Below are 72,089 nucleotides of genomic sequence, written 5' to 3'. Positions count from 1 at the left end.
CTAGACAATCTCCGTGAGGCCATCTGAGGGAGAATGAAGGGCAGGCAAGCAAAGGTCTCCATACCTAAGAAGCAATGGAGAAACTGACAGGCTTTAGCTTAAAAAGCACCTGGCCATTTTCTGTCTGGCTGTGATATAACGAACGAGCCCACATCCTCCTCATTTCGCGCCATTGTAAATTAACAGATGATATCGTGATAGGTTAAAAAAAAAAAAAAAAAAGCACCAGGATGATCCAAGAATAATAAAGTTGAACCGAGGCAACAAATGTATCCCCTGACATCACCTCATTGGCTAATCAAAGCAAACAAGCTGCTTTCTTTGCAGGGCTTGTGAATTCCTTGGGAAATAGACACAGATTATGAATCAGGCTCCAGCAGCATGCTGTTGTAAATCACTAATATGTTGTCCGAGTCAATTAATTATATAGCATTTGAGTCTGGAAATGCCCTGAAGTGAATAAATGTGATAATCTGTATAAATCATATATTTTTACTAGCGCAGTCTTACCTCAAACTAACTTTACATGGCGGAGCTCCAAAACAGGTTTTCGGTTATTTTTTATTGAGTCGGAGTAAACTGAATTTTATTGACGCCAGATGAGAACAAAAGTGGCTTTGTTATATGTTTGATGTACTCTCTGCTATTGCTGTTTATGACAATGCTTTGGCAATATGTGATATAGTATCTCATCCTAGAATTATATAGAACTTCTTCACCCCCAAATCATGATGGTAAATTGCGGATACATTTTCAATTTCAGATGATCTTCATGAGTTATGCAGAAACTGTAATTACCATATGAGTCCCTGATTAAACAACGTGAGCCTGTTGTGAACACAGCTAGAGAGAAAGTAAAATAAAACAAAGATGTTGCAAGACAAGAGTCGACACCTTGTCGGCACATAAAGCTTCCAATACTGTGAATGTCATTACGTTTTTTTCCATTCGGTTCGGCAGAATGAATTTCATTCCCCCTGCCTCCATCCACGTCGGCAAACTGATAGGCAGCAAGGTGGAAGCACTTATTTTGGATCTGTCTCTCAAACCTTGAGAAAAAGTAATGAACATTTACCTGATGTAAATCTCTCGCGCACAAATCGTTGTATCTAATTAGTTTCAGTACTGCAGTACTAAAAAATATTACACACAGCGGTAGTTGGGGGCAAAGCCGACTGTTTTACAAGAACGCATTTCCTGAGGCCTTTTAGATGTTTTTGACCGTGGTTAAGACTGAAAAAAAATAAAGTAGGTTACTGGATATGGGTTGATTAAATCTACATGGATTAGTGTTCAAGACATTCATTACTTTGATAGATGTTTCAAAGTTAGTTGTAATAGTGTTTTCATGAGTTTTGTTCGGAATGTGCCTTTCATCATCCTGCTCACAAGTCAAAAGAACACAGTCCAAGTGTGAGGTAATGACATTGAGGGGGACAAAACAATAGCAAGCTCAGTCCTCACTGGTTTCTAATTCTGTTTTCCCCTCAATCTTACAACCTTTTGAAGGCAGATTCCTGGAGTGAGAAACATTCGATGTCTTGTAGAATTAGACAAAGAGGGAAACAAATGGACTGTCAAATGAACACATCACAAATTCCTGTGTGTGTGCGTGTGTGTTTTTTGTGCAAGAGTTTTAACCCGAGCAGTCGTGACTGGTGATCTTCATCTTTTATACCAAAGGGTTTCTGTAATTTTTATTGCTTATTCATGATGGAAACCCATTCTGAAAGTATCATCCTTTGAAAGACAATTTGGAGGATTCATTCATGCTTTTGTCAAAGTGTTAAATAAGGTAGAACACTGACTTGTAAAAGTCAAAGTCAAAAGTCAAAGTCTGCTTTATTGTCAATTTCTTCACATGCCAAGACACACAAAGAAATCGAAAATAAAGGTGTCCTTTCTAGTCTTATTGGATCTTACAGCAACGTTGGTAGCAATGGTAGATCAGAACCTAACCTCTCCAAATTGCCTGTAGGAGTGATCTTGATTGTCAAAGTTTGTTTGTCCATGTGTCCTGGAATCGGCTGGCGACCAATTCAAGGTGTTGCTTGCCTACCGCCCAAAGATGGCTGGGATAGGCGCCAGCACGCTCGCGACCCTCATTAGGATAAATGTTACGGAAGATGAATGAATGAATGAATACGCGCTGATAGCGTAGTGGAGTAAGGACATCCATATTGCATTGAAAAAGTATCACAGCCCTGATGCCTGTTAACGCAGACCATGTTTACTTAGAGCACTGCTTTTCAATTATTTTCTGTTATGCCCTTTCAGGAAGAAGAAATTATTTCACGCCCCCCCCCAAACTCTCCTCAGTGACTATAAATAGTATTATTTGTCTAAAAAAGTGTAATATGTACACAGAATAACATTTTATCCTAATTAACATGCTCCCTGGGGCCACACACACACACCCCTTCTGACATCGCAACACACCTCCCATGCCCCAGTTTTTGCAAAGCACTGACTCAGAGTATGTTAGCAAAACATTACGTCCATTGGGTTTAATTTAAATCAGTCAACGTTCCTCAACTCTTTATTCATTTGGGATTATTTCTGGCACATATTTTGCAGGGAAGGGGACAAGAATGTTCAGTAGATTAATAATTAAATCAGATATATCATTTGGCAGGTGAAAGACATCCATTCTTGACCCCCCCCAGGCTAAATGTCTTGCTTATTTCATAGACCAACGGAACATACAGCCAACATCTGACTGTTCTGAAAACATTCCACTTTAAAGTGATGGATTACCTGGTGCATGCAAACACAAACACAACAGTGATAGAAGAGAGTTAAGAGTGAGATTTATGGTCGTAATAGAAATACGATGTGTGCATAGAAGAGCATTTGCTAAATAATGCATCTCCAAATGCATGTGGGGGGGAATAATTAAAAAAAAATCTGCTACGCTGAGCACCCCATTTGTAAATATTAGTCTGAATAGATGTACCCATGAGCACCTGATATAAAAAAAATGCAAAATGGAAACATAACCATTGATTATATTTTTATCACTTTGTTTATGTTATATAATGGGATTGTGTGCTTTTTCTCAAAACGACTTGATTGCTGCACCCCAAGGTCACTTTGTCATGGTGTAAAACTTGATTAGTCAATTACTTAGTTTTAACGAGCTGAGCAGATAAGCTCCTTTTGTGGGATTTGATGTGGACGTTAACAGCGGCTTCGCTCCAATGTGGCCTTGGAGTGAGTTTGAATTTCCAGTCAGAATGAAAGCTCGTGTCTTGCATGAAATGCATGTTGAACACTTGATTGATGTGATACATTCTAAATAATGAAAAAATAAAGTAAGGACAGAGTCAAGCATGCATTTTTGTTCTGTATGTCTTGAAATACTTTCCAATTATAAAAAAACATTGCAATCTTAAAATGTATACAGAGAAAGGAAAGCCTTCGATGCATGACGTAATTAAGTTTCTAGCAATTTTGTATGTCTCATATCACCCTTAATTAGTTTTTAGTTAATTGATTGGGGATTGAATATATTATATATATTATGTTGGAATAAGAGGATACATACACAACCAAAATGGACTCATGGTCACTTGCTCATTTCATGCATGTACACGTATGATTATTATTAATCTTCGGAGGCTTTTTGAAACCAAGCAGTTACCCATTTCTCTGAGTCCAAGGTGAGGTTTTATTTTTTTCACAAACATCAATTCAATTTGCAATCTACAAAGTATGATGATGTGCCTGAGGTGAAGGGAATTTTGATATTTAATCACCATTTCACAACAAACCGTCCTGGGAATGACAGGTAACTGTCCTTGCAGATTAAATATTGCATTGTGGCTAGTTACATTCCACTTTAGATAATCCATTGAGAATCATTTGATACCAGCAATCTAATGAGAATATAAATCATGCATTATATGTATCCAGGATGGTATGTATTTACTTCTTTTGGACTGTAAAAATTTTAAGTTGTGTTCTACTTTTTTACCAAACTGTCTGTTAACCTTTTGCGACTTTCTTTTTTTATTTCTAACCACAGGCCAGACATTCAGCAAAAGAAAAATGACCAAAAATGTGGCTAGACTCTGATGCGTCCCAGCCTCATACATTTACTTTGCACCATAGATATTCACATAACGCATGTAAGCAGAACTAGAGAACTTTTTGACCTCCATATAAAAATTCCATAACTCTTCTGATGAAACAAGAGTTGAATGGTACATTTGTCATGGCCTGAGGCTCCCACCACGAGCATCATGATACTGATTTATCAGTCCAACATTTGCTGACCACTGACTGTTCCCCCTTCAAACAAGGCTTTCTCCCTGTATTCGTCCACATTTTCTCTACGGGCCTAATTAAAGGAAGCAGAGACAAAAGAGCAAAAAGGCTGATTACATAAATATTAACCGTCAGGGTTTTAGGCTATCGTCAGTGAGGTCTGACGATAAATGCTGATACCGACCACATGGAATAGCGAGATACTTTTTTTTTAGTATTATAGCTAGCTGCAAGTAATGATTATTTTATTAACCTATTCAACTTTTCGTATAAATTAAGGAATCAGCTTTGAAAAATAATCATTTCCATTGCTTTATTGACATGACGTCAAGTGATTGTTCTCCAAATGTCATGTCAGATGTATTATTCAAAAACTTTTTCACACGCTCTCCCCTCAACTCATCACTTCCAAATCACTTTGAAGTTCCACCTGTTTGATAGGATTTGCTGCTGCCACATGCCTAGGGTAACCAACTTTCTGAAAAATAAATAAGGGACACCTCATTGGCAGAGATGGCTGACCTGATTGCCTTCCACCTTCCTGGCATGATTTTCTACGTGCTTTTTTTTGTAGATTAACTAATTAAACATGAATTGAATAAAACACAGGTTTCATGAGCATATTAAAGGTTTATCATTTAGAAATTTATTTATATATCAAATACAAAATAACAAAATTAACTTAACAGAGGATGGTTCAGTTTTCACTAACTAGCCCAGTTTACTGTAATTTCCGGACTATAAATTGCACCTGATTATAAACCGTACTAGTTAAAATTAGAAGAAAATCTTGTTTTGTTCATATATAAGCTGCAGGGGACTATAAACCGCAAGTTTTTTATTGCTTAATTATTATTTGTAAGAGAATATACACAAAGAGGATTGTCAGGGAAGAGATGGTTCTTTGGGGACGCATATCTTTTATAAACATAATGTTTATTGACAGAGATGAAGGTGCTCTGAAAACATACATACAAACAGGCATACATCTCAGCGATGACCCAAATAAACTTAATGTGCAGGGAACACTAGCAACAGACAACTAATAATAAATAAAATGGGTTGAAATGGGTTGAAGTAACATATGGCATAAAGAAGTCAGCATATGTGTGACAGAGTTCCTACCACCCAACTCAAAAATGTTTAGTGCTAGTAAAAGCCGTTCAGTCCCTAAAGTATCATTCAACCAGTTGTAACTTGATGTTTCATCAAAGGGGGTATGAAGTATATTGTGAAGGTTGAAAAGTTCCAAGTGCTACTTTAAAACTGCATATAATATAAAAAGAATAATGAATAAACAAAACATTCCTTAGAAAACTGCTCAATGCCACATTATGTGGAGACAGCCTATTTTTTTTCCGTTTATATTTCCTCTGAGATCTTGCTGGTGTGAAGAAAACAGTCAGCCCGATGTTTGCTTACCAAGTTGCTTTGATGTACTGGACAATATTCTTCTCAGTCTCAATCCTCCCCCCTCTAGCAGACTGTAATTTGAAATTCTTTCTTTCTTTCTTTCTTTCTTTCTTTCTTTCTTTCTTTCTTTCTTTCTTTCTTTCTTTCTTTCTTTCTTTCTTTCTTTCTTTCTTTCTTTCTGTCTTTCTTTCTTTCTTTCTTTCTTTCTTTCTTTCTTTCTTTCTTTCTTTCGTTCCGCAATAAATACAAGGCGGGACAAACAGAGTTACAAGCTGCGCAAAACAAACTTGCAAAATAGCAGGAATGCGAACCTTGCACCATCAATGGAGAGGGAGTCTTTTGGTGACCCCAGTCTTAGAAAGTCTCTGACACATTTAGACTTTTCCAATTAGTCAAAGTTGGCCTAACCTAGCCATGATAATTATTCTTGAACCAAACACCTTGAGTGACTGCACCACATTTCCATCATAATTGAATGAAACTGCTGTCCTGAAGACTTTAGCTACAAGCACCAGACTCTATTTTTACACAGCTGCTCTTTTTTTTTTCCCCAATATCTTCGTCTGGCTACACAACCAGCAGGCATCGATTTGACAAAATTTACAGAGGATTGAAAAAACCAACAACAGCTACTTGAGGCAATGTTGCAGGAATACAAAAATAGACTATTTTATAAAAAGGTTTCTCAATGAGGCTTCTGTTGTCAGTTCGAGATAGAACCTAACAGGGCAAAAGGGTTCTTTGCAGAACCTCGAATTCGGGGATCCGAGTGGAAACTTTCACAGATGGTTCTTTCTGGGTTCTCGGTAGAACGATCTCAGTGGCTTCCAAATGTAACCTTGATGAAGGGTTCTAACAAGAACCAAAAAAGGTTCTCCTATGAAGACAAGCCGAAGAACCTTAAATGGTTCCAGCCAGCACATTTAGTACTCCCAAGAGTGCACCCTTACATTCAATGCCATCTTTTTATCTATTCACAGATTCACAATTTCATCTTTAACTGACTGCAGATGTAGTGCCACGATCCTTCTACAACTGAATGGAATATAAATGAGAACGTTTTCACCCAGACATACATAGGCCTTCTGCAAGACATCTTAACGATGGTTGTTTTGCATCCTTAAAGATTTACCAACCAATCTTAAGCCTCTATCTCACTAAAGCCTCTATCTCAGAGAGTAGCAAACAATTGTGCAGTGAATGCTTTGTTCTAAGAGTTTGTTCAAGGTCGTAAATGTTGGCAAAACGTTTGCTAACAGTCACAGTGATCTTTCTTGTCCTAAGTACATTTTGAATATAGTGAACGATTGTCTAGGGACCGTTTGGCGAATACTTGCAACCTTAAAGACACCTTGACAAGAAACAAAGCAAAACATTTGCGGCCTCAGAAAACACTCTCAATTGTTGTTGCCTCAGTGGAATACGGGCCTTACCAATGGAGCATGCCTCCAACTTTGAGTATAAATAGTTGTTTTTTTCAGGCCAATTCAGGTTGGTGCAGTCCTAAGTTTTATTGCATGAACTGATGAACCCTTGTCGGATGAGATTAAAAATATCTAAGGCATACAGAGCAGCCCAGTCGCAATTGATTGAGGAAGACCTGACCCAGTTGAATGACAATATCCACAGGCAGGATAAAATAAAAATACAACATGCATGTAATTTTATTGGTCATCAAGCATCTATCCATTTTCTATACCACTTAGCCTCTTCAGGCTCACATGTGAGCTGGACTCTATTCAACTCATTTCGTCAAGGCGAACTAGACCCTGGACTGGTTGCCAGTCAATCGATTGCACCCCCCCCCCCCCCGCTTTATACTCTATGTGCATACGGTATACCTGACTGACATAATCAGCTTATCAGTAAACTCTGTAATGATCCTGATCTTTAGAATCGCTCCAGGACTCTGTCTCTCGAGGACCAGGATTGCCCACGCCTGGTACAAAGCAAAGGCCCTAAAGAGGCAGCCTCCGAGTGGGATCCGGCTAGCCGGCTGGTATTTATAGCCCCTCAACTTATTCCTTCACTACGTGTTGTGAGTCAGCACACATAGTATGCCTCCATGCCAACAATAGGATTTTTTTAAGGAATGCACGGTATGTGTAAGCAACAGTAAAAACCATTAGATTTCTGGAATGAGTTAAAAATAAGTCATCAACATCCGGGGAATGCCATATTGTTGATATATGTCATATTGTTGCGACTTGAGGGCAAAAATGGCGCCAACCCTTAGGTAAGTAAATGCTGTGTTTTGAACGTGTTTTTAAAACATAAATACTCAAGTTTAATAAGTACATATGTCAATTTAAGATTAAACTGGAAGCTTTGACATATTGGAGTGACATCCCCTTGTTTTCAACTTTATAATACACAGCATTATTATTCGTTTTTATATTTGTTATCGGAGCTGTCCAGTTTAGATGGCCTGTGCAGGGGCAGTGATGTCACAGTGGCTGGATTGGAGTAACTAAAAGAAGGTGCAGCTCATTTGATGGATTATAAATACGGTGTGAACAGCATTCTAAATTTCATTGTGTGGTGTCACAAACATTATAAAATGAGTAGCGCCACAAGTATACAGACTGGAGGTGACTTGATTGAATCAGCCTTTAGCTGTTGAACCAGAATGTGTTTTTCCTAGGTTACCCAAAATGAATCGCTAAGTCAGTGGCAAGTGAAAGTAGTGCAATAGTATATGGGCTGTCACTTTTCTACATTTGGTAGTCGAAGCGCTTCGCATTGCTTCCTCATTCAGCAACTGATGACATACCACCGTTTTTCAAAATGGTTTGAAAGGATTTAATCATAGGAAGGGGGTAAAAGATGAGTTGTTCACCTGGATTTGAGGTGAAGACAGACCTTTCTTGAAGCATAGCATGGCCCCTCTATCCCTGCAGGATTGCCCTTCAAAGCGTGTATTAACCCATTATTGATCTGCGACATACGTGCACCTAATTACATTAACGTTGGCAGATAGATGTGGGGAACTATGGATGAAGTGGATGTCCAGGCCCAGTGCCCTATTGGTCCTGCATTCTTCAGTGTTTGACACCAGTGCTCAGAGCATCAGGTGTCACATTTGCAACCAAAAAGCGGGAAGACCATACTCAAAGGGCAGTTATACAAACAACAGATCATTTGTATGCTACCCATGACTTGTCTCTCTGAGGGTATGTCGATTTAACGATGAATCTAATAAATTAGGCCCTGAAGGCATGCTGAGATAATGACTGTGGTGTTCACGGCACTTATACCATGTGAAAAATTGTCAATGATGGTGATGAAGATGACAAGCGTCATTTGCCAAAACAAAACAATTGAGAGCGCTGCGTGTCCTTGTTGAAGTGTGCAAAATCATTTGCAAGTGTACGTACGGCACATAATAACCTGTCTGTGTGTATTATCATACGCTTGTGAATCTGTTTCTTGTTTTCCTAAGGACTGACACTGGGATTTTTTTTCCATGTGGTCACAGTGGCTTGCAAGATGCAGAGCTGAGGGCCAGAGGGGTGTGTTAGCAGAGTGGTTATCTCAGTTGGATTCCTCTTCACAGTGTTCAAAGGAGCACAGCAAAGCCACAACCCGTGTGAAGGCAAAGAAGGACATACTCACAGGGTATAATAAATAAAACACCGGATTTATAAACATTTAGAAAATAATTAGACAGTTTTTTTGCAATGGTGGAAAGTACATGCGACTATTCCAAAGAAGAAAAAGAAGGTGCATTTCACAAACATTTCCACACTTCAAATGGATTCGGTGATTACTGCGCACAAAATTCAATCTGCGGCCAGCGGCTCTCCATTGATCCAATGATGCCTTCAAAACCAAAAGATATCTTGTTTGAGAGTGTCACAGTGGTTAACCACATTGGTGAGATTAAAAAATAATAATTCAATATTGGTGAAAAAAAGAAAAAGTTGATTGATTAATTCTATTTCAAGCGCAAACAATTCAAAATATTTCCATGATGTAAATAAGGGTTATGCCCTCGTGATGAACCTGCATTTTCTCCACTCACACTGCCTCTCACTGCAAACAGTAAATTAGCCATGAACAAAATCGATTGACCGAACAAACTGGCTTGGCAGATTCTATTCTTCTTAAGGTACTTAATAACTCCACCATTTGGAAGACGTGAATTTACATTGATGATAAAATAGCCTACACACCATATGCGTCCAAAGGAGATGACAGCACATTATTTCTTCAGGGGAAAATGGAATTGAATAGAAAAAATACTTTATAGCAGGGGGTCAGCAACCTTTTATGAAATGAGAACTACTTCTAAGTTCCTGATTCGTGTCAAGGTTTGATACACATTTTTGAAATAAAAAGATGCTTAAATGACCTTGAGTCATAAATTATCTGCTATGAGTAATAATCATATTAATTTACACAAACACATTTAATAATAATTGCGGGCACAAACAAGGTACAGGCAACGAGATTTCTGTAAATCTCTAAATCAGTAAAGAATGTCTAAGTCAATAAATAAATCTCGAAATAAAAAAATCACTAAATAAATCTTGAAATAAAGAAATACATAAATGAATCTCTACATCTCAAAATAATTCTCTCAATCTCTAAATTGCTCTCTAAAAAATATCAAAGTAAATCTCAGAATTTAAAATAAATCTTAAAAAAAATCTCTAAATAAATGAATGAATGAATGAATGAATGAATGAATGAATGAATGGATAAATCTCTAGTCCCTTAAAAAAAGTGGCCTTCTTTTGGGCAGCGATGTATTCATACTAGCAGAAAGCTATTCAACCAATACAGGAGCAGATGGTGCAGGCAAAGTAGAGGATATCACACAAGAGCAGGCAGAGAGAGAATTAAAAGGAAGATTTGATTTATCATGTTTCTCACGTACGTTGACTGTCCAGAGAGCGAGAGTAGAACAAAAAGGTCCGCTTAAATGTGACATGATTTTATTGAATTCTTACTAGAGGACTTCAAAATGTTCAGGATTCTTGAGCTACACAAATGTATGTCCATTTGATTGATTACATTTGAAGGTTTATTGGAAACGGTAGGGATTTTTTTAATTGATTATATGCAATTAATTGGATCTCTGGGGTCAATGCTCATCCATCAAGTATGAAACTAAACATTTTCTTTTGTGAAATATGCAAATATGTGCCTGTGAGTGACACATTTTTGATAGTGCTGAGTTGTTACGTAACATTGTAGCTAATAACCTCTACTTGAGTTTCTCCGCCCATGCCGACATTATTCCCAAACTGTGCATAAATAAATAATAATAAACGATAAGTATAACGAATAAATAGGTTTTGTCTCTCTGTTGCACAGCATGGGGAATAACAAAGACTCGAGTGATGGAACTAAAAGCGGAATCAATAAAAGGTTGACGTTATGAGAACTATATGTGACACATTGCAATAATTTGGACTTTCCTTACTTTGAATCAAATCATATCAAATATGTTACATCCATGATATTGTATTATAAGTTTTAAAATATGCTCTGATTGATTTTAATTCTGAACACTTTCTTTACCTTTGTTTTTCTCAATGCAGCTTACTCTTTCTTTACCTTTGTTTTTCTCAATGCAGCTTACTCTAATGATTCATCCATAATTTGTCCTTAATGTAGTGTGTTGCAATAAGTTCCTCAACTCATACTGTATCCACTTTTTTTCCACTTTTGTTTGTTTTCAATTCAATTTGGTAGGGTCAGGACACAATATTGTTTGGGTCTTGGTATTTTTATAATACAGTATTGTTTGGGACTTTTGTTGGTTTTCACAGAATTCAATTTGGTACATTCAGGACACAATATTGTTTGGGTCATGAAAGACCAGTCAAAATGCAGCTGGTTATTAATACGGGGAACTCTATGAAAACAGCAGCAGTGAATAAGTTCATTTATGAAGCCCTCCTCGAAAGCAGAGAATTGTGCATTCAAAGACATGACTTGCTGTTTATGCTCTACGGTCTTTTGTTTCGGTTTTCTCTTATGAATTACGCCCTCATTCCAGTCCTCTGCAGTTTTCAAAAACTTGCATTTGAATTGAACATGGCACACGAGAATGTAGAAACACACACAAGCGTGCCTTTGCCACTGGCAACTATCTGGGCTGACTAGCTAACATTAAGCATGACATTTCTCTTGCACTTCAAAGCAAAGCCGTGTCACCCGTGTCACCCTCACCCACCCTGCACGAACCCTCATGTGAGTAAGGTGGGAATTTTGTCATCATCCTGCATCTCCACCATGTCATCCCTTGAGATTCCCCATGTGAAAGGCGAGAATATGATAAGCGTTTTTCTTCATCGATAAACTCGATAGTTGACTCAATCAAAAGACAATCTGCATTGTGGTGAAACCACCCTCAGTGAGATTGGGGACGGGTGTGTGCATGTGATTGCCAGAAAGAGAGACAGAGTGGGAAGAGAGAAAGAGAGTGAGAGAAGCATCTATGTGTGTACAAGAGCTTTGAGTAGAGAGGAGGAACGCAGAGCAAGCAGAAGAGCTCGTCAGAGTCACAGTGAGCTGCGGGGCCGAGGAGAGAGAGCATCAACAGCCCGTCTCCCTCGTTCCACCGCCGAGCCGAGCGCAGCTGTAGGGCTGCTACTGCTGCTTGCTGACCGCGAGTGGATTCTGTGGCTCTGTACACAGTCCACTTGGCCCAGTGGCTTTACACATTGAGCCCACAGATCTTCTCATCTGCTTCCTTTACACACGGTTGAAGGTTTGATGCGTTGGCTCTCGCCATGAAACACCAATGATCCCTAGGCAGCACACCCTCTCACTAAGGTAGGCACATCGTTCTTTCTACCTTTAATCAACTTTGATTTTAGTCAAGTATCGCAAAGTAGCTGTTTAACCTTATGAAGAGAATGTTTGCCTTTTCGGTCTGCTTCAGTCTTTATGGATTTCACAAAGCCTCTTCTCCTAATTAATGGCTGATGTGCTTAAAAGCATTTAATTCTTGTAATTATACTCAATGCTTTTGCCTCACTGTGCCTCAGCAACTTTGTGACATGTTCCAGAGGATTTACATAATGAGTTATTATGCTCCCTCAAGTGATGTTGATTAAACTTGGCGTGGATTTGGAAGGACAGCATGTCCCATTGTGCGCATTGCACAGCATAACTGACGAGGTGACAGCTATTTGGAAATGTGACATGGATGTTCAACGTAATTGTGATTCCAACTGAAAAGTTGCTTTCAGCCTGCACGTCCTTTAATGTGGTGATCAAGAGACAACAACGTCTCCGTGCGACTGCTATTCTGCTTGTAATTGAGACGGACTTCCTAAAAATAGGGACAAACCTAAAATGACGCTTGATTTTGAAACTGAACTTTCACGTGGCTTTGCACGGCATGTGTGTGGATATGAAGTTTTGTGTTGGCCTTCTTTGAGTCAGTATCAGTGCTGGCCATTATTTCAACTGACATGAAACAAACACAAAAGCACTGTTGTTCACAAAACTCTAGTGCTAATTTGATCCCACTGAAGACCAAAGATTACATCTTTGCACGGCTTCAAAACAGCTTGTGTACAAACATACAGACCCAATTGGAATGACATCACCAGTCAGAGAGCATCAGTCTGTCATTGTTTTGAAACGATAATTAACAATATAAGTTGAGGAACAGATAGACAATTCTTTACAAGCTGGAGTATAATGATGGAAGCCCATGTCCAACATTCTTCATGAAAAACAAAACCTTAGTCAGCCATACCGCCAGTTTAAAAGGATGTGTGGTATTAACTTGGGGTTGGCAGATGGATTCTCTATTGCGGTAATAAAGGTCATAAAACACCCTCCTTATAAGGTTTTAGCTGGGCTCCATAACATATTTCACGGCACAGAAAAGAGGCTTCAGAATTATTTGCCTGGAAGGGAACTACAAATGAGTCAAACACACAAGAAGCAAGACCTAAGTAGAATGTCCCCCAAGAAAAGACATTGGCTCAAATTGCATACATTTAAAAATGAGCCCTTGCTGAGTTCTGAGGATAGACAAAAAAAAGAAAAACTTTCCTCATACAATTACTGCTTGAAATAATATTTCGGTCATGGATAGGGTCTGTCGGCATAGGGTGGAGTGCCCTTTCCAGATCAGGGATGAGATTCTGCCCCGAAAGTTCCATTTTCTTGCAGCGTCTGCAGTGATGCAGATTCTGCTCGGTCTGTTTTACTCTTTCTCAATTAACTTTTCGAAATAGGTTCCCAACTTCACCTGTGGCTGCAAGCATTGGGTCTTGACAAAAAACAAAAAAAAAACAAATTAAACCCCTAAAACAAAATTGTAGAAACGAGTGACCAAAATGAGTTTACTCCAAAGGGTGGCCATCAGACCCATCATCAGTCTTTATGGGGGCACAAAAAATGCATTTATTATATCCATATAAACAACTGCATGTGTACGTAAATGTGTAGTTTGAATGCATCAATGGAAAACACACACATGCTCCTAACCTGCTTTGCGGCACGATCGGCGGTTCCTCGTTAGATTCAAATTATGGATGGAATTGTTGCTATTGGTTGGTCAAGGATTCTGATTTGGCAATATATAAATGTATATACAAATATACACACACACACATCAGTGGATAGATGATGAATAGTGAGTTACAAAAAACAAATTGAAAGCATTGCTTGCCATTATTTTCTTTTTTTGCTGTTCTTTTGTGGAAAAATCAATCAAGTGATAATGGAGTAATAATTGATGGTGGCACAATTCATTTAGCAAGTCTACATCGGCACCCTCCCATTGCACTTCTATTGCACGTGTCTTTGTGTTGTATTTATGCAACCTAAAGTAGAGTGACGGTACAAAGGCGCTGGCAACGGTTTCCACATCTGTGTGGGAGACAGGATGCTTTGCAGTGGCATGTCAGACCAGGGTCATAAATAAAAAGGTTAATTGAGAAGTTCAAGGAGAAGCACCGTACAATGTAGCTTCAATTAAGCTTTATCAAACCACTGTGCATTTGCTTTTGTTTTCTGGCTCTCTGGTGGTCGTGTTTCCTCCAGTGAAAACAACTTCCCTTGCTCCCTATTAAAGCGCTCGCTGTGTTTACGCTGTGTTTATCTTGTTTCAAAGAGAGGAGGAAGCTATAGACACGTGCAATTAATCGTGTGTGCCGTTACGCAATTCAACAACTAGATTTCCATCCAATTTTTTTTCACCTTTCACCTCAGCGTCATGGGGGATGCTGATCTGATATAGGTGAGAAGCAGTGCACACTACGTTCACCAGATATCATCTCTCAGTCACAGGACTCAATTAGGAAATAAAAATCCTCAAATCAGAAATATTGACCTTTTTTCACCATGGTAGGATTTTAATTTATAAATCTTGATTAGATTTGCATTTCCACCGTGGCTGTGTGGGTGGAATGTCAGTGAGGTATGTACAGTAGATGAAATGACTTCATCTGACCCAAGTCAAAGTTTGGATGAGGCTTCTCAATCTGTGTGTGGAAGTACATAATTAAAAGGAGCGCTAAGTGAGATGACATGTTTGCTCAAAATGATTAATGAGGTTTGTAACATAACTACAAGATAACATTTTGAAAATAATATCCGGTTTAATATACATTTTGTAGAAACCTTATTTGCATATATGTGCCATTGTTGTTTTCAACACAATGTATTTCGGGTAGTGATGTAATATGGTGGGGCAGCAACCATATCATATTATCATCATCCTACAAAACATGGCCCATTGTGTATCAAAGTTGTAACCAACATTTTTTAAATATTTTTTAAATGGATGTTTTTCTTAACTTTCTAACAATGTATTTTAATAGTACAGGTCACTGGTTGTATTTCGAGACACATTAGTCATTATGGTCGTGTCCTTTTAAAATGGTGGTCTTTGTGGCATTGTCAGTGGCAGCTCTAAACACTTTTACCTGGGGTTGGCAAGGGGATGGCAGGAGGTTTAGTTGAGCAGGGTGCAGAGATTATACCAACACACACATAGACACCCACACCAGCACACACACTTCTAATTCAGATCTCATTTTCTGCACTCCCTGGCGCATTTTATGCAGGTCACGTGAATAACTTGTTGAGAACTAAACCAATTTGTGTAGGCTAATGCAGTAGCACCTGTCACCTGTCTGCTACTTGAATAAGTCACCGATAGCAGTTTTGATTAAACCTTGCAGCTTGGCCCAGCCTGCCTAACATGTAATAGTGCAACTTAAATTGTGTTATGTTTATTCTCTTACATAACCTTTGTAAAGAGCACAGATTCACGTTACTTTTGTTAGCGTGTTTTTATTTCCTGAACAAGCCTCATCACAATGATATTCATCCGCTGACCCATCACACCACACCGCACGGAGAGGGGCAACAAAAAGTAGAGCATACCAAACAATGCAATATGCAAACGAGAAACAACACTTCCAAGTCAATACATAACAATTCCTCTCTTCCAGCTTTGATGCACCAATAATCATCAAATAAAAAAAATATAAGTACTATGTTTCTATGTGCTATTAAGTGTATACTTTTCTTTTTAGAGGCATTTCAAAATTCACAACAATTTTCAACATCAAATATTAACAACTTTTTTTTTTTTTTCTTTTAAAGAACATTTGTTTCCTTTCAACATTTATAAATCAAGTCTGTCTGGTGGTTTGCGAACCCTCTCAGGATATCTGCGTCCAGGAGGATCAGGTAGGTTTGTCATTGGTTTGTGTATGTCCATTATCTCCGGTGTGGACATGTTTTCCTCAGGTGTGATGTCAGAGGCTGGAGTACTGTCCTTAGGGTTTTGTGGGACAGTAGGTGTGGTAGTTTGAGTAGCGGCATTTCCAGGTGATGCGTCCAAAAGTTGATCAACATGTCTGCGCCAGACGACATTAGGCTCAACACTCACTGTATATGAGAGTGGTCCAGTTTGTGTCAAAATTTCCGCATGTTGCCACTTGTCGCCTTGGTTACGATAGTCTCTTGCCAATACTTTTTGTCCGATGTCAAATGATCTTAGTTTCCTTTGTAACTGAGTTGGTGAACATTGTCTGTTTGAAACATGTTCTCGGATGTCAGGTTTCAGGAGATCTAAACGAGATCTTAGGTTTCTTCCCATGAACAACATTGCAGGTGACTGTCCAGTAGTAGTATGTGGAGTGTTTCTGTAGGCTAGCAGAAAGTTGGCGATTTTCTGCTGTAGTGGAACTTCCTCCCTCCTACTGGCTTTCATCGACTGTTTGAAAGTTTGTACAAAACGTTCAGCAAGTCCATTCGTCGCAGGGTGGTGAGGAGCAGAAGTAAGGTGTTTTATTCCGTTGCTTTTCAGGAAGATCTGAAACTCCTCACTAGTAAACTGGGTACCATTGTCACTTACAAGCTGAAGAGGGTATCCTGTACGTGCAAAAAGCATCTGTAACTGGTTCACTGTTACAGTTGTAGTTGCTTTTTTTACAGTGAAAACCTCGGGCCATTTTGAATGAGCGTCGACCACAATAAGGAACATGTGATCCATGAAAGGTCCAGCATAGTCAATGTGAATGCGTTGCCATGGGGCAACAGGCCATTCCCAAGTGTGGACAGGGGCAATCTGAGGTGAGCGCTGAGTCTGGTGACATCCTCTGCATGTTTTGACCAGAGTTTCAATTTGGTTGTCAAGGCCAGGCCACCACACATAACTTCTAGCAAGACTCTTCATCTTAACTACCCCCATGTGCCCATCATGCAGCGAGTTTAGAACTTTGGATCGCAGTTTGGGAGGTACAACAACGCGTGACCCCCACAGGACACATCCTTGGGACACAGTAAGTTGGTCTTTTCTGGTGAAATAGTCCTTAAGTTCAGTATCTGCATGCATTGGCCAGCCATTAACAGTTAAGTCATACACTCGAGATAGCAGAGGGTCGTTTCTTGTTTCTTTGCTTATTTGAGCGCAAGTCACCGGAAGTGGTTCCATTTGCAGCATGTGAAGATTTAAAGCAGGATCAGTAGCCTTCTCTGTCAGTGGTTGAGGAAGGCGAGAGAGACCATCTGCATTTCCGTGTAGTTTCGTCCCTTTATAGTCTATGGTATAGGTGTGTGCTCCAAGAAAGAGAGCCCAACGTTGTAAACGAGCGGCGGCCATAGCAGGAACACCTTTCTTTGGACTGAAAATGGAAACAAGAGGCTGGTGATCTGTAATCAGCATGAAGTGTTTTCCATACAGGTATTGGTTAAACTTCTTAACACCCCACACTAAGCTTAAAGCTTCTCTGTCAATCTGTGCATAATTACGCTCTGCTGGTGATAAAGAGCGTGATGCAAAGGCAATGGGGCGTTCAGAGCCATCAGTCATTTTGTGAGATAGAACTGCACCAATGCCATAAGGTGAAGCGTCACAGGCTAGACATAGGGGAAGCTTTGGATCAAAGTGTGTGAGCACCTTGTCTGAAATAATGAGTTCCTTTGCCTTTGTAAATGCCTGTTCACAGTCTTTAGTCCAGTCCCACTTTGCCTTTTGGTGCAGTAGTGCATTCAGTGGGTGCAGCACAGAGGAAAGGTTTGGCAAAAACTTGTGATAATAGTTAACAAGGCCAAGAAATGAGCGTAACTGGGTGACATTTTCTGGTTGTGGAGAATTTACTACAGCTTCAATTTTGTCTTGCGTTTTGTGAAGTCCGTGCTTGTCTATTTTGTGTCCACAATACTCAATGGACTCCTTGAAAAACTCACATTTCTTTTTGTTTGCTTTTAGACCATATTCTTCCAGTTTCGTTAGAACTGCATTCAAGTTTTGCAAGTGTGACTCTTTGTCCCAACCAGTAACAATAATATCATCCAAGTAACATTGAGTACCTGGGATTCCTTGTAGCACTTGGTCCATTGCACGTTGCCATATCGCAGGGGCACTTGTAATACCAAATACAAGCCGGTTGTATTGGTATAGTCCTTTGTGAGTATTTATGGTGAGGTACTTGCGTGAACTTTCATCCATTTCCATCTGTAGATATGCTTGTGCGAGGTCAATCTTTGTGAAGTGCTCACCATTTGCTAGAGATGCAAAAATGTCATCGATGCGAGGGAGTGGATACTGGTCTGCATGCATGACAGGGTTAACAGTTACTTTGAAATCACCACAAATGCGCACTTTGTCTGAAGATTTCTTGGCAACAGGTACGATTGGTGTAGCCCACTCAGACCAGTCCACTTTGGATACTATTCCTTGATCCATGAGATTTTGCAGCTCAGCTTCAACTTTTGGGCGTAGCGCATATGGAACAGGGCGTGCTTTATGAAACTTTGCTTTTGCACCTTCTTCCAGCTCGAGACGTGCTTTGATGTGTTTCATTGTTCCTATGCCTTCGCTGAACACATGTGCATGTTTATCCAGTATCTCAGTTAACTTCATGTCTGTGAGCTGTTTGGAGGCTATGTGCATGGACTTTATTTCATGCCAGTTAAGCTTGATTTGTCGTAGCCATCTACGACCAAATAGTGGTACACCTCCCTCTTTAAGGACGAACAGCTCAAGATTGCACTTTTGGTTTCTGTATTTCACTTTCACTTTGAGTTTTCCCAGTGGTGCAACCTTTTCTCCTGTGTATGTCTTCAGTTTTACACTGGTGCGTGACAGTTTAGTGTCTGGGAACATTTTCTTGTAGTCGTTGAATGATATGATCGACAGTGCTGACCCTGTGTCCAGTTCCATTTTTAATGGCACTCCATTAATTTTTGGTGTCAGCCAAATCACATCACCGTCATTCTCTTCTGTAGCACACAGCCCTAAACAAGCCAATTCTTCCTCACTTGAACTGTCAGAATCTGTCTGTGCTACTTTGTGCAATTTTTGTCCTTTTCTTATATTGTGTTTATCTTTTGCATTACTGTACTTTGATTTACACATCTTCTGTATGTGCCCTCTTCTATCACATTGTCGGCAGTCTTTATCCTTAAACCAACACTCTGCGGGGTCATGTGACTGTTTACCGCATCTGAAACAGGGCTTTGCTTTGGTATTATGCCGTTTGGTGTGCAGTTTAAACACAGAGCTTGTGGCTGCGTTTTTACCTTGAAGCTCCGTCGCATCCCTTGCTGCTGTCTCCGCTGAAACAGCTATTTCCACTGCTCGTTGCAAGGTGAGTTTGTCCTCCGTCAAAAGCCGTTTCTGAATGCTCTCGTTGTGCAGCCCGCACACGAACCTGTCCCTCAGAGCATCTGAAAGTCCGTCTCTGAACTGACAGTGTTCGGCCAGTTTCCTCAGTTCTGCGATGTACTCTGACACCGTCTCCGTCCTTGACTGGTTTCTCTTGTGAAATCTAAAGCGCTCAGCAATCACCAATGGAGCTGGGTTTAGATGACTTTTCATTATCTGCATTATTTCATCAAATGTTTTGTCTGCCGGTTTAGCTGGGGCGACCAGGCTGCGGAGTAAGTTATACATTTTGGCGCCCATGACACTGAGTAGGACAGCTACTTTTCTTTCGTCCTGTATCTCATTAGCTAGGCAGTACTGCTCAACTCTTTCCACATAAGTTGTCCAGTCTTCTACCGAACTGTCAAATATGTCCATATTTCCCAAGATTCCGGACATTTTATTATTTTTTTTTCACTTTTCTTGGCGTCCGTTCACTTTTACCTTGGTCCTGAGCGACACCCGTCCTCACCTCCGGCTTGCTTGATCAGAGCAGAATTCGGGGCGAGCAGACGAAACTTACGTCCACACAACCAAGTCCATGAAGCACTATTCACTTGTGTCCGGTCCACCTCCGCATTTGTAGGGTCCTTTTTAAGTCTCGTCGCCAATTTTGTTATGTTTATTCTCTTACATAACCTTTGTAAAGAGCACAGATTCACGTTACTTTTGTTAGCGTGTTTTTATTTCCTGAACAAGCCTCATCACAATGATATTCATCCGCTGACCCATCACACCACACCGCACGGAGAGGGGCAACAAAAAGTAGAGCATACCAAACAATGCAATATGCAAACGAGAAACAACACTTCCAAGTCAATACATAACAAATTGAAGGTGATATTGTAGCCCTAATTACCATGGGCGAGGCAGGGCAACCGTGTGTAACGTAAACTTTTATTTAACAAACGGGGAAGAAGGGAAACTGTAACTCCAGCAGGGAAGGTGCAAAGAGAAAGCAGACGAGCCGGTCAGCGAGCAAGCGTCGTGTGTCGTGGAGGGAGACAAGGGAACGGCAAGTTTGTAGTCAGGCATGTGGTCGAATCCAGCAAAGCACAAAGGAAAGCAAGAAGCAAGTGGGCGTTTCGCTACACAGTGAATCAGGCAAACAGGAATCAGGGAGCAGGCCAGATCAGGAACAGGTGGCAGGCAGGCATGCGTATAAGCAGACGAACCAGCCAGAAGTGACAGAAGTTCAGGGTTTACATAGGAATTAACGTTGTATGGCGATGAACAGAAGGTGCGGGCCAATCAGTGCTGATCACTGCAAAACAGGACGGGAGGGGCAGGAAGAGAGAAACAGAACTGTCCGAGGTGCTGATGCCGCAGATACCTGACGTTAATATTTTTATCTGTGAAAATTTATTGTGGTACCAAAAGCTACTGATACACTACGTACACTTGCACGATGAATACTATGAAGATATCTATAAATACCAAACGTTTCACTTGTGAGGTGTCAAGCATTTTTTAAAATATGGAAGACAGTAAGATCAGAAGACGAAAACTCACCATTGTAGTTCTCCCCATCTGTTATAGCCATAGTTGTTAAAGCACTCCTGGCACTTGTTAGGGATATTTAATATCCAACCTGTCCAGTGTGCACATGTATCTAATTATGGCCTTTTCATCAAAGTGAAATGTGAATTCACTTGGCCGGAATGGTAACTTATTTTCACGACTCTCCATTAAAAATCTTTGGCCTACCGCCGATTATGCAGCCAGGACGTCTGCACAAACAAATCTACACAGGGGATCAATTACGTGATGCTGGGCTCTATTTAATGGTGAGTAGGACGCAACCATTTTAATTTGAAAGAAGTGGGGGGTGTCGGAGTGGGAGTAAATTCTAAACACCCTATTTCTGCACACTATGCAGAAGTTATAAGAACATTTTCTGAAAAAACATTTAGTTTTGACAGATCAATTGGGCAAAACATTTGGGCCACCCTTCTGAAAAAATATTAAATATACCGATTGCGGCATACGAGGTTTCAGCCTGACACCAGGAAATTAGGATTGCTTGCATGATTGACATGATTGTCACGGTTACTGTATCCATTCAACCTTGACTGCTGAACAGTAAACACGTTCTATATCGCTCTCTTTCTGTTGAAAACAGGGATGCACTGCAAACGTGTGTTTATTGGTTTGATGTTAAAATATTTATTCATGAATAAGAAAACCATTTTTTTATGGAACTTACTGCCCATAACAAGAAGGAATCACTAATGCATGTACCGCTCTTTTGACTCCCCTCAGTGTCTGTGTACTCAACACAAACATGCAATTAAAGTCACTACACATTAATTCTAGGTCTTAGTCTTTTAAGTTCTTCAAAGCAGAATGAGGGCTGATTGGTGTAAAATGTTGCACGACACAGTTTTATTTGTTGAGCCAGCAGCTCAATGTCAAGGTGTCTCTTCACTTAAATGAATGAGACCCGAGCAATTTTGAAAAAATGTCATGGACCGACCGTATTTAAGAGGATTAGAGCATTCACAAGTAGCTCTGCGGCGAGCGCTTGTCCGGAGCATGATTTGAATTCTCATTTCATTACTTTTCTCAATTTCATTCTTCCAGCGGGCAGCTCTACAATTTGTATCTTGAGGGGATGCCAAAGGCAAGTTTCACTGTGACTAATCCAGCTTTACTTACCTTACTTTGATTGTGGCGTCCTCAGCCCTTACCAGGTCAGGTTTCCATCACATCTAACCACCAGACTCATAAAATATAGGCATTCAAATTAGGTGATGACATAAGTGGCATATTGAGCAATATTGACACTGAGCTCACTGGTATGGAATTTATGCGGACAACAAAATGTTCTAGTGAGGAAAAAGAAGGTTAAAAATAGAGCTGTTCACAAGTTAGCACCTGAAGGAGCATACAGTGCAGAGTAATGCAAACTATTAGAGGTGTTGAAAGAATAAAGGTATTTCTGTTTGTTTTACTGCAAGGGAATTTAAATTACCCCCAAATTAACCCTCCCCCCCAGAAATATATGTATGTCAAAATATGTGTATACATTTCATTGAGTACATATGCACTGGAAAACTATCATCTTTTGCTCAGAATTATATACTTATGACAGATTACTGAGACAAAATCCTTTCCTCTACAGTGCCACACCACTTTACTGCAGTCGGAGACAGTTTCTAATGGCTCGATTAAGAAGCTTAGTGGGTTATTCCAATTGCTGAAACTGAATAGTCATTGGATAAATGGTGGGCCTTATCTCGCCCATTGCCTCTTCCCTCCATTCAGGACTTGTCATCCCAGCGCTGCGTGTCCCGAGCCCGAAATATTATTAGTGACCCATCACACCCCCACCAAGGACTGTTCTCCCTGCTACCCTCTGGGAAGAGGTTTCGCAGCATCCACTGCAGGTCCACCAGGTTCTGCAACAGTTTTTTCCCTACTGTCGTCAGACGGTTGAACAGTCAACTTAGCATTCCTCTGCGCACTTTGTAAATACTGTTTTTGTTTCCTTCACTGCTGCACTTTATATTTATCTTATCTCATTTCATATTTATATAGAAATGTCACTTTTTATCCAGCCGAAATATCATTCCTTTGTTGAGAGCCGTATGCAACGAAATTTCGTTTTGTGTGCACCGAGTGTTTACAAAATGACAATGAAGTCTGTCTAAGTTGATGCTCCCCGTTTCTGAGGATGTATGGGGCAGTGAGCTGGCCCAGACACTTGGCTTCTTCTGCATGATGTTTGGATAATCAATCTGTTCTTTGACCGTGAATAAGAGAATCATTGATCTTGTAGTATAAACCTCCACTATTTTTATTCTGTCGTTCGAAACTAATCCAGAGACCTCACCAATTCATAGTGACTTTGTTAAAAACGACTAGTGTAGAATTGTCATGAAAATCAATGAACACATTTATGATGTAGGGCAGAAAAAAATGGAGCTTTCTCTCCTTGAATGACCAGCAGCCGCCACTGGTTAATGTTTCATACTCAAACAAGCTCGTACATAACACAAAATACCGACAATGTGGGATACTGATAAAACCCATTAGCATCATTATTATATTAGTCAGTTTGTCTCTAAGTCAAGACCTTAAGGCTCTGGTCGGTGTTGTTCCAGCTTAGTTTGACCGAAGCGATACCACATAAAGTGACAAAAGACGAACACACATGGAGATAGATACAGAACAATCAAATCAGAGGGGAGAACATTGTGTAAGCAATCTTAATACTGCTACCTTGTGACACAGTCATATCACACACCCAGCTATCCAGTTTTCTTTTGGTCTGGTTTAAAAATATCAATGGAATTCCAGCACTAAGGCACGCTGGCAGCTGCCATTTTCACGTACTGGACTGTGTGTGTTCCCGTACTGAGTTGCACTTGCGGCATGAATTTAATCCGGTCTCATTTATTTTTGTAGTGTTTATTTTGTTAACAGATTAAATGTTATGGAAATGCCTTGGTAACAAAACAAGATGATCACAAGAATGTCGAGGTCTTTAAAGGGGGAGTTGGCAATGCAAAAGGTGCTAGCAAAATCTCTATAAAGCCGCACATCAGACTTATGTTCTTGAGCGATTCTTGAGCCATTCGTAATGACATCTGATCATGAACGTGAGTTGTGATCAATAGATCAAACACAACGCATATCCTTAACCTTAACATACCCACACTCAGCTGCCTGAGATCTCTTCACTATGTTTGATCGTTATCCGCCGTGTTGTTGAAAAACGAGGGACGTTCAGGCAATCTTAGACTTAGCGAAACTCCCAAAGCCCAAGGTAAGACAAGTCTGACATGCAAGGCTAAGGGGGTGTGCTTCTCATGAGTGTGTTAAAGAGTGGGGGGGGGGGGGGGGGGGTAAACGAATGACACCTTCTGTTTCTGATTTCTTTAAAAAAAATCAAATTAGAAGGATAAGGACCACACCGTTTTTTTTAGTTAATTTCCCCCATGTACGACTATCATTGACAGATATGACCCAAAGTGTTTTTTGGGATGGAATTACAAATTTCCCTTTTAACAATTTATCAGAAATGAGAAACTGAAATATACATGAACAACATGGAGTAACAACTGCCAAGAGCAGTTGCGCAACACCAGGGACATACAGTAATTGTCAATGTGGGTGATTTAGAGCCCTCAGCCAAACTTCTGTGTGTGGTCTACGAAGATGTTATTCAGGCTGCATTAAACTTGTCTTATGTTTCGTAACAGTACTGCATAATAGGCATGCTAAACACCTGTGAATCATTGCTGAACCCTCACTATGTGCAAAGTGAATTGGACTGTGCCACGAGTGGATAAAGCAGTTGTTAACATTTTAGGGATGAGCATGGATAGACCCTTAGGCAAGACATTCTGGATGGCATGCATCCATATTTTCACAATGTCAGCTATCCCCATGTACTAAATGCATTATGGATGACATTCAGCCACACATGCTCACACACAGACACGTTCACAAAACCATGAATGTAATTAGCAAATCCGACTGAAAGGGTAGGAACATTCAATTAATCGCTTTGCTTCATTGCCGTCGACCATTAAAAACAAACTTCATGCATTTCAATTAAAAAAAAAATCTCACATAAATAAAATGTGACAATCTTATATAGAAGAGTGAAGATGTGCGTGGAAATGCGATACTCAAAAAAGCGTAAAACTTAGGAGACATGACAGCTTTATTGCGCAAGCTCTCATACATGAGAGATGAGTAAAATGCTGGATTAGTCTTAATCACACTGGACGTTAGTCAAATAAATTTCTCACTACCCTGTCTCTTTTTTTGTTTTGTTTTTTTCTGTCCTCCGGTTATCATGTGATAATTGGTGGGCAGAGCCTCCTGCTTCTCTCCTGGTACCTGCCCTGAATAAAATTGCTCTCAATCACATCGTCTGTAACGGTTCCACAGTTGGCTGGAAAGTCACTGTGGTAAAAAAGAAAGTGTCAGAACTGTCGAAGGTCGGAGATTTCACAGTAAAAACAAAACAAACGTACAGACCAAAAAGATTTAGTTTGACGCCAATTAAATGCTAAGCTTTTGTAAAAATCTGCTTGTCCCTGCTCACGAAAGACAATAAGATATCTACTATAAATACTGGTTGGACAACTCGACATGTTTTACACTCTACGCGAATGTAATGAAAAGTGTTTGAAGTCGATGAATCAATTATGCTGATGTTTTCCCGTAAAGGCATATATAAAAGGAGCAGCATCCAACCAATTACGTTCAAAGACAGCTACAGTATTACTCCTCTCCTGAGGGCCGATACATAAGGGGGCTGAGTAAATCATCAATACGTATATTTTAGAATATCAAATGAAATGCTTCAGGGCTTACACAGATTTCTGAAGAGGCTTTAGCCTACCCTAGCCCCGATATATTGCCATCCCCGAAAGACAACCTATTAAAACAGTTTTTGAATGGAGGAGAAAACAAAGAGTTAATAGCGTGTAGATGTAACACTTCCTGAACTTTTAATAAGATAGTTGACTTGACAAGTATGAATTTTGGAGAAAAAAAAGCTCCTCTCTACTGGGAGGGAAATGACTCGTCTAGTGCAGTGCTTCTCAAATAGTGGGGCGCGCCCCCCTTGGGGGGCGCCGTGCTATACCTGGGGGGGCGCGTGTGACCCTGGGGAACAGGCTTTTTTTTTGCAGTACTAGAATAAAGTGTAATTGCGCATCTTCCCAGCAGGGGGCAGTGGCGCTCTCATTGTTACTTCTGTGACGTTTGCGACAGTGCAACATTTTACGACTTACAAGACAAGTTAGGATAGTCACGGTGGGGAGGGGGGGGGCGCGAATAGTTTTCTTCTTGCTAAGGGGGGGCGCGAATAGTTTTCTTCTTGCTAAGGGGGGGCGTAACAGAAAATAATTGAGAAGCACTGGTCTAGTGAATGTAGGTTGTTTTTCAGTCTGGCAGTATTAATAAGCTAGTATTTACTCCATTTTGAGTGACTGTGCGCAATGAAGAACCTCATCAGATGCATTCACATGAAATTATAATAACATCCAAACCCTCAAACATGTATTATGCAGAGAAAGCCCTCAAAAGTCATTAACTTTGAAATGACTGATTAAAGAATGACTACGGTTACTTCTCTTTCCAGCTCTTTTGGTCAAAGAGCCCATGACACAGAGCAGCTGAATGATTGATACCCTTAGATACAGTATGTACACACACATTTGCGGGGTGCCATGAAAACATTCATAGAAGATTCAAAAGAACATCAGGTATAATTTCATTTACATGGAGAGAATCCATACACTTTCTCTTAAGAACTTGTCACCTGCATCTGATCGGAGTCCGTAAATTCGAATACAATTACCGTATTTTCCGCCCTATAAGGCGCACCTAAAAACCTAAAATTTTCTCAAAAACCAACAGTGCGCCTTATAGTCCGGTGCGCCTTATATATGGACCAAATTCCTAAATTTAAACTGGCCCAAAGCATTGTGTCATGAAATCAAGCATAAGTGGCCCGCTGAAGACTATGAATCATGAATCGAAAAGACTATGGATCATTATTTTATGATTATAAAGTAATTTGTTCCGTCTGAAGTTGAAATAAAAAAGATAAAATGGAGAATGATTTGATTTGGATTAAAAATCTGACATGATGCATTAATGGTGCACCTTATAGTCCGGTGCGCCTTATATAAGGATAAAGTTTTAAAATGGGCCATTCATTGAAGGTGCGCCTTATAGTCCGGTGCGCCTTATAGGCCGGAAAATACGGTATTAATTATCGATGCCTACTCATACGAGTGGAGATGCTCTAATATTTGAGACCTTACTGTACATAATTGTGTCTTGCCCTCCCCTATCAAAAATATCTTTGCCCTCTTTGTTTCTGGCCTTAGAACACACCGCAAAAGTGAAATGTGTTTTTGTGCACAAACAAGCGCATGCTTCTTCAACTCGACCCACATTGACACGAGGCTCAAAGTGTGTTTCTGCTCACATTCGCTGCCTAAAGTCCCACTTTCTCTCTTACTTTAAATTCCAACAATTACTAACATTTCACCTCCTGTTAAGTTCCCAAACAAAAATGGTTCACAATCCTTTGTCAAACACCAACATTCTAATTTAGACCCTCTATCTGAGTATGATAATGTACCTACTTCATTACTATTTTAATGACATAAAGAATGGAGTCCTGCAAAAGTTTCAATGAAGTACAGTGGTGCCTTGAAACCAGAGTTTAATTTGTTCTTTGATCACTCGTTACTCCAAACATCTCCCAAATCATCTTTCTCCTTTGAAATGAATGAAAATGACATTAATCTGTGCCAGCCTCCCATCAAAAGTCAAATCTGTTTTTAATCGAGGAAAATAGCTATGTTGTTGTACTTAATAAAAACATACCACTAATGACATTCACATATAATTTCCAATTAAAATCAATTACTCTCTTTTTTGTCATATTTCTCTCCGTCAGTTGTACTGTTGCTTTATGGTGAGTGCATCTTGGCCGTTTAGAGCCACTATCAAACATTCCCTAACACATTGTCTCAGCTGATGTGTCGGCTTCTCAGCGCAGCAGTCATAGTTTTTTTGTCGCAGAGGATAAATATTTAATATTGGTACTATATGGTCTGAAGTGAATGAAAAAAGTAAGTTGAGTCACCATTGTATGTTTTTTTATGTGTGTTACATTCAAAATTTCATGTGTCACAGTTGTTGCACAATGTTGCTGTGTTTTTATTTTGATGCAGTTTTGAAATATCATTTTCAAGCTGTCTCCTGGTTTATTTTGATCAAATATTCATAGTAATTTTATAATACAGTTTGATGCTGTAACCAGAGCATCTCCCTTCTGTGGGATCCATTGTTTTCTCGTGAATAATCAGGTAGTACTTCCAGAATGCTTGTATAATGAGCCATTCATTTTTTTCGTCTGGAAATTGTTAAGTTTGAGCCTGATGGGTATTTTTCAAATACTAACTCGGCAACCGTAATGCACTTTACAAGCAGATGCTCAAGAGACATGCTCTTTTGATTTTTATTAGCGGAAGGAGGTTTAATACTACTGGACTAAATGAATGCATAATGGCCGTTAGGCTCCCTTTGAACAAAATAATAAACGTAGAGCAATATAATGACACAAATTAGTGCCTCGGCACTTCAAAAGCTCAAAAAACAAGCTTAACCACTGTTTTGGTGATTGTTTTCGGGTTTTGAGACAAGCAGCTTTGAATCATTTTGCGTGGATTGTGTTTATGCAATTTCTCTGCTTCTCCCATGACGCTGAAGGGGCTCTAAAGCACTAACTCTTGTGGATGCTTATTGTTGGATTGGTAAAATGTGTTTCCCTATAAAAGAGCCATTTAGATGAAGTGATCTTTGTTGATGTGGATGTTCTGCTGGGAAAGGCGTCTCACAAATTGAAGCTTCATGAGTGATTTGAAATGTTCTCCTAAAGGATCGATAATCCGGTGGCTAGGATGTTCCCTGCTATTGATGATCAACTGATTGCAAGGGTGGATGCAATATCGAGTTTGAGTGGTGTTGAATAATAGTAGAAATGTAGTTTATTCAGTACAGTTGCCCATTTGTACGCCTTGCAAAACATTCAATCGCTTCTTGATGATCCTTGACGACTCGAAGACTTGATAATCCTCAAGATTTGATGATCCTCAGGACTTTGGAGAAACATTTTGTGGACTGATGAGTCAAAAATGAAACTTTTCCACTCTTTTCTACAATATGGTTCTCTTGTCTTCGGTGCCCTACACCTTTATTTTATTTTCCTGTTTTCACGTTGGCTAATCTCATCTCCTGTGGTGTAGCCATCAAATGGTGGGGAAAAATGACCTTCAACCTTGAAAACTCTAGAAAAGACGGCCCACACATCCCATTTTTAAAAAAAAATTGACGTTCGTCAAAGGCAGGTGATGCTAGAGTTTTGTCTTACAAATTCATTTGTTAAAGGCAGTGAGAGTTAAGTCTCACAAATATTTAGAAGAAAAGGAACCATTTGTGGGTGGGAGTGGGCTTGTAACTTAAAATCTTTAACGTAGTTATTAGGCCAAGTTCTGTCTGTTATTTTTTCTTCATTTTGCGTTATAAAAGTATTTAGAAGGTGGTAGTAACCACTCCCAGAGTAGGGCACCCCTCCGTCTTCCCGATCCGCCGGCGTGGGGCAATCTGTGAAATTACTCTGAAGTGGCCTCCATGCTGAGATACAATAAATCACAGACCACGCAGGATTTACACCTACTATGAAAATAGAGCCAATACGGTCAAGAAGAACACAATGCTTTGTACATTTGCGTGTGATTTTGAGAATTGCATCTCTGTCAGTAGTGGTCCATATACTGGGGTCTCCATGTCAAAAAAGCGCCCACTGTGTATTGTTATATGTCAAGCCTTATTCAGTAAGTTTACATTGGTGTGCTTCTCTCATGTGGGTTTATTCAAATGGATTTGACTCGAGCACTCTTAAAAATGGCCCCAGAGGCGGTGACCTTAATACCCAGTCTTGTGCAAGCTGTGGCGAGGCAGCACTGTGTTTATCTTGTTGCTGCTTCTTTATCTTGCATATGTGCACCATTGTTGCTTCAGTCTAATGTAATCACCCATCAACCATTTATTCAGAAGTAAACCACAGTAAACCTTGAGTAATGACTTCCTTACCGCCTGTTTTTCCACCATGGCTATCATTCATTCAATTGCATGACCTTTTGATTCTTTGTTTTTTTTTAATTAATCATCTTGTGAAATTCATTCAACTCAGCTCCAAATTCTGAAGCTCATTGTGCTTTATGAAGCTTTATGCTGCAAGGAACTCTAACATGACTTATGACTTCTTTGGAGCTGGTGTGGGATCAATTCGTAATTCAAGGCCAGTCCGGCGATTAACAGTCAATCTCTCGCGTGTATAGTACGACAGGATACTCCAGTCCCAGCTATAATCCTGAGCTTCACCAGAAAAGATTCAGCTCTTAGAATGCGTCACTCGATGGGCAGCAGTGGCTCAGATTTTAAAGACTTGGCTTTTCGAACAGGCTGGCAATGGGTTCAAATCTTTCTGCGAGTAGTCACAGGGGAGACGTACGCTATTGACGTGCCAATCCGCACTTGGACACAGAGTTGTAAACAGCTTTAGAGCGCAGGTTCACTCTGGTGCCAGTCCTCGTTTAAGCAATTTGATTTAATTAATGTATTCGATAAAGTGCAGGTTTGGCCTTGCGGTCTTTGAGGGAAAAGATCTTTACAAACTCACTTTAAGTGGCCCAACGTTGCGTTTTCTTTTAATTAATTTCCTATTATTCATTAGGTCTGTGAAATTGATTTGATCATTTCTAGTAAATATATTTAGAGAATTGCTGAAATGTGTCAACAAATTAACAGTTCACTTTTTATTATTGGTGCAATATTATTAAATGCTGAGTGGAAAGTGGCAAAAGGGTTCAACAAAGCTGTAATATTGAAATCTAATTGGAATGTTCAATCTCACCCTCTGGTAAATTTGTTGAACCTGAAGTTTTTTAATTTGTTGAACCTGAAGTTTTTCTAAACTCACACTTGGTAATAAAGGTCCACCACTGTTGTCATCCACAAGTGAAAATGTGCTTTTCAATGTTCTGTGAATGTCCCACTACCCCGAAGATAACCAAAGTATCAAACATACTAGACTTTCCATTTTCATTTCTCTGATGCCAAGTCATTGATTGTGGTTTATGTCATGCTGAGAAAATCATTTCTGAGAAAATATGCCTGGCCCAATCTGGAAAATTGTTTCCCAATATCAAATCAAACTTATAAAAGTCTCTTGTAAGTTTTCAACACAAACTTCACTCACATTGGCTGTGAAATAAAAGAAATACCCAAGATATGTTTTTAGTTTCACTTCAAAATCCTCCACCAACACAACCAATGTGTTTGAGTATAGAGCTAAACAATGCTGTCTGTAGAGAGAGCAAAGATCCAAACAGAGGATGACAGCTATATGTTGTGCAATGTTTGCAACTGCCCATGAACTAAAGCTGAAGGGCTCGGTGACGAGTCCAAGCGTGGTGCTGCGGGTCTCCCAGAGGCAAAGCGTCATCTCAGTGACCCAGTAACATTGAGATCCATGCGACAAACAGAGAGGAAGGTGGCAGTGGGCTCAGCTTGGAACACCGATTGAAGTTAAATATGGACTCAAGGCACATGTACGCCGCATGATTGAGCGCCACTGCTTCATCAGAACAATATGCAAGAATTTGAGCAAAGATGATTTGACATAGGCAGCAAATGTGCTTTCACATGTGATGTAATGTTGCGCCTTAAACGCCACATTTAAGTCAAACCAAACTATTGGTCGAATGACAGCTTGTAACTAGAAAATGAGCATTCTCTTAATCTGAATGTCTTTTGGCTGTTTGGGACAAGAAGATTTGCGGCTATAGTCACCTGACTATTCTTCTTTTCCCTTCCGTCCTGGATGGTGATTATCAGCTTTCTGGCAGCTTTTGTGTGTTTGCTTTGCAGATGAAAATATGTCTGTGATGGCTCATTTTCTTATCAAATTTGATTCTCCGGGGACTGGAAAAGGATGACACAACTTGAAGCCAAACGGGCTTGAATGTCACTAAAGACTGCTGTCTGGCAAGAGGACAGCACCAGTGATTTGACTGCCACATTTGGGCCAAAGAAATGACAGAGTGTTTGTGACGGCCAAAAAGTAAATGAAGGACCTGCCAGTCATGCAAAATTAGACAAGTTGGCAGCCAATTATCACCTTGGCATTATGCTACTGCAATGTGAGAGGTAAATAGTCAGATGTTCCTGCCTGTGCACATGAACATGGATAAAGCCAAGCATGGGGTAGTTTTTGGAAATGTGGTCTCTTTACTTTTGCAACACACAACACAATGAGTCAACTGTGTACTGACTTTTGAATTCGCAAGACACCATAGCTGTCTCAGGTCGCTTCATTGATTTCACAAATCTGTTCTCATTGTCAGCTGATAAAACATTGTAGTGTTTGCACTTTCACATGTTCAGTATTATTGTGACAAAATGAAGAAAGAGACTATTTTTTTTTCAGATCCAGTTATGGCGTTCAGTCAACCAGAAAACATGTTTTGCGTCCTTGAATTAAAAATATATATAAAAATCGTGGTATTAACAATGCTCACTTCAAACATCTTTGAAGATTCCATGAAAAGCTTGAGATTGCAAACTTTCAGGTGCATTTTACGTCCTTATTTAATACCAAAATGTGCACAAGACCTTCGGAACACTGTCAAATCAGGTTTTATCTACAAGCTCTTGCACAACTGAAAGCAATTTAAGTTTTGATGGAAGATGGAAAAATGAAATGCTCAGATGAATTCTCTGTACTGTATGCTTACATGTAAAATGTGAATTATTTTAAATATGATTTAATCTTATTATTTCTGAAACACCTGCATGATAATGAAACATGTTGCAGCTGTTGTCATCCCCCTCCTGTAGCCAGCCATAAAAAATAAAATATGGACTGTAAACACCAAATAAAGCAGTGCAGTGCACATAAAAGATCGCTTCAAAGTGAGGCTGGATGAATGAGAAAACAATGAGCCATAGTATCGTGGAGGAAGAACATTGACTGACCAGTGTTCCAAATGCTCCAATCATAGATTGAAAGGAATAATGGAATATGAATTATGTTTCCCTAAAAACTTTCAAATGAACCCTAACAGAAGTGGTTCATTTATTCAAATAAGATTTCCCATAAGTGGTTGTTGTTACATCAGTCAGAGAAAAACATTCTTCCATCTGGAAATGTCTGTGTTTGAATCAGGCAGCAAGCAGACATAAAATAGGCAGATGGTGGATTGGATGGAAGCAACATTTCTTGAGATTTTAAAAGGGAGCTAAAAATAAGTACTTTTAATGAGTTTTCTGAAGTTGAGCTGTGAATGATTGTCACCTGAGACCTGGCAACTGTGCTGTCATTTTCAGTCGACAGCAATTGACAAAATGGACGCCCCCCCCAATAAGAATTGGTTTATTTTTGCTTCTTAATTTATATTCCACAAATTCAATCATAATCAGAAGGACGTGTTTAGACTGGAGCGAGAGGACAGTGAGGACAATGAACCTGCAGAACCCAGATTTCAGATGAACGTATCACAATGGTGTGTTATCACGGTTCACAAAGTTGCGAGAAATAAAAATGTTGAATTTGCAAAAACGTTTGCCCGCACAGATTACCTTGTTTGGCACTCCCGCTGCAAAAACTATGGCATAATTGCTCAAAATACATAGTAGGAATGGATGAAATTGAACGGATCAAAAAAGAATCCCCCAAACGGATTATAAAAGTATCTCTGCAGAACGTGGAGGGGCTAAATAAAACTTTTCTATAATCCTGGAGTCTCCAAGTGCACAATAAAAGAAAGAAATTGTCAGCTGGTCCAATATGGAAGAGCCCGTTTTTTGCTTGTTTGCATGACTGGGAAACACAGGAATATTATGAATCAAGAATTAGAATCTACAAAGAGAGCTATTCTGTATGCTGCCATTAAGATCATCACAAAGCGATCTTGCTGTGAAGTGCAGTCAAAGACAGCGAATTCTGCGCTCCATTTAATGAGCTGCAGAGTTTTGCTTTGCAGTGTCCTATTACCATGGAGCAGACTGATGCATTGCAATGCACTGATGTACAGTCTATCCTCATATACAAGCACTATGTATATGCTCCTGCGTTAACAGAAATGTCAAAGTCTACCAAAGTATGTGGCAAAATGTTTTATGATACAATGAAACCACGTTTGAATTTATGGGTCCAAATTTCAAGTGAAACATTTTGGTCACATCATCATGTTTTAGATGATGGACTGGTACACGAGGTGGAGAGAAATATTATATGAATAGTTCCCAATTGAATTGAGAAAGAGAAAGGCAAAAAAAACAAAGTTATTGGAATATCTGTATTCCATATAAATACTATGTTTATTCAAGTTATGTTAATCAAAGGCACTTAAATTGTGGCAGATGTGTGCTGATTCCCATTTAACACGAGTTTAAATGGGATTGGTTAATTCTGACCACAGGTTGTACACACTTAGCTTTACTTTCCCTTGAAAAGAGTTGGGAAAAAGGTTATCATACTGTATTGTCAATATTTTAGAGCTTACACCCCAAATCTGCATTCCATTTTGATAAAATAGTTCCGAAACAACTTGAATAGGTTAGTCATGAATGGAGTAATGCCCCAAAAATTATTTTGCAGTAAGAACACTGAACATGATGCTTGTAGCTGAGGTAATATTATAAAGCACGACTCTGTAAAGGAGTAATTAGTAGTGCATTTAGTAGCAGTATAGTCAAAATCCCAAATGACAACATTTATAATTAAACACTATCAAAAGCCATTCGCAGATTTGTTATATATTTTTTGCCTTCTTGTTGACTAACAGAACTCAACTGATGTTAACTTCAATAATAAAAGACTTGTCGTTCTGTACCTTTTCTGCCATTTCAACATTCAAGAAAAGACTTGCTGCTTTGGTACAATGAAGGGAAGCGTAATGCCTCTTCTTTGCTACAGACGAATTATAAAAAGTCTGTCAATCAAGCTAAGTACAGAAAACAAAAGCGAAAACATCTTTTATCAACTCTGAAGTGATAACAAGGACAAAAAAAGTTCGCTACTAACTTATAAAGTGGAAGGCTGAAACTCGCGGCCCAGGTGCCATGGTGGATGACATGGCAGCCCCACCTTGTTTGCCATGTTGTTGCTTTGGGCGTTTTGTGTAGGGGCCGACCAATATGAATTTTTTTCACGCCAATGCCTACATTTAAAAAAAAAACATAAAAAAAAGATCACCAATTGATTGGCCGATTAATTCTAAGAATACATACCGACTATAGTGACTATGTGAGTAATACATGATGCACACCATTTTGAGTTATTTGGGGACATGCAAATGAAGTTAAATCAAATTTCTACAACTAATTATTCATTCATTCGCCAAACTTTTTGACGTCAAACCATGAACAGCAGGACAGCCACCCACTGGGAACATTTATGCAAAAGGAAGAGTGTAATATTGACATTGATGACATAGTAATAAAATACACTCTGGGTGCACGTCATAAAAAAAAAAAAAACTTGATATGCATAATATTTATGCACAATATTGCACACTGAAAATCATATTTGAACTATTTGTGAAGCACAAATATGGATAACCGAACAGTGTCAATATGCTTAATATTGTATTATGTTTATATTATTGCAGTGCCTTGAAGCATTTCTCCCACTCACAGTGAAAATTTGTTATATAAATGAAAAGTGTACTCTGTACATGACGAACTATATTCAAACGGTTCTTTCCAGCAGTGAAGCTGAGTAAGTGCTTTGGAAAAAGCTCCTCTACTTCATCATCAAAAACTGCCATAAATTACAATTACTGATGAAAAGGCCTCTGTCGGATATGCGACTCACTAAGCTTGAGATTTGACTCACCACCAACACATACGAGAGCACACATTTGCTACCGCTAAGTCTTGTGCCGCCTGTGTGGATGACTGCGTGCTCACTGCTACTCTGGTGTTATTCATATTTTGACAGGCTTTTGGTGGCGACAGTCGGGATTACCCGTCAAATCTGAACATGCTTGTCTCATGTTTATTGCAAAGACATTATTGGTGCTGTTGTTTCTAAAATTGTGATTGGAAGAAAACGTGTGAATATTTTGGGTCACGGAATAAAGAATGAGTGGATTTGTAATGGTAAGTGATAGTTCTGGTGAGCAGTGGTTGGTTAATGTTGGGGAAAAAGGCTCCCGGCTATCTTATAATAAATAATCAGTCACGTCCTATTTACGTAATCTTACTGTTGTACACAGCTCCAAGTGTATCTTTCTGTGCTCTTGGAGATACAGCCCTTGCCAATTACTTTTGTTCTTGCGTTTTGTTCTTGTCTTTCTAGCTCAGAGAATAACAACCCCATTTCTGCTCTTTTATCTTTTGCATCAGACCAATGAAACGGAGAGGAAATGCGAACCCACAGCACTTTTAAAAAGACCACGTGCTGGCTGAATTGGAGAGAAATGCTTGATCAAGCTTACAGAAAAAAATGGACCTTGTTCATTCTAGGACAAATTGTTGATGAGTCTAACAAGATTTGAAATTGCAAGCCGGCAAATTACGTAACTGTGAAGACACAACTGTATGACAAGTACTGAGTGTTTGTGTATGTGTGTGTTTGTGTGCGCGTGTGTGTCGAAGCACACTTATGCAATCATTTTACAGTATGTTGCACACAGACAGAGAAAATCCAGTCTCTTCCATTATTTGTCAATCCAGAAATGCATAGAATTAATTTGTCATCTCCAGCGGTACCAAATTCGGGCACTTTGGTGACGAAATAAATAAATAAACCATGACTATATCGCCCATGGCCAGTTGGAGCGTGGAAGTAATGTCATTAACTGTTCGTAGATTTAATAAGCTTTTAATGTCATCCTTTGTTTCGATAAACCTCCTGGATAAATATATGGCCTTAAAAGACAGGCACGATAATAATAAAAGCAAGGACAGCCAGTGTGCAGTAGTCCCCAACCTTTTTAGCACCACGTACCGGATTCAGAAAATATGTTCCCGTACCGGTGTTTGATGATGTCCCGATTTTTGCGAAGAAAACTTCTAAATACAATTCTAGAAAATGTAGAGTCAAATGTCGGAAGCATCAATAAATCAAATAATCATCGACTGCACATTCTTTATGGACGTTTTCCATGTTTGAACTACAATCCCATTTCCGCCAAACAGATCAACCACAATCCTAAATGTCTTTTCAGACAATCATATAGCAGAACAACAATGGATAAACACCACCATCCCTTAGTTCCATGAGGGAATTCTGAACGCAAACACCACTGTATAATAATCTTACATTAAATGTGAATCCACTATGTAGTCCATGCAACTTTACTTGCAACATCCTCATAACATCAACATAACATGAGTAATATTATGTTATGTACACGTCACTGAGTTGTAAAATCGTTATTATTTATTGCCGCCTGGCACCAAATGATCCGCGGACCACTGTTTTAGTTTATTAATCTGGCATATTCCACTGTACTGCAAGATGGTTTGTTTCACAGATCCACCTGGCAAAGAGCCAAAAGAAACATCAAGGTTTACAGTATGTGTCCTTCATAAATGGCATCTTCAAGCAGGGATGTGCTTCCACTGAACACGACTAGAGAGCGATTATTAGCTGTAGTGATTACCTTCTGCAGGTTGTGAGGGAGCTGGACTCAATCACAAGTGAGTTTTTGGATGAAAAGCGGAGTCATGGATTGGCAAAAAAGCAGTGACCTCAATGCTGACTAAACAAAAGTAGAGCAATCAAACAGGATAGTACATTGAAGCAAGGGTGCATGTAAAAGTGAGACGCAAATACAAAACGGAAAATGAAAATCAATGAAGGTCGGCCCGATTAAAAAACAAAACGCTGACTAACCAAGATAGCTCCGTAGAGCCTCGGCAAAAAAAAGCCAAGAAACAAGTCAAAACTACAGAATCAGGTCTACATGAAGAAAGAAACAGTAGGGGCCCTATTACTGTGCCTACAGTGCAAGGTCCATACATAGATGTGAAATTGGCACTCGCACTGTAGGGAACACGGTCGATTTGATTCCCAGCCAATTCAGCCTCTCGGACCGCATTGTGTTTGCGTATCTTGGGGACTTAAAACAGATGTGACAGAAACGGCACGTTAGCTGGGGATTAGCAATTTCAACCTTTTATGACTGGCACAGACTGGGATATGATTGCATTTTTATTATTAGATGTATTTAAAAGCTTTTATGTTTGCTTTTACAGTTTGGGCAATCAGAACCACAAGACTTCTTACATAAAAGTGAACATCTTAATTGCCCTCAGCATTTCTTGCTGGCTTCCCTTCGTTAGCCTCCAGCAAACACGGTGACATCACCGTAATGTACGCCGTTAATGTATATATCACAAATATTTTTTATCACTTCATCATCATATGTTGGCAACGTTTTTTCTCATCCAACTGGAACTGGAATACCCATGCAATTCTGCCTTGTGACTATAAAGTTATAGCATCACAACATCACTCCACTGAACTCGTGCTTATTTCAGAACTGTTCCAGCTGACTGTGTTACTGACGGACTACAACCTGGACACAGAACCATTCACTCTCACAAACATGCCAATGTTATGCATGTAGGCTGATCTTTTTCCATGCCTCGTGCAAGTCTAGCACAAAGCACAGTTGTGCACATGGGTGGAGTTTTTTTTATTTTAGATATATTTTCCCATACTAGGTCATGCTGTTGATTCACTCGTTGCAAAATTGTTTTGTTACGCATTCGTACAAAAACTCTCAACCCTTGTCCCCTGATGGACCTTCCATTGCTTCCATTGGTCAGCCTCTGATCCTCATGCCATATTGATCCCACCCAGCCTTCTGCTCATACACGAGTTCTGCCTTGGCACATTTTTCTTTCCCTGTGCCTGTTTGGGATTTTGTATTAATGACAAGGAAGTGAATTATGGATAAAAGCGACAATGAAATGTAGTTACCCTGTCTCGCTACCTGTTAATATTAAAGCATTAGATGACTTGGCCCAAAAACCCTTTTTCTATCTCAGGCATTGCTTTGTAGGTAACAGCTTCCCATTCATTTTGCAGTGGATGTGGACAGTTGATAATAAAAGTATTTTTTCAACTTTCTCACTAACTTTGGTGTCTACAGTACACACTCCTGTGACAATAGGTGACACAATGGTAAGTGAGGTTATTCCACATTTACATCCATAAACGGAATCCATAGAGTCTGAGAGTTTTGAAGGTATTTTGCTCATCGTTTCAAGACGATCTGGCTAGAAGTTAATGCTCTGAACAACAGAGGCGTCAGAGTACATTTCTTAAGGCAGTTTTTTGTTTTTGTAAATTGCCAGGAGCTTAAACCTTATTTATTATTATTTCATCCATCATTGTTTGTTCTTCTATTTCTCCTTCAGATGGGAAATGCTTCCAAAATGTATTCGTTTGTGTCCACAATATCAAAAGACAATGACTAAATTCCTCCATCCATCATTGTGTCCATTTTTCTTTCAGATGGGAAATGCCTCCGAAACGTATCTGTTTGTGTCCAGAATATCTAAAGACAATGACATCCTCATGGGGACGTTGTATACGATTTTTGGTAAGTTTTTTTTTCTTCAGTGTCAAGACCACAATAAAAAAAGGACATCAACTGGTAAATTGCGGACTTAACATCACATATTGTATAACTTTGACTGGCAGGTGTTCTTTCCATGCTGGGGAATGGAACCCTGCTGTTTGTGGCTTATAGAAAAAACTCCTCCTTGAAGCCAGCAGAGTACTTTGTAGTCAACTTGGCCATCAGTGACCTGATGATGACCATCTCTCTTTTTCCCATTGCTATACCATCAGCCTACACTCATAAGTAAGTTGATTTCCCAACACGATAAAACTATTGCGTTTTGAAATCACTTCAAAATAATTTGTACAAATGCATGAAAGAGAAACATTGGTTAGCATTCTCCATACAATCGTGGCAAAATGCCTTTTACAAAACCTAGCACTCATTATGAATTTGTTGCAATGTTTTTTGCTTCCACGCTTACACTTTTATCTTTCTATCCCTGCTCATCCAGGTGGCTGTATAATAAGACCACCTGCACCATTTACGCCTTCTGTGGCGTTTTGTTTGGCCTGTGCAGTTTGACTACTTTAACAGTGCTTTCGTCCGTCTGCTGGCTCAAGGTTTGCTGCCCAAATTATGGTAAGGTGACTGTCTACACTGAAAAAGAACACACCTAAAACATTCAAAATTATTTTTTATTCATATGCTGTATAATTACAAGTACATTTAAGAGCATTTAAAAATAAAATCATTGAAACCATTCCACGTTTGATCTATTTACATAAATGAGTAAGCTTTCTTGGAGCAAGATCGCATGTTCATGTTTTTTACAATTAAAGTTTTATTTTTGTATGGCGTGTTCCAGAGGCATGAGTGAAATAGGCAGTAAAATGAGACCATTCAATATTAGTTATTTTAATGGGGCCATTTCATTTCTCCTCTGGTTTCGGTGGAACAAAGACAGATCTTTTTATGAGCGTGCTGAGAGTTGATGTATTAGTGTTGCCTTGCAAGCCTGGGTGGGCTTTTACACATTCTGTCCTATTTTGGCTTTGCAGTCAAATTCTCTGCATGTTTGTCAGCTTAGCTTCTATTTCTGTAGACATTGGGGGATCACTAGCATAGATTAGTGTGTGTGCATGAAGGTACTGTCCCTCCTGAAATATGCTTGGACCCCTCAGGTGCCACACCAGTGATAAAATGTACAGAAATGTACAATGTATAGCTCAGAAAAAAGTTATTGGTTATAGGTAGCGGTGGTAAGAAAACAAAAAGAAAAAAAAAGGGGGCATTTTCTTATAATGATGCACCAAACCTAATTCCGAGAACATTATTCTCAAACTTTCTGTGAGTAGTGCACTGTATTTTAAAAATAACATCATAAAAGTGATCATCTGAAATAGAATTGTGCCTGATGATGAAGTTCACCAAATGTATCAATATTTGTTCTTAAGGCCACAACAATGAAAATAGTCTATTTGAGACAAATAGTTTTGGTCCAAAAAACAGCATCTTGATCAATGACAATAAGTTATGTTATGGAAGCTTGGCTGAGTAATGATCCACAACAGGAGAATGTGAAGAACTAATAATCCATAGAGTCAGGCTTTCCTATATAAATTATGCAATGGGTTTTGAAAACTTTGCAGATTAAACCAGCTCAGTGGCCAAACCAGCTCAGTGGCCTAGTGGTAGAGTGTCCGCCCGGAGACTGGAAGGTTGTGGGTTCAAACCCCAGCCGGGTCATACCAAAGACTATAAAAATGGGACCCATTGCCTCCCTGCTTGGCACTCAGCATTAAGGGTTGGAATTGGGGGGTTAGATCACCAACTGATTCCCGAGCGCGGCACCGCTGCTGCTCACTGCTCCCCTCTCCCCCAGGGGATGGATTAAAATCACACGGGGATGGGTTAAATGCAGAGGACAAATTTCACCACACCCAGGTGTGCGTGTGACGATCATTGGGACTTTAATCTTAATCTTAATTTGCCTTCAAATAGATTTGAAGTCACTTTCAACTCCAGGTGTCATTCAAATTAAGGCCACATTGTAGGATGGCTCTTTTTGAAACTTTGTTTTATCCCCAGAAACACATCTATAATGCGGAACATGCAAATCCAGACACTACAATACACACTCACAGTACAAATGAGCACAAGCAGATTTGCTCTTAAGCCCAACCTACCACAAAACATGTACTAAAAGCAAGTTGCTTATTAAATGCGCTCAGCAAAGCTTCTGTTTTATTCCAACATTATTATTTTATGCACTTCACAACCAGGTCCAGAATTCTCCCACGAAACACTGAGTTTCAAAACGGGGTCAGGGCAACGGATGTTTTCATACTTATTGGTATTGTGACATCCATTATCTTAACAACTAAAATACAGCCCCAAAATACTGCGGACATCTGTTTGTATTTGAGTGACCCTAGCTAAACCAAAACGTTACTGACAAACCAATTGACTGAATGCCAATTAACATTATGACCCCTATTAAAGCACACCGAGTCGGAGGAGTAAATAGATCATTTTGTATAAGAGTATTCAATACATGTTCATTACATGATCCCAAGTTCCTTTGTTTGTATCTTGGTCCTTACTACAGTTAGCATTACATTTAATGGTGCACATATATATCTCATTCCCTCAGGAATAGGAGAATTACAATATGTTTGTTTTATCAATCCAATTTAGTCCTCTTTTGCTGCGACTCCAGATTAGAAGACCTTAATTAATGGTTTAGCCATAGGCTTTTCTAAAAAGTGTAATGCCTTTCTTTCATTGAAATTACATTAAAATAAACAAAATAGTCGAATTCATCTTTGCTGGCCTAGAGCTCATTACCCTGAAATTTCTTATCCCAGACTCACATCTGGTGGAGTCCAACATGGAGTGACTAGACCAATGACCAGTGACAGGATTTAGACATAAAGGCAGGCAACCGTTCATTTTCACCATTCAGGCAATTTAGATATTTTATGTACTTGGGTAGGAACTCAAGTAAATCGTGGGAGAACCCACATAAGTACACTTCATGGAAAAGTTCCAGTCAAGGATCAATGATTCTCGAAACAGTCTGACTATTCTGGGTAATCCGTAACAGGGAAAAACAGGGCTTTTTTTGGAGGCGAAAAGTCAAGCATAGTGAATGTGATGAATTAGTGGTGTGTCAAATTAGTGTGTTTTGTTGTTGTTTTTGTGAGGAAAATAGTGTTGGCTATTTCTGTGGAGTGCTTCGTAAAATTGATGAGAAATAAGAAGAAAAGGAACTGTTTATACTTTGATGATACAACAATGTGAACGATCATGTTTATTGTAACTGGAGGGCAAAAACCATAATACCATGTGCGGTTTGGTGACACAAGGTTCATTGTTCACTTTTGGAATTGTTACATAGCGATTGGAATCACATCTACATGTTTCAAGTAAAACAGGATGTGATTTAATAGCTTAAAACTGTGTGATTAAGTGGACACGGTTGTAAAAAAATGATTTTATGCTCCAATGAAAATGAGTAAACTGCAAGGGTTGGATGTTTTTTTTCCAATTTATTTTGAAGATGGTGATTTATTTATAGAGGTCCCAAAGTAGTATTTTCTCAAATATTACACCCAAACAAAAAGCAATGTATAAAAACCGTAATTATGTTCAATTTAGTCTGTCTTGCCATTAGTTTAGTGCTTCACAATTACTATTTTCTGTCCCTCCCCCTAAAATGAAAAACATGTTTTAATTTAATTAGCTTTTTTTATGTTGCATTACAATGACAGCTTGTATCATCCAATTTTACCTTGCAGTGAGCTACTATTGCATTTATAACACTGATAAGATGTAATGAGGATTGACAGAAAGATAACGTTTTGTCTCTTGCCACTTATATGACTTCTTGTATCAAGATCAGAAAAGCTGCCTTGCCTGTGTTTTGCAATTACTAATAGTCCTCGAATGATGAACAGAATAGTTCACTTTCAAACACATGTGCTTTCCATTAGATCTAATCTACACACGCCCGTGACTGACTTGTGAGCTCTGGATCGAAGTCCATAAAACAAAAGATTTAAGAGTGATGAGTCAGAGGGCTCCCTGCTCAGTAGACTCATCCCGCCACGTGTTTCATATAAGGGGCTCTGATGAAAACGGGGAGATGGAAATAGCAGGGACTAAATAGGAGTTTGCAGCTTACTAACAAAAGAATCAATACGGAATTTGCTTGTGATGTTAAGTGCATCTGACTGTTAAAGTATAGGTCGGGCTGCTTCCCATTTAAAGAGAACTCAATCTGAGACAAATCCCTGTCTAAAGTATGCAGAATACTTTATGTATACTGCATACAGTATACTTTATGTATACTGCATAAAGTGCACTCAACTAGAACGCTTGGAAAAAAATATATGTGCAGGCAATCTACCAAGATGGAACACAAAACAAATGCAATCAGACAAAACAAAACAATAAAACATATAAAAGCACAACAACAAAAATGAAGATGTGAAGATCAAGGCTGTTTGTGGGCTCTATTGTTGCAGAACGACGCATTTTCGTGTTTAGTTTAACGTGTTTGACAGAATGCGCTATGCTTTCCTGACAGTTCCGTCCGACCAAGACGCACACCTGAAAATGTTGAAGTCCTCAAGGACTTCAGCGAGGAACAATATTGATACATTCTTGCTTAAAATTCATGCCCGCTTGAAGTTTTGCTTTTTGTGGTTAAAATCAGCCCTCAAGAACAGGTTTGTTGAGATGATTTCATTTTGCTGAGATGATTTAATCAGAGAAATGCTTCCCATCAAATAAACAACATGTATAAAGATCAAGCACGCGCACACAGCCTGACACACACTCCACAACACAGAGCATTGTACGCCGCAGGGTTTAACCAGACGTCCCCACCATCGGATTGGACCATAAGAGGGACTGACATGCAACTGAAGAAGCTTGGTGGTGTTGCAGATAAGGTTCGCTCTGTTCTCCTCTTCAGTGATGATGCAATCGTCAGAATCAATTATCATTGGCTACGGGTGAGGGCTGCTCAGATATTTCTCATGGATCATTTCACAACCATGACTGTAACCACACTAATATGAGCGGAAGTAAATTGCGGAAGTATTAAATGGTTTATTCATCATCAGTCAGGACGACATACAGAGCTGTTTTAATAACAAGTGTTTGTTGCTCACAATTTACAATGTTATGAATTCATTTTCTATGAGACTAGAAAACAAACACCCCACAGCTGTGACAAATTCTGTCTTTACTTGCAGATGGGTGACTTCTGATTCCTGGAATTTAAAATATTCCTTACTCCACAAGTGGTCCATGTGATTAATCATGTGCCTGAAGTCACGATAAGCACTGTGCAGTATTCATGAGTAGATGAAAGTTTATTACATGCCCTATGGATGTAATAAACACAAATGCCAATCCTGCTACTTGCCAGTTATATACCAACAGTTATTTGTGTTCTGACATATTGAAGACTAAATATCAAAGTCAAAGTCAAAGTCAAAGTCAGCTTTATTGTCAATCTCTCCACGTCACAACACACAAAGAGACCGAAATGACGTTTTTCTCTATCCCTAACGGTGACGAGACACATAACACGATAGACATACAAGTACGCGACACAATATAAAAACAAGAAGGCAAAAAATTCAAACAATCAATAGTAAGAGTGATGAATAAATAATAAATAAACAGATAACACAATAAATAAGAGGAGCAAAACGGAGCCAGCAAGCATAGCGCAAAAGTAAAAAACATCATAAACAAAAAGGCACAAACAATAAATAATAAGAGTAATAATAAATAATAAATAAACAGATAACACAACAAATAAGAGCCAGTGTGCATACAGACAGTTCAGACAGTAAAAGTACAAGACGCTACGCAGAACGGGGGAGCGAGTTCAGGATCCTAACAGCCTGGTGTACGAAGCTGTTTGAGAGTCTGGTCGTGCGGGAGCGCAGGCTTCTGTACCTCTTCCCAGAGGGCAGAAGCTCGAACAAAGAGTGAGCGGGGTGACTCACATCACTCACAATCGTGGTCGCCTTGCGGGTGAGATGGGAGGTGTAAATGTCCTTCAAGGAGGGGAGCGAAGCACCAGCAATCTTACCAGCCGTGTTCACTATGCGCTGCAGGGCCTTCAAGTTGTAGTCAGTGCAGCCGCCACCCCACACAGCAATACAGCTGGAGAGGACGCTCTCAATGGTGCCGCGGTAAAATGCAGTCATGACGGCCGGAGGAGCGCTCGCTCGCCTGAGTTTCCGCAGGAAGTACAGGCGGCGCTGGGCTTTCTTTGCCAGTGATGCGGTGTTGGTGGACCAGGAGAGATCCTCACTGATGTGCACCCCCAGGAACTTGGCGCTGCTCACTCTCTCCACCACAGCACCGTCGATGGTCAGCGGCAGGTGTTGGGTGTGACCCTTCCGGAAGTCCACAACAATCTCCTTGGTCTTGTCGACGTTCAGCAGGAGGTTGTTGTCCCTGCACCACGTGGTCAGAAGGTCAACCTCCAGCCTGTATTGAGTCTCGTCTCCCTTGGTGATGAGACCCACCAGAGTCGTGTCGTCAGCAAACTTCACGATACGGTTGTCGCTGTAGGTTGCAGTGCAGTCATGCGTCAGGAGGGTGAAGAGCAGCGGACTGAGCACGCAGCCTTGGGGGGCCCCCGTGCTCAGCGTGATGCTGGCGGAGATTTTGTCGCCAACACGTACTACCTGTGGCCTCTGACAGAGGAAGTCCAGTAGCCAGTTGCAGAGGTAGGTACTGAGGCCCAGCGCGTCAAGTTTGCTGATGAGGCGTTGTGGCACAATGGTGTTGAAGGCAGAACTGAAGTCCACAAACAGCAATCTCACATACGAGTCCCTCCTCTCCAGGTGGGTGAGGGCCGAGTGGAGGGCAGAGCAGATGGCATCCTCAGAAGACCGTTTGGCTCGGTACGCAAACTGGAAGGGGTCGATGGTGGGGGGGAGAACGGATCGGATGTGCTCCATGACAAGCCGCTCAAAGCACTTCATGATGATGGGCGTGAGTGCTACGGGGCGGTAGTCATTGAAGCAGGACGGAGCGGGTTTCTTCGGCACAGGTACAATGGTGGCAGCTTTGAAACACGACGGGACGATGGCCTGCTGCAGGGAAGTGTTAAAGATGTCCGTGAAGACATCCGTCAGCTCACCAGCGCAGTCCTTCAGCGCCCGACCCGGGATGTTGTCAGGGCCCGCCGCCTTACGGATGTTGATAGCGGCAAGCGCCCTCCTCACGCTGTCGGCGGAGAGGCACAGGGGCAGCTCGTGTGAAGGGGGAGTGGCCTTTAGCGGGCAAGTGCTGTTCTGAGCGTCGAAGCGAGCAAAGAAGCGGTTGAGGTCATTGAGCAGACGGACGTCGCCTTCACAGCTCTGCGGCGCGGGCTTGTAGTCCGTGATGGTCTGAATGCCCTGCCAAAGGCTCCGTGCGTCCCTGCTGTCCTTGAAGTGGGCGGTAATTTTGCACGAGAACGCCCTCTTTGCTTCTTTGATGCCCCGGGACAGGTCGGCCCTCGCAGTCCTCAAGCCAGCCTCATCCCCTGCTCTAAAGGCTTTGTCCCTGGCCCTCAGCAGCTTGAAGACAGCCCCTGTCAGCCATGGCTTCCGGTTAGCCCGAGTGACGATGGATTTTGAGAGAGTCACATCATCAATGCACTTCCTGATGTAGGAGGAAACAGAGTCAGTATACTCCTCAATGTCTGTCCGATCGTCGCAGGTGGCAGCCCTCCTAAACATGTCCCAGTCAGTAGAGCCAAAGCAGTCACGCAGTGCATCAGAGGCACCCTCAGGCCACACCCGTACCTGCTTGCGAACCGGCCTGGACGCTCTCACCATTTGTCTGTATGCGGGCAAAAGCATAACAGTGATATGGTCAGAAAGTCCAAGATGGGGGAGGGGGGCGGCTTTGAAAGCTCCTTTATGCGAAGAGTAGACCCGGTCCAGGAAGCTGTCGCCACGCGTAGGAAAATTAACATGCTGGTGAAGCCTCGGAAAAACAGACTTCAGGTTAGCATGATTAAAATCCCCACCTCAGGATATTTTGTTCTGTGTATTGTGTCCAAGGAAGGTGCATAAGTAATAATAATAATAGTTGCACCGGATAGCTATTTATGCAAATGAAAGCGCCTGATTCATATAAGCTGGAAGAAGGGCGACTCATGGTAAATGCCAAATTGTGTCACTGGACACTGATTTAACCACGCCATACCCCTGCCCCCGAAGTCAAGAAAATAGCAATGTTCAAAACCAGTTTGACGCTACATATTTCTTCACAATTCCATTTTACATAGTTTTCAGTCTGCATGTTTTCACAATTTACAAAATTGTAAAATGTATTTATAAAACTAAAATCAGGATTTACTTTACAGGGTCCTCAAATTTTTAATAACCCTAATGTCATTTGATTTTTTTTGTCTTGTGAAATGACTTTTCTGTGCTGCCCCCTCCCCCTTTTGACACTTGCATGTTCCCACGAATAATCGCTATAATAAACAAAAGCTGTTGTTTACAATTTTAACTCATTTTATTTATTCCTTCGATGGTCTCATAAAAACATGACGTAACTTGAGCCAGTATGGGTTGAGTGAGCTTTCTCTTTGTTTATCTTCCTCTGTCAATCATTCCTCCCACGGTAATGCTTGATATATTTGAATAAGTAATTATTTGTGCTCTGCTGAACTTTAAATGACGAGTTTGTTATGCTGCCCTTTCCACATCCTGTCATACATGTCACCATAAGCACATATTGTTCCCCATGTCGCATGCCTGTGAGAACACAGGTGACAAGACAGGGTGCTTGGCTGAGACTTGTTTTTTCAATCCGACTAACTGGTGCACTTCTCCTCAGGCAACAAGTTTTCCCACTGCCACGCCTGCTTGCTGGTCGGCGGCGTCTGGTGCTACGCGGCCGTGTTTGCTGTGGGGCCCTTGTTGGGCTGGGGAGAGTACGGGCCCGAGCCGTACGGTACGGCGTGCTGCATCAACTGGCATGCGCCCAGCCAAAACTCTTTGGCCATGAGCTACATTGTCTGCCTCTTCTTCTTCTGCTACATTATTCCCTGCACGGTCATCTTTCTGTCCTACTTGTTCATCCTGTTGACCGTCCGTGGGTCCCGCCAGGCAGTGCAGCAGCACATGTCCCCGCAGAACAAGATCACCAATGCACATGCGCTTATTATTAAGGTACGTTTCCAACACTCAATGCATCTTTTTAATGGCACACGCACTACTCATAAAAGGTTTGGGATATTCAGCTCTTGGATGAAAGTTTAGGATAGTAAAAGGCATAACCATGAAAGGTTTGGCATGATTCTCAAATGAGCACCAGAGAACTTTTTATTTCCTAATTATAACATGTGCGAGGGCTACACAATGGCAGCTTACCTGCAATTCCCAAAAATCCCCAATTTTTTTTGAGTAGTCCATGTCACTTTCTATCCACTGACTTATTTTTTGCTTTGTTTTCAGCTCTCCGTGGCAGTTTGCATTGGTTTCCTGACAGCATGGAGTCCATATGCCATTGTGTCCATGTGGGCAGCATTTGGTAACTCCTCAAATGTACCACCTATGGCTTTCGCACTGGCCGCCATCTTTGCCAAGTCCTCTACTCTTTACAACCCGATTGTCTATCTGGTTTTTAAGCCCAACTTCCGCAAGTCTCTCTGTCGGGATGTAGCCCAGTGCAGAAGGTCAGTTTGCGGGTGTTTGTGTCAGCACGACTCCACCCAGAAGGAAACGTGCAGGCAAGCTCATCATAAAGAAGAGTGTAACTCTACACAGTTTTCAAACGGGCTACTGGAGAACCACGGCACCTGCAGACACTGTCCTGAGACTTTGACTCCAAGAGAAAACTGTATCGACCACAACCCTCAGCGGACTGCCACAATGCTCCAGGGGTCGCAACATAGCGAGGTGGCTGTCAGTCAACTCTCCAATGAGCAGCAAAGTGACTTCCTCTAGGTTGAACTTGCACAGAGCAAGTGACTGCCAAGGAAAGTAAGCAAGTGGGACGAAAAGACACTGGGTGAGAGACATTTGCTGCAAGCACGCAGATATGACACCTACGTGATGAGCAGAACAGGTCAGGACTTTAAAGGCCAAAGTTTAATGAACTTCTCTGACGCCTCAAATATGTGATATACCAAAACACAGCTCCAGTCATGCAACAACCAACTTGCAAACAGATCAAAGTTATTTCAGGTAATGTAAACATGCAATGATCTGGTCAGATTACAGATCAAATTTAAGAGGACTTGTGAAATGATGAAGAGATTTAGAGGGAAGAGCTCTCTATGGAACTACCTTTAATCTATTTATTAAGAATAATGTATCCGGTGCTGTGTTTGCTTTATATATTTATTGATGCATGCCTCAAAGTTGAAGACAAGGTGGTATTGGATTTATGTAAAAAGGAGGATTTTCCTTTGTGCTTGCCTTGGTTGGCCAGCCCAAATCATTTGACGGGAGCAACCAAGCACTCGGAGTTAACTGTATGTCAGTCAGCTGTCGGCAGGAAAACACTGTGAGACAAGGTCCGTTCCGTTCTCCATGAACTCAGCCGGAAGACCTCAGGACAAACAAAAAAAATGGAGACACTATCACATTTGTTAGTCAAAACATTTTCTTAAAGGATCATCTCTTTAAGTAAGCTGCAAATGTCGAATTGTTCAAAAGATGTACTGCACTGTGAAAAAAAAGTAGTTCAATAGTAACATTCTGACAGAATTTGCGGTTTGCATTCATTGGAAGAATCGCAAATATGAATGAAAAAAAAAAAGTAATATTTCTTCCAGCAGCAATCCATCCACTGTTATTTGCATTTTTTTTTCACGTTATCTTATTTTTTGTTTTTATGTGTTTATAAAAGTGAGAGCTGGCTCTTAGTAGTGCACCTGACAAGTAGAAAGATCTTAAGAATGACATTTTAGTGTCAAAGAAATCAGGTAGCTTTCCAAAAACAGCAACTCTGCTACTGTGGGAAGATTTTAAAATACATTTTTTTGTGTGTTTTGTTGTTTTGGATTTTTCCAAACGCAATTACTTTTCATCGCTTCAATGTTCTTTTTTAATTTTATTTAATTTATTATTGTTGTACTTGTCAAAGATGTGAAAAATAGCAAGATATATTTAAATCAGACAATCAAGCATAAATAACAAATGAGAAGGGTCCATTGCATCACCAGTATTAATTTTCATAAAATGCCTCAGTAAGAACCAAAACAAATAAAGAAAAGTACAGACAGAATTCTGCAAAGGATTAAAACGTGATATATGATATTGGCTAACTAGCCATGCTCCCAGATCTTGTAATAACTTTGTTGTTGCGTAATGGTTATCCAAACAGAACAATATTTTTAAGAAGGAACCTACAGATGGAAATAACAGTATTAAAAATAAAAAATAAATTGTCATTGCCTCTACAAGTAATTTGGGGCTTCTATTATCGTTGTTTGAGAATAAGAACAAATTTATTATCGATCCATTTTCTGTGCTACTTATCGGGGTCAAACTTAAGTTGGAGCCTATCCCAGCTGACTTCGGCCAACACATACGATACCTTGAAAAAGTAGTCACCCCACTTGCCTATATACTCGTTTCATATTGTATTACATGGGGTAGAAAGAAATAAAACAATTATTTTTACCTGATTACTGATCCATTAAATGATCAACCCTTTGTATGCTATTGAGCATTTTAATTTAGGTAGAGATGTTTTATACTTGCAAATACTTTCAAGGCAATTACTTTCTTTTTGCTGGACCAAAACTGGCTAAATAAAAAATAAACTGGAAAAAAAACATCATTACATTTCATATCACGAAATAAAAAAAACTAAAGATATATCCAAACTAAAAGTAATAATAAATACAAAAATTTAATTATTTGAAATTAAATAAATCACAAAATAAATGTAATGCGTAAAAAAATTATAAATATGATTACATATCAATTTGAATTTATTAGAAAAAAAAACAATGACTATACGTATATATATATATATATATACATATATATATATTTTTACTTTTATTTAGTTTTGATTTTGTCAGCTTTGGTCCTTTGCAGATCCATCACATAAAATTCAGATTAACAAAACATTTACATTCGATCTTGTAAATGGGTAAAAACAAAGCCAAGGGCTGACTTCCTTTGCAAGGCACTCTATTAGAGGTATTCTTCAATATACAAAGAGATTGCCTCTCATGCAAATTAGAACTCTTAACATTGGCTCTCGTTAAAAAGAAAGTTTGTAAGAATGTTTGCCATGCCAACATGAAATTCCATCTTGTTTTCAAGGTTGTATGCACTATTGTGATAGACTTGCACTTGAACTTTCAAGCCACGAGGCATTTTTCTTTCTCCACTTGTAATTGAAGAATTTATTTATTGCCTTCTCTCTGCACTAACTCTTCAGTAAGAGAGTCTGAACGTGATTGTGTCAACCCAGTGCACCTTTAAAGCACTTTTTAATCTATTTTCTTTTGCTTTGACATAACACAAAATGTGACAATCGTTTTCTAATCTAAAATGGTTGCCCTAGTTTTGATTTGCTTGATATACATCCCTTGTACTTCTGATCTTTTATTTAAAGTATTCTCCAAAGCAAACTAGATTAGCAGAGTGGAAAGAAATGTGGTTGAAACATACGAGACCAATCAGAGGAATGAATCTGCAATCGCAGAGTTCTATCTGCGTTTGAATGACTATGAATACAATGACTTCCATCCATCCATCCATTTTCTGTACCGCTTAGTCCCCACTGGGGTCGCGGGCGTGCTGGAGCCTATCCCAGCCATCATCGGGCAGTAGGCGGGGGACACCCTGAACCGGTTGCCAGCCAATCGCAGGGCACACAGAGACAAACAACCATTTGCACTCGCACTCACACCTAGGGACAATTTGGAGTGTTCAATCGGCCTACCAAGCATGTTTTTGGGATGTGGGAGGAAACCGGAGTGCCCGGAGAAAACCCACGCGGGCCCGGGGAGAACATGCAAACTCCACACAGGGAGGGCCGGAGGTGGAATCGAACCCGCACCCTCCTAACTGTGAGGCGGACGTGCTACCCAAGTGCGCCACCGAGCCGCCCCGTTTGAATGACTTCACACTTGCAAATATAAAAAGATGTTCGATACGCTACGGTGGTGGTTCTGACCAGAATGTCAGATTAAAAAAGGTTAGGACGTGCACAGTTGGTCTAATGTGTATTGTAAAAGAGACTCTCAGTAGAATGATCATAATTTTATATGGAAATGAATGCATGCTTAATAGTACAAAATTGACAATTTTCAGAATCTTTTAAATGACCTATTTTTGTTACATTTAATTTTAAAGAGCGTATAATGTTAGCATTCAAAGCCTAATATACTGCCTCACTTGTTGAACAATTTCCTTCTGAATTCTCATGAGGTCACACGCCTTCCAACAGCATGTGATTTAAGGTCCCATGCTGCACCTTTTGAAACACTCCTTGTTTCAAGCAACCAAGTTATTTGTTTGAAAGAATTGAGCATTAATGAAGACTATGAAGAAAATCTTCACAAATGATTGGAGGCATTCAAGATTCATTTAACCAAAGCTTACCCACATTTTCTTTCCTCGACGTAAGCTTACTGCAGATTGTGATCAGTATGTGTCCACAGTGTTGGAAGTCAAAATCAAGAGGGAAATCATGTCTAAAATCAGTCATGTATTTCCTGCACAACCTCAATCAGTTAATATCTGTTGTGTTATAATTTTCCCAATCTTCTAAAATCTCCCAAAATTGACTAATATGTGATTACTAGGACACAGGGGAACTTTTGTCACAGTGGCAAAGACATGATAAAATACCAAAGGAGCTGCTGTAAAAAAAAAAAAAAATCCCTGCACAATTTTAACAACTCACTGTTGAACTATGTGCAAAGACAAGTGGAAATAAAACCAATATTGTTTCACTTCATGACCTGGAACAGCTTGGCTTACCTTAAGCCTGGTACGCGCAAGAATGTTTCAAATCCTAAAAGGTTTTTTCACCCTTGGCAACCCCACACATCAAAATAGAAAATCGGGCATTTTGAGCGTGTGTAAAGTCCCTGTCCTAGCACCCAGTTCCAAAATCCCATCTGTGCCCCTAGAACAGTACATGAACCGCAATGAATTTGTCACAAAGCGGATGGCGCAGGGAATCAAATGCAGCTTGGACCAGGGTTTATTGGAGGAACTCAAAAGACAGACTACAAGAAGCTCGACTAGGGATGAGAATAACTGAACAGAAAGACAAGATAAAGACAGACGAGACAAAGGGTATCAGAGGTGAAGACATCAATGATCCGACAGGAGTAACCCGCAGACAGTACTTAAATACGAGGCAGGTAAGAAGACGCAGGTGACTGTGGTTAGTACATGGATTGTGAGTTGACACAGGAAGGGAGGGGCGAGTATACAGACGGGCAGAAACCATGACAACCTACATAACACAACCGGGGACGAGTTGTGACAGAATTATGATCACGTATCCATTCAACTAACTAAAATTCCTCAATATAGTTTGGGATGTATTTATTCAATATCCAGAGAGGAATTTATTTTCTTCATTCCTGTCAATCTGCACCCCATGTATCTTAATTTGTAGATTTGTTCTGAAGTTCTCAAACAACACTATTTTTTTTTTAAGTTTAATGAAGTCAACCATAAAGATCTTGTCTTATCTCCTGTATTGTTTTAGGAAACCACCGCACAATAATTGAGATATTTTGTTGGCTATTCAAACAATCATTTTACACTGGAACAAATCAATGCAGGGATGTACAGAGGTGCTAGAGGTTAAAGAAAACTATCATTTTTGTTTCAACAACATACATATCAGGACTTGGGTTGTATGGTTATTAAAAACAAAAAATCACAGAACTGGATTTTATTATAAAGAACAAAATATTCTTGCATCAATATTTCCTTAACCAAGCAGCCATAATTACGAAGAGGGACATTTTGTCAGCATGATTGCAGTGTCATTATTTTGTTGTTGTTGGGTGTTTTTCTTTTTTTTCTTTTTTTAACTTCTGACGTTTGTCAAAGAATGTATCTGTGTATCAATTTAACCAAGTCTTTTTTTAAGGTCAATGTTTTGCTGAAATGTCAAGAGTGAAAAACGCATGAGCCTGTCGTCATGTGGTCCAGCATCAAAAGGTTTTCTGTTGTTGCACAAACAGGGTACAGTATTATAAAAAACATTCCATGCTATAATACAGAATACCTTCTAAATATTTTCTGGCAAAAAAAAAAAAAGTTGTATGTTGTTGATCCAATTTCAGACGTAAAACTAAAATATGCTATGGTTTGCAATGCAATTACTCAACTTTATAGGTATTGTATTGTGATTACCCCCCTGCCCCCCAGAAATGGAGACAGGGTTCTGGACTGTAAATATACATTTATCTGTAAATTCAAATACAGTGCACAGACATTTGGGAAGTTGTTGTCCTCAGTTTTTAAATGTACAAACACCAGAATGTGATGAATGTGATGCATTGTAAAAAAAAAAAAAATGTACAGAACTGTATATGAAAGAAAATTATATCAAAATGTTTTATCAGATTACGATCATTGAATTTATTGCTGTGAATATTCATTCATACAATTCATTCATTAGTATATTTCGGTAGTATATTCCCCTCAAAATTAATATTAACAACAACAAATTTGCAGAATTGAAATACATTTTGTCAGTATGACATTGCATGACTTATTTTTGTAACTGGCTCCAAGTCCACCCTTAGATCATGTGTCAAACTCTCACCACCCAATTACATTTGCCCGGCAGAACCATTTCATTAACTGGCTTGCACAAGCTGCAAACAGGAACAAGACACTCGAACAGCAGAAACATTATAACTCAGGGCGCCACATTCAGCCCTCACCGCAAGTAGCAAGAATTTTAATGTACAAGACAAAACATGACATCACTTTCTTTATAGCACCATGTAACAAGACATAAAAATGAAAAACATCCTGGCAAATGCCTCCAACTCTAAATCCATGACATGCCACAGTATCCTTTTTAACTGCACAATGTGAAGTGCTACTCCAAGTCCTACAAGATCTATCCAGTTCTGATGAAATGCCATCTTTGCCCAATTGGGATTATTTTGTCCCTTTGTGACCTTCAGATATATTTAGAACCTTTTCAAAATTCTGATTGTTTACTGTGCCTCAAAACAACTGGGATGTCAGTCTTAGAGCTCGGGGTATAATAAGACTGAGAAGAAAAAGATGGGGGGGGAAAACCTCTCGCTAGGGTTAGGGGTGCGTCATACCGCCGTGGCCATCCACAGTGGGCCTTAGTCGTCATGCGCCGACGGCTAACTGAACTGAGCGGAAGGCGGTGAGCTAATGAGCCCGAAAATTCCCATGCCGTGGCGGCCATTGCCGGAGAGAGGGGAGAGAAAGCAAGCTGACCGCCAAGGGTTGGCTCTGCGGTGCCAGTGAAAGCAGAGGGTTGGGACTTAAGTGTAAAAAATATTACCACCATGGATTTTATTTGGGAGGGGTTTTCTTATTAGCCTTGGTTTCCTCATTTTTAAATTTCAGTTTCGGCCAAGAATGTTCATTTCACTACATCCCTCAAATGAATATATCGGAACTGCGGTTATTTAATGCAATTGAGCCTAAGTTGTACATCAAACTAAATTTAGCTACTAGACAAATGAGGGACAGAATTATAATAGGTAAATTAGCTCATTTACATACATTTAAATAATCCAAGCGTTATGAAAAATTCATGCATTAATCAACACAGTCTTCTTGACCAGATATTCTGAGCAGTTTGAGGCCGCTGCAAAACATCGCTGACATTCATTTTTCACAAAATTAAATCTGATGTTTTTGTTCACGGCCCAAATTTATCGTTTTTCGCTGCTAACTGAATCTATGGTATTAACCTATCAGTTTTGAAAAGATTCACACAAAGGCAGATGGACATGATCCAACCGCCTCACTCAACATGTCCCTAAGGAACGCCATCTGCCAAAATATATTGCTGCAAGGTCCTCAAGGATAAGTATAATAAAGATCACCACCTGTTTGTAATTGGTTAATAGTTTAGTGTTTGAGCAATTTGCCCTTGTAGATTTGTGTTGTTAGAATCATATTTCATACTAATTGGGCTTGGCGACTACTTTCATTACTTTTATTGAAGACAAAGTGTTTGTTGCTGTATATTGTCTGTGTTTGTGACTTAGCAATGATATATATATTAAGTCCTAAATGGCGGCACAGTGGCGCACTGGTTGAAACATGACGTGGCACATATTTCTGGTGGGGCCCAGGCCAGGCCAGGCATTTATCGCCCATGGGCACACTCCCTGAAAGGAAACAGTTTATTCAACTCGACAGTCCTTGTCTTTGCTCTCACAGTCCGCATGGAAAATTGAGCCATGTTACTCTGCTTTGGCAGTATAAATAATGACATTTTTGAACATTGTATCCTGTCTCCCACATGTAAACGTGCCATCAACTCACACAGGATATTAGTCTAGTTTTATTTTTGGTCTGACAAGATAGTTAATTTGATTAGACGATTCTGTGTCACGAATAAGTCATTTCAACAATAAAATAATTAAATGCTGTTAAAGCTCACTTGGCCAGACAAAAGAATTTCTTAGAATACACTTTCTTCATAATTTGATCAATTTTGCTGGGACAACAAAAGTAAATCTTGAGACTGATATTATTATTAAATGAATCTAGTTTTACCAATTTGAATTAATATTTTCTGTGACCTGATTGGCGCTGATATTGAAGTAATTCTACATGAGTACAATTACTAGACATCCCTGTCATTTTTTTTTGCATGTCTATGACTCTATATATCTACATATATATAGTATTTGGTCAAATTTACTATGACCTGACAGGAGTACATGGGGTAAAATTATTCATGAAAATGATTATGCATCTCTGGTTCCATCTTGTACTTTTAAATAGATTTGTCGGAAATTAACACGCCCAAGGAAAAACAACTAATTGGAGTAATAATGCATAAATGTCTATGATATGTTGGCAACTTAAATCCAGGAGGGGACCACAATTTGTACACCACATAACAAAATGATTCTTTAAAAACAGTAAGGGCCTTATTTTCATGCCAAGGAAACGTCTAGCGCAAAATGGAGCCTAAATGTGGGGTCAGTGAGTATATATTCAAATCGTGCTAGCAGTTTTAATTTTCTCTGGCTACGCTTGAATTGCAGCTATATTCCAATTTTTGGGCACATATGCAACAGGCACATCTGATTTTTTTTTTCATGCAATGTGAACAGTCCAATTCAGATTTTTTTTCAAATGTGACCTAGGCATTTTTCATAAGTTTCTATAGGCCAGTGTTTGGATGAAATTTTATTATTTCCTTGATTTAGCTGTAGGTCACTGTCTGCCATTGGAATAAAAATGAATATGTCATTTAGCAACATATAAAGTTAGAGCTATTCATAAAACAAAAAGGTTGCTCAGTCATAAAGAGGAAAAACATAACAAATGGTAAAAGTGGATGTCCTAGGAATGAAAGAATCTTTCAGTGGCTACAGATTCATCCTTGAGGCAGTGTGGTAAACTGAAATTCGAATGAATTAAATGGTCTCCATTCAAAAAAATAATATCTGGTTTGTTCATGATTTATTGCAATCCTGTCTGAAACTTTTTTTATGACAAGGACATTTTAGTTATTATGAAGATAGCGTGGCCACCGAGCCATCTGCTGACATGTCAGCTAGATTTAATCACCTTTAGTTACATGCCGGTGTGAAGAGGAAGAACTACCGCTCCCCCCACATGTCCACCCTACTTTCTAACCGGAGGCGTCACCTTCCCGATTTAATCACACTCACCTCCTACTCAGATATCGGACTTCTACAGGAACAAAGACTTCACCCTCCCTCTTCCTGATGGGTGTTGTTGTTGGTCTGGCGTCAAAGTTCCTTCCTTTTGATGTTTGTATAGGAGACAGATCAATATAATGACATGAATGATGAGTTCTCGGACACCTCACCCACATGGTTTGGTTGGTTCAGCAGCCAGTCAGCTTACTTCATTAAACTTACATCTTCACAGCAGACTCATTGTTACTACATTATTAATTATTTCTGTGAATTTCTTCATCAGTATGTGAGTGTCTGTTTAATAGTTTAAGAGTTTTCTTAACTTGGTTTTGTGCTCATGTTCATATTTCCTGACTCAAGACTCCAGTGGCTCTCTCAAGTCATCAGTGGAGCCTTACTGTCAAGTTTCAGTGCTTCAGTCAGAAGCGGTCAGAGATTCTTTATTAACTTCCTGCTCCATTGCAGGATTAACTCAATGCAATCCCTGTTCTGGGCAGGTCTTTAGCAAGTTTTGGATGCCAAGTCAACACTTTGACTCTGCCGCCTATCCCATCTGAACTTGATTGTTGGAAAACAAGTCCTTACTTAGAATCTTGGTCAAGGACCATCTTGGGTGGTCAATTGGTCCTAAATTAGGATGAAAAGAAAAATAGAACTGTAATTTACTCTAATCTCAACCAACCCAACATTTAGATGTTCTCTACATTTTTATGTAGTGAGATTACATACATTTACGTAGAAACAAACTCTGTGATTTCACTTCAGATGTACGCCGCAAGCAATAGCTATGAGCGGTGGATGGAGATGCTCTTGGGACCTCTCACGATCATCTTGAAGAGTACAGTGCTCATTATATTTGACTTCAAGGTGATCCTTCCTGAAATATAAAGCATTAGGTGGCCATACTGTATGTGGCAATAGTAATAAGAGGAGCAAGGAGCATGCAATTGGAGAAACGAGAGGAGCCTACTGTGTCTCACAAGTGGTCAGAGCAAGTTGAATAAACTGTAACTCTTTATGTGATAAAGAAAGATCAATTTAGAACCCATTTGAAGAACCCATTCGATAACCCATTGATTTGTTGTATTCTGCACAAAGAATTCATTTAGAGCAAAAACTGATACGGTAGATAAGTCAAAAGATATCAAATGAGATAAAATGTCTCAACCTGAAAATTGTATTCCTGCATTGAGAAACTGTTGCCCCCAAAACCCCCCCAATGTGGTTGATTTATGACCGTTAAACATCCAAAGGGATTAAGAAAGTGAAGCTTTTAGTTCAGGAAGATTAGAGATTGGATGTGTCTCAATATAAAACCCATTGCAAGAAGATGAGGCAGAATTGCATCTCCATGGTAACTCACAAGGAGGTGCCGTGTTTCAAAAGGATAACTTTGTGACATTTGACAGAAAATGATGGGGGGTGGGGGGGGGGGGAAACAATCACAACAGTTGCAACTGTAGGTTTTCTCAGCTCAAATAACTTGGCAGTGATGGTGGTTGAATCTGCCAGAACTTTGGCTGCTTTGACCCCAACAAGCACAGAAAGGTGGATGTTTTCTGATTGCGTTTTGAAGTGCCAGTTGGATGGATGGATGGATGGATGGATGGATGGATGGATGGATGGATGGATGGATGGATGGATGGATGGATGCATGCATGCATGCATGCATGCATGGATTGATAGAACGATGGACGGACAGGCGGGCGGGCGGGCGGGCGGGCAGGCAGGCAGGCAGGCAGACAGGTCTACAAATAGAGAGAAAAAAATCGAGAGAGAAAAATGGGTCATTCTGGCCCGATGGTTCTTTCATCAAGCTGAATTGAAAAAAATAATAAGATGTTTCTGTCCTATTGTGTTTGGAGGCCTGAAATGAGTTAACAGCTCTCACACAGAAATGGATAATAATAAGCTGTGTGTGACGTCAAAAAGTTTAGCTCCGTCGCTATTAACTGGCACCTACTGAGTTTTACTACGTTTGATATGACAGACAAGAGTGACATTCTAAATAATTAGTGCAAATACCTGCTGTGCAGTTGTATATTAGACCACAGGATCGCGACAGGTACATTATTGATTATTAATCAATTAACACGTTTTACGCTATCTTCTGACTATGAGTTTTGGGGGGATTTAAGTTTATTTGCAGTAAATGACCTTTAAAAGGGTAAATACATTAAAAATATGTAGTGACCTTTGATAAATCCCCCAAAATATCAACTAGTTAACACTGTGCAGACAGCTTGCTCCATCACCACATTAATCAATATTCCCACAAGACTGTTTAATGTAATTCTGCTCATTAACTGTAGTGAAAATTAAATGTACTGTAGCTGGGAGGCCCATCGAGATACAGCTTAAGGCTAGGATTTGTTTGAAAAGCAGTCCATATCAGTGAATCTGACTCTTATGGGGTTTATGTCAATTTGCTAACTGGACAGAAAAAAAACATAATTTGACCTCGAAAAACAATTTCGTCAAAATCTATGCAATAAAAATGTAAAGTTATTCCGGTGTCAGGCTTCTTGGCACCTGAGTGGGATTTGGCTCGGCACACTTGTTAAAGCCTGGATCAGGTTCTATTTAAGATGATGTCAGTCAAGCTATTTTGCAAGAAATAAGTGAAAGGAGGGAGTATTTGTCACGATTCAGGAGCCAACATGTTGACGGCTTAGCTGTTCAAACCTTTCATTACTTGGTATTAGAGTTACCCTTCCAACTGTGGTCCTTGGTGTCCCATTGACATCTTCTAAATCAGTCATTCTCAAACTGGGGTCCATGTCCATAAGAACATGAATTTACCCAGTTTGACCTAATCTGTCTGAAAATAATTTACTTACTACAAATAACTTATCATTGCATATTTGCCAACAACATACAGTCAGAAGCAAAACAAGTACAACAAACTTGTCTATTTATTGGTTGCCATTACTATAAGTTTGCCTACAACAGACACACAAATCACACTAAGTTCCGAATTAAATTGAGACCAGATCATTATTATTTCAGTATATACCATTTTTTTTCAATTGTCATTGTTTTTGTTTTGTTTTATTTTTATTCCTTGGTGGTCAATGAGATTGTTTTTGTGTGCGTGCACGTGTGTGTGTGTTCGGCTGCCATCACCATTAACGACATGGCCTCCTTTGCCATCATCCACATGCCGTGACGACATTTCTGGAACCAAGTACATTAATGTTAATATAGCTTTTACCTAACGAGGACACAAAAAAAAATGGATGGATGTTTGCCAGTTGCTCTTTCGTACCAAGAAGGTAATAATGAGAAAGATTTTTTGCTGTTAGATTCTGTGCTGGATTTAGAGGATACATCGCAAGGTCAGACAGATAGATTCTGATCATAAGAGACTAATGCTGCCAGTAAAATGCTTCTTTCCTCCCGGCGACTTCCTGCATGGTGACAGGACAGTGCAAGCAAGTATTCAGTTCCTTACAGCATCACAAACATTTCTGGCAGCTATCATTTAATCCTGCCTGAAGTTAGGCGCTAATGCTGAATGCACAGGAGACATCTAAAGCAGAGTAAATATTGAGCGTGTTTAACATCTATCAATGGTGACCTTGACTGTTTTTTCAAGCAGATCGGGAAGGGAAAAATGTCTCTGATACACTTACAGCAGGTCAGTGGATCGAGATCAGAATCTGATTATTGGTTGAAAATGTTGCCTTAGCTTCTGACATTTGGATAATGAACTTCACTGAATGGACTAACATCGGTTATCTCTAGCTAAGCGTATAAATCCAGGGATGAGGTGGGAGCAACGTGACATGGATGATTCATTATTATGGTGTGGAATTATTCACCCTCATTACATAATGCGTGTAAGGACTGTGAGGAAATACAGCAGCACCATAAAATTCATTAAGCATTTGGTATTGGCAAAACAACTGCTGTGTGCACTGCAGGATCTTGACATAATAACTTATTCAACACACACAAATAATGTAAAAGCTTCAAGTTTATTTATCGTAAAACACTTGTTTTACCATGCTAACAGTTGTCGAATTAATTTGATAAATTACAAGGTCGTTATTACGTCTGACTAAAAAGGGGGTTTGCAACAAAAAAGTCACTTTTGTGTTGTTTTTAAACTCTCTCATGTTCACAAAAGATTATCCTTCTCTTGCCTCATCATATATTCTACTTTACTCACCTCTATTGCAACATGTATTTAATGATTCACATCATTCCAATTTCAACACACTCTGAAAATTCATACGATTCAGCTTGGGGGCCTGCCTTCAGGCACAAGTTCGCAAATTCTGCCGAGGAGTAAGTGACCTGCTGGATTTGTGATCTGATCGAGGAAAGACCACAATGATTTTGGTTTGATGTTTGACCAGTTTTGACTTCACTAAAGCACATAGACAGTTATTGGGGTATGTAGTAGACTGTCGTGCCCCTTTTCCAATTCAAAAACAGTTATTCAGAGCTGTTTTATCATTAAGGGAAACTTGGGGTTCAGAAATGAGGCGAACAATGACTGAAAGATGACCTAACAGGTCTGACACCAAATGTCCACTGTGCATGTTTGCTGGAGAGTGTTTGTAAAGTACGCTGAATATACAATATATCATGTGACGCAAAACAGCTGAACCTGCATTTTTCTCCTCATCCGCTGGTTACAACCTCTCCATGCCCCATCTGTTACAATGATGCTACCATATGTCTTTTACATCCACCTATGCCTCCTAATTCTTAACTCTTGCCAACACACGGACACACATCCAAACAAACACGGACCCACCCATGCACACAGACACGCAAGCATGCATTTATTACAATACGTTGCGTGCAGAATTATAAGGCAAAATTGTGGGTTCATTTTGTTTTTGAGCAACTACAGTGCTCTCGATCAACCAAAATATTAATAAACCCCAAGCGTGAATATTCAAGTACCACTGCTTAAAGAAATTGTCTTCTGAAAACTGTCAGTTGGTTAATTTGAATTAAATTTTGCTTTATTTTTAGAGTTAATTTTAAGTCCACCTTTAATTCAAAAAGGTCCAACCAGCTCATCCTAAATAATACCAGCAGATCTATGCTCTTTTCTCTTCTCTCTGAAAAAAAGTTACATTAAGTTACTTTAGTCTCAATGACCTGTGAGATTCCAGCTCAGTTCTTAATTGCCGTTATCTGTTTCTCATAATCAGGCCACCCCAACTGAATGAAGTCCCTCATGAGCTGAAGCGGGGAGTTCTCTGAAGTTTTTCCTGGACCAGCCTCTGCATTACATTACATGCTCCTTGTTTAGTTTTGTTGCCGTCTGATAGCGCAGTCTCCTCTCTGACCATTTTCCAGGGCTCGTGAATTTTGACTATTCAGGTGGACTAAACTTCAACATCATGATCGTGTTCTTCTGACACCATATGCTGTTTTGTTGACCTCTCTGATTTCTCGAGTTCAAACTGCAAGAAAATTGTCCAGTTCAACAATAATTAGGTTCTTCATATTTTTTATTCTTTTTTTTCTATTTTATTCTTGTAAGATTATGTTGCTCTTTATATCGCTTCATTACCAGAGGACTCATTTCACTGAGCAGAAATGAGCTCCTAATTATCATGCCATGTTGATCCAAAGAAATGTCCAGCTGTCAGCTCGGCGACAGTTCTCTTCTATCTGGGGATTTAGTTTTCTGATCTCGCTACTGTAATCTTACCATGCCATCCATCTGCTTTTCATTGGGAACGTCAACCCTCATAATCTTTTTTGTCCTAAACCCACACAGAGGACATGAAACCCATGAAGATTAAAAGAGGAAGTGTTCCGTAAGAATTAATTTATTCAAGTATTATTGATATAGAATGCCAGTAAAATGAACAGGTTATGTATAATTAATGACGCACATTTATGGTCCCCCAATTGGGGACAACGACACGTTCTTGGGGATAAGAAATGTTATACAGTACAGTTTGTCTCTTTGACAAGATTGTCAGTTAGCCGCAACATGATGGTCAGTGCAACTGTCATGTTGTCAAGCACAGACATTCATTTTCTGCACCACCTATCCCATTTGGCGTCACTGAGGGTTGACTCTATTCCAGTTAGGGCAGAAAATGTTTTGACGAATTGACACCGTTGGACATAATATAATTTAATCTTCACTGCTCCCACCCTCTGGAACTCACTCTCACAACACATCGGGATCTCAGACTTGCCGGAATAAACAAAACATTTATTATTATTATTATTATTATTATCAACCATAGTAATATTAAAACCAGGATCTCTGCACTGTAGGTACTTTTAATGATTACATTTTAGTTTTTTTCTTTGCTGATGTTAGAAGTGGCACATCTGCTGTTATATTACATGGGATTTTTTAAAATGTATTTATTTATTTTTATTATTTAATTTTCTTCCATAGCTAATCCCCCACTGATTTTATTTTTTTGTGATAGATATTAAATATGTGCTATACAGCTAGCTTTTCCTTGATATGAAATTTACATTTGGGAATCAGCTATTAAAATGAATAATTCCTTATATTGTCAGTTCCAGGCCATCTTGTTACTAATCCTGCCATGAATACACCTTCATCTCCCTTTTCTCCCCGTATCAAAGTTAGGGCACAGTTCAGTTTTCACGTCGGTAACTTCCCATGTCGTGTGTGACATTGACAGAGATGAAGCAATCTGCGAGGCGGCATGTTTATTTGTTTTCATGCGTCATGATTCAGCTCCAAGTCCAACCGTAGAGATCGCCAAAAGGTTTAGCTCCTCTCAGCTCACCCGCTTTGTCTTCTTTCCTTGTCCACTTGTTCCCACCACCCCAATGCCCCCATTTTCTCAGTTGCTCTGGCTCTCCCGCTGTCACAGCTCATCTCACTCACTGCCACCAGATGTGTCTGATTTGCAGTCTGCTTGTGTGAATCAATCCGCCCTTTAAGCTGCCCAGTTTCATTCATCTTCATCTCTATATTTGTCCTCATTTTCAAGCCTATTCCTCAAACTTCATTCCCTCTGTTACATCACTACACTCTTCATCATTTCTCTTTGCCGCATTTTATCATAAAATCCCAAAAGTGGCTCACAAATCACCATTTAATTCTGCCACACTTTCAAATCTGACGCCTGGCGAGGAGAACGCCAACATGTAACGTGTGCTCTCCTGCAGGGCTTACATCATTCTCCCGTTATATAACCAATTACAAAACATTACCTATGTTGTATTTGAATTGGTTATCACAATCAATGCAGTAGTCATGGAACCAACCAGCTGTTCTACCCTGTGGTGTGATGTAGAAGGAACTATATCACTGTAATTTGCCAAGGTCAAGATTGCTTCTCATTGAGTTAAATATGCATGATGTGTTCAAGCGAAAGGGTGAAGGAAACAAAGCTTACTTGCGGCATAAATCACTCGCTTGTTGTCTTGACACTCACAGTCTACACACCACTTATTGTGTCATGTATATTCACAGTCATTGTATCCTCTCAAAGATAACATGCACTTTGCGTGTGTGTGCGTGTGCAACCCTGCATTGCCGTTAGTCTCAAAGGGTTCTGATTTACGAAGAGTTTGCTCATGCGAAAATGGGGGCAAATTTGATTGCTCATGTAAACAGATGTGGAAGACGATCTCACATCCAGGATTACGTCTGCCAAATTGCTGAGCCGTTAATTTTGCACCTTCCAGGTGGAGTATATGCAAATAGATAAATTTGCCATGTACAATGTGATTTATCAAACCCGCAACAAATTACAGAGATTCGAAACATTTATCAACTCCCTAACATGGCTTTCTTTCCCTCATTCAAGGATGCTATCTTAAGGGAATAATTATATATAATATGTTATAACAATTGTCTGGTGCTGGCTTCAAACTTTATGCAATTTAATTAGTCCCTATATTTCATTATTGGTAATTATTATGGTCATTTTTAATTGATGAATTGTATGCTATGAATGTTATTATCATTACAGTTATGACTCTATTATTATTTGCACTAAAAACTACTCAAGTAAAAATTCAGGGGTGCAAATTTGAAGAAAAATACAACATACTTTTTGTGTGGTTCCCATAGTTAACAAAGAAAAACGATGAAAGGAATGGATTGAACTCTCGTGATCGCTCTCTCTCGTAACCCATCTACCGTTTTCTATACACCTTTTAGTGGTGGTGATCTAACTAATGAGAGGAGAGGGGTGATAAATTACAAGCAGGGCCAAAGTAGACATCCAGTCAAGCATATTTAAATGCTACACAAGTGGCTACACAAAGCCAACTGTGAATAAGAGAAATGCAAAAGGGCGATAGAAGGTAGCTGGAGAAAATTGCACCGTTAAATCTGACAGCGAGTGGTCACAAGGTCTAACATGAGGACACTAGATGCAGGAAACAACATGAATAAAGAATGCAAGAGCTCGCCTCGTTATTGACCCAATTGCTTGAAGCATGGTGGCACCATCGTTTGAGCATGTCTGCCTCAATATAAAAGATGTTGGGTTCAAAGGTTTTAAAATCGTACAAAATAACATGACATAGACTTCATTTCATTTAAAGTGATGCTTTATTCCACAGTTTAGGCAGGGATTACGAAAAAAGAGTCACTTTCAGCTACGCTCAAATCCTTACTTTGAATATGCACTAGATCTGACTTCACCGGCTCATTAATAAAGCAACGAAGGGGAGGAATGTAACACTCCATTGAGTTCTTTCACGTAAACCAGTCGTGTTGTTTCCTGAAAATCAATTCAAACCTGAGACAAAATGCCTCGAGATATTATTCAGCTTCTTACTGACTAGCTAACTTTCTTCACTGGAACCTTGTTTTTGTTGCCTTTCATTCACATTGTGGTTCAACATTTGAGCAGAATGCTGGAGTAGTATAAAGCAATCATACATTTGTTGACTTCACAGTCATGACAGTCAACCAAACTAGTAACTAACTATGCTGTGGTCCACAACGAAAAAAAGTTGTAGACAGAGTGATAGTTGTGCAGTGAATCAACTACCGTATTTTCTGCACTATAAGGCGCACCTAAAACCCTCAAACTTTCTCGAAAGCCGACAGTGCGCCTTATATATGGACCAATATTGAGCCACTACGGCAGGCGTGTCCAAATATATGGACTTCTATATGGACAAAGTTTTAAAATGGGCCATTCATTGAAGATGCGCCTTATAATCCGGTGCACCTTATAGTGCGGAAAATACGGTACTTACATTGACAAAATTTCATATGGTGAAATGTTAATCACTATATTGTCCTATTATTGTAGATTATTCTTGCAAAATAGATTCAAATCTAGTACAGTACTTGAATGTCAATGTGGCAGGCAGGTCTGTTGTATCTGGACGTGAAGAAATGGATCCATGCAGAACGGAAAGGGTGGAGGAAAGTGTCAGGTGTGTTATGTCATTGGAAAAGTTAGCACCGAAGAAATCACAGGAGGCAGAGTTGGAGCTGACAGAGATAATCGAGGGTCTCCTCATATTTACGCTTTGCAGTGTAGGGTTTCAGACATGTTGAAAGCATGGCACTGCGAAAGATGACAGTAGCAAATTGTGTGTGAATAGGCTGCATGCTTATAGCATTAAAATAGAAATAACAAGAAATTTATTTCTGCTTGCGCCAATGCCTGCAACACACAAGGAGCTACTGCCTTCAGTTGTAAGGTGTGAGGACATCATGTCTGCATTTAATGCAGTCCACGAGGGATCAGACCAGTCATGTTAATATCACGTTTGAGCAGCTGCTCACTGAAGAGCAAAGTACCAAGCGGCACCAGGATCAAGTGGATGGTGCAATGGACTAAAATGTCAAAATTAAGTCTCTCAGCAGGTAAAAGTCTGCAAAGGATTATAATTGCACGAGTCTTTTATTTGATGCCTTGTTTTACAGATAATGGAAGAAAGTTGAAACGATGCAGGAGAAATTGACTTAGTTTGAATTGTACCAAATCGTTGATCTGCAATTGCCAATGTAGAGTCAAAATATTTTGACTGGTAAATACATTAGGCTCAAAATGTGTTATTATTATTATTTAAGGGAGAAAAATGAGGGAAAACAGGCTGCCCGCAGTGTTCCTGCCCGGCAGCCTGACCACCGCTGGCTACAAATCCGCATGATCCTGCCAGTACTTGTCTCAAAGTTTAAGACGTGCAAGTCTTAAAAGTGCACACGCCCGTAACATAAATGTGTAACCTTTGAATGATCTCAAGCACTCCCCTGTGAAGAGAGAATTGTAAATATCTGTGTATGTACTGCCAATCCAGCCAGGGGGAGCTCCCTATCTGGCGTTCCAGATCATAGTTGCAAAAAAGCACTCATGGTGCTTGAGTGGTCAATAATATCCAATATCCTGTTGGCAAGATAGTCTTCTACAGAAGTTATCCTGATAAAATTCTCAGTATTTTGGAGCAGTTGAAGAAAATGTGCAGGGATAATGTGGCATGCGTGTACTGGCACAAAATGTGCGTCACGCAAGCCGCGCTAGAAGAATGCGCCTGACCGGATTGGCTGGATTCTTTATATACGGCGCAGTGCATGTCTACATTATACTGCCCCCTAGCGGCCAATGCGCACACACCTGGAGTGACACTGAATATAATCATACCGTAAAATCATGATGCAATTTTGAATTTAATATATTCTGCCATTATTACTGCATGTTTTTTTTCTACCGTAGACTATATTACAATACTTCAGGGTTCAGACTTTCTGATTAAAAACCATGTTACGGATTTTTTTTTTCCTGCTGTATTAGGTGCATGGAATAATTGCATTTTCATCCATCTCAACAATGAAAGATCACTTCAGGTATGAATTTCGAGTGTAGCCACGAAATTAATTAAACTTGTAAGTCAAGTCGCCTCTTCATATTCTTAATGTGGGGTCTATCATTTGCAAGCCCAACCTTTGTTCATTTAAAATGTTTCTGCCGTGATAAGCAGTGTTTGGTTCATGATCCATCCCCTCCCAACAATATATTTTTGGAAGAACCCATCAGGTAAAATCCTGTATGAAAATAATGCTGATTTGGAAGAGGTAATTATTCTGTTGGCAGCTGACAAGAGGTAATCATTCTGGTAGCAGCTGACACATTCAGCTCATGGCCTACTTTTATAGATAATATATATCTACAGTTCATAAGCAATAACTTCAAGCATCTAATTTGCTTAGACACAGTGAGCTTATAGCAAGCATCTGCATGTTTTTCCTGAGTAGCTGCCAATTTTAAAAGGAACATATTATGGGAAAGAAACCTGCTGAGCAAATCTACCTCACAGCCAATGGGGAATCTCAATTTGAAATTTTGCTTCTCGACACTTTGACTAAGTCCCTCTAGATGTGCATGCATTTAGATTTCTATAGTTTGACCTCGTGTTGGACTGTTTTTATTACAATTAGTTGACCTTCACACAGTAAACCGTTTCATGTTCTGTTTTCTACAGTTCTGTTGAAATGTAATTATTTGTGAGCATGTTCAGCCACAGATAAAAATTCAAGGTGCCTCAACCTGTTGGTATTTAGCGCCACCTGATGGTCTTACAGAAAAGGCACCGTTATTCCGAACAATTGCCCTCTGTATTATATGAAGAAAAAACTGGCAAAATCTAAAACGAGTAAATTAAATAAAAACATTTATCCGTGAACGTTTCATTCAAGCTCAGAAAAACAGAGAAACGAGTAGGACTTTCCCCCCAGGGTTTTATTCCTTAAATTAACTTACAAAATATGATTTACATTTGTTTGAATCATTTACAGATATATTTTCACCAGTTAACCATTTGGGCTATTTTCCCTTTCCACTGCATGGCCACATATGGATGTAGATCCATCACTTTCAGCAAGACATTGTGCAATGATCTCCAGTGTCAAAGTGGATGGAGGTGGGGGGGGGGGGGGGGCTCTAGGGGGTTGTGAGCGCTGTAATATCACACTTATTACCTAAGCCAACCACACAGAGAGGTAAAGAGCGTGTGTCGACCTCCAAACAGCCTTTAAATGGCCTAAGGAAATATTCCACGCCACAAAATAAAGATCTGGTTTGTCCAACATCAGAAACTCACATCCTATGATAAATGTAAAATACGGCTTTTCCATCATCAAACCCAGCAGCAACCTTGAAAACTGTTTAGCCCTTTAGTGACCTAAATGATCAGTCTTGCTGTTCAGAATGGGAGCGCTTGCGAAAATTGATTGGTTCTCAATGAGAATGTTTTTAAGGTCTGCAGACGAGGCTATAATTTACCAAAACAATATGATTTAGTGAATGGAGCAATGACAAAACATCCAGGGCAGACCGCAGGATTGGATCCTTTTATCGTTTGTTCTTCGTTTGGCAATATCATGTTTGCAATGATACTTCTAAAAGTCACCTCTGCTGCTGGTATGACTCACAATGACAAGAGATGGACACAAAATATGCACGCGTGTGTGTGTGTGTATATATATATATATATATATCCATAAATATGTAAAGAATTTAAAAGTCTGTTAGATGAAAAACATGATTGCACATCTCCCAAGGTCACTGGAGACAGTGATACACAAGTTTGACTCAGCTGATGATCACTGGAGTTTTGTTCTCAAATAAATTTCGAAAGACACCGGAAGAGGCAGAACATCTCCTATAAGTTTTTTTTTTTTACAGGAAAAGTGACAGAAGAGAAAGGTTTTTGAAAGGAAGAAGTTAAATAAAAAAATAAAAAAAACTGTGTTCAATCAAACATGCCCTAACAGCAAACTCTGATCTTTGGGTAAACAAAGACTTCATAAATCACACCTGACTTATTACTTAGCAACATCAAGAGTGAGCGATCACCGAGAGCCTTCTCGTAAACACCTTGCTGATGAATTCACACTTGAGGGCGTTTTCGTCCGTCGCAGTACGCAACGGACAGTAATTAGTATACGCAAATGGCAGATATGAATGTTCAGGCAATGACAACTTAATGACAAAAACAAACAATATGGAAAACACTTCATTAAATGTGGAAAAACCTAAATGTACAGCAATCCCTCGCCACTTTGCGCATGACTTACTTTGCGGGTTTATAATTGATGGTCTTGGTGTGCGGTGTATAACATGCAGCAACAAACAAGCTGGTGCGTCTCACATTTACAATGACAGGTAGAATGTGCGAAGATTCCTGCCTAAATATTAATTGTGGCAAATTGTTTTTTTTCTTTCTATAGACTAAGTAACCAGCATAGTAAAAAAAAAAAACTAGATTTCACATTAGTATGGGCGTATGCCGCCAACTCAGCAGCACAGACTCTGCAGGA

General features: G+C 39.7%; 2 protein-coding genes across 3 annotated transcripts; one reads left to right on the top strand and one right to left on the bottom strand.

The window, feature by feature from the left end:
* The first annotated feature begins 12,187 nt into the window (after nt 1-12,187).
* On the top strand, nt 12,188-55,553 carry opn7b (opsin 7, group member b). Its single transcript, XM_061272937.1, has 6 exons — nt 12,188-12,471; nt 39,903-39,990; nt 40,092-40,254; nt 40,466-40,593; nt 48,826-49,160; nt 49,446-55,553. The coding sequence occupies exons 2-6, from the start codon at nt 39,903-39,905 to the stop codon at nt 49,935-49,937; spliced, it is 1,206 nt and encodes a 401-aa protein (XP_061128921.1). The 5' UTR covers nt 12,188-12,471; the 3' UTR covers nt 49,938-55,553.
* On the bottom strand, nt 15,938-20,658 carry LOC133144898 (uncharacterized protein K02A2.6-like). Of its 2 annotated transcripts, XM_061267954.1 has the most exons (2): nt 20,267-20,503; nt 15,938-19,946 (listed from the first exon to the last, which is right to left on the bottom strand). In XM_061267954.1, exon 2 carries the CDS (start codon nt 19,532-19,534, stop codon nt 16,295-16,297), a length of 3,240 nt encoding a protein of 1,079 aa, XP_061123938.1. In that variant the 5' UTR covers nt 19,535-19,946; nt 20,267-20,503; the 3' UTR covers nt 15,938-16,294. The 2 variants fall into 2 exon arrangements, with proteins under 2 accessions (XP_061123938.1, XP_061123930.1); XM_061267946.1 differs by having other exon boundaries at nt 15,938-20,658.
* Nucleotides 55,554-72,089: the final 16,536 nt, after the last annotated feature.

Source organism: Syngnathus typhle, linkage group LG2 (assembly GCF_033458585.1).
Source record: "Syngnathus typhle isolate RoL2023-S1 ecotype Sweden linkage group LG2, RoL_Styp_1.0, whole genome shotgun sequence".
In the NCBI taxonomy this organism is placed as follows: Eukaryota; Metazoa; Chordata; class Actinopteri; order Syngnathiformes; family Syngnathidae; genus Syngnathus; species Syngnathus typhle.
Note: the sequence above shows the minus strand (reverse complement) of the source record. Positions and strands in the feature narration are given on the sequence as shown.

Bases quoted from the DNA above. Each gene is read 5' to 3' on its own strand.
- LOC133144898 (XM_061267946.1), bottom strand. From the start codon at position 20,221: ATGTCCGGAATCTTGGGAAATATGGACATATTTGACAGTTCGGTAGAA.
- opn7b (XM_061272937.1), top strand. From the start codon at position 39,903: ATGGGAAATGCCTCCGAAACGTATCTGTTTGTGTCCAGAATATCTAAA. The intron at 40,255-40,465 runs GTAAGTTGATTT...CTGCTCATCCAG, and splicing joins CCATCAGCCTACACTCATAA to GTGGCTGTATAATAAGACCA. The intron at 49,161-49,445 runs GTACGTTTCCAA...CTTTGTTTTCAG, and splicing joins CACATGCGCTTATTATTAAG to CTCTCCGTGGCAGTTTGCAT.